The 72089-nt window shown below is 40.8% G+C and overlaps 2 protein-coding genes across 2 annotated transcripts; both read right to left on the reverse strand.

The window, feature by feature from the left end:
* Positions 1-4799: 4799 nt before the first annotated feature.
* LOC102970871 (microtubule-associated proteins 1A/1B light chain 3C-like) lies at positions 4800-11233 on the reverse strand. Its single transcript, XM_007077036.1, has 5 exons — positions 11213-11233; positions 8668-8749; positions 8502-8557; positions 8230-8345; positions 4800-5007 (listed from the first exon to the last, which is right to left on the reverse strand). The coding sequence occupies exons 1-5, from the start codon at positions 11231-11233 to the stop codon at positions 4800-4802; spliced, it is 483 nt and encodes a 160-aa protein (XP_007077098.1).
* Positions 11234-19628: 8395 nt separating this feature from the next.
* EXO1 (exonuclease 1) lies at positions 19629-57370 on the reverse strand. Its single transcript, XM_042976068.1, has 15 exons — positions 57284-57370; positions 56485-56922; positions 54377-54550; positions 53397-53516; positions 50562-50685; positions 49427-49564; positions 48280-48492; positions 46515-46702; positions 45844-45940; positions 40225-40450; positions 35615-35858; positions 29283-30174; positions 25985-26086; positions 22316-22509; positions 19629-19890 (listed from the first exon to the last, which is right to left on the reverse strand). Exons 3-15 carry the CDS (start codon positions 54535-54537, stop codon positions 19749-19751), a joined length of 2841 nt encoding a protein of 946 aa, XP_042832002.1. The 5' UTR covers positions 54538-54550; positions 56485-56922; positions 57284-57370; the 3' UTR covers positions 19629-19748.
* Between the last annotated feature and the right edge of the window lie 14719 nt (positions 57371-72089).

The following is a 72089-nucleotide window of genomic DNA, read 5'->3' on the forward strand; positions in this document are numbered from 1 at the left end:
AATAAAACCTAAAATAAATTTAAAAAAAATATTTTGTTGGACAACAAAAATACAAGTCAGAGGAAGTGGGCAGGTACAGGTCATTTACCCGTTGTTTTCTCTGCGCCTGAAGCCCTGGAGGAGCTGGGGAACCACACCTCCATCTCTGCAACCCGCTGCCCCTGGCATCTCTCTCTTCCATGTCCCTCCGGCCACTGAGGCCCCCGGGGGGGGGGGGCACAGGGGGGACTCACTCCCTTCCTGCTTTTGGCCCCAGGGAGGCCCAGAGCCTAAGAGCAGCAGCAGGTGCCCGCCTGAGGTCTGAGGCTCCCTCCATATCCTCAGTCTCTCTTCCCTTTCACCCCTTTTGCCCTCTAGCTAACCTTCTTCTCCGTTTTTCTCTTCCAGCTTTTAAACATCTCATGGCGGGGCGCCTGGGTGGCTCAGTCGGTTGGGCATCCGACTTCGGCTCGGGTCATGATCTCGCGGTCCGTGAGTTCGAGCCCCGCGTCGGGCTCTGTGCTGACAGCTCAGAGCCTGGATCCTGTTTCGGATTCTGTGTCTCCCTCTCTCTGACCCTCCCCCGTTCACGCTCTGTCTCTCTCTGTCCCAAAAATAAATAAACGTTAAAAAATAAAAATAAAAATAAAAATAAAAAACATCTCATGGCAAGTTTCTTCCATGAAACATCTCTGCTTGTAATACCCAGAGCGGCTCTGTTTTGGTGCTGCTTCATGACCCTCTCCCTGCCTCAGCCCCCAGCTCCACCTGGCACTTCCTTTCATTGTCACCCCTCAGCTCCTGCGTCCCCAGACCGGGTTTGCAGTTCTGCTCCACCCCTGCCCCTCTTCTGTGCGGGAGAGAAGAGTCCAGCCCACGGAGGGGCCCTGCTGGTCTCCTCACACAGTGGGAGAGTCAGGTCTCTTTGGATTGAGGGGAAATATCCCCAGTGATCTTGAGTTTTTCCTGAAACAAATCTCAATCGGGATAGAACTTGGGGGACATTTTGTGAGTGTTGTCCCAACTTTGGGGAAGGGTCTGGAAGGGACTCTGTCCTGTGGCCAGAGAGCACCTGTCTCCCTCTGGGGCCTCAATCTAAGCTGTGGTGGACAACGGGAACTGCTGCGTCCTGGGTGAGCCTGAGGCCAGCGTCTCCGGGAGCCTGTCCAGTTTTGGGCACTGGTTTTCATCCTGCCTCCCAGTGACGCACACGGCGCTCCTGACGCCCACGCGTCCCTCCCTCCCAAACCTTCTCCACCTCCTCAGTTCGTCTTTTTATGCCCTGAAACTTCCTCCAGAACATCATACCCCTAAAACAGTCATCAAATTCCGTCATTCTTTTCCTTAAAAATCTTTCAATGGCCTATTAGCATATTTTAAAATAATATCCTTCGTAACTTCCGGACAGTGGCCTATCTAAAAAGAAAACTGAAAGCTTCCAATGGCTTTCTTTCTTAGGCAGAGTGATCTTTCTAACAGGAGACCTGGTCCACGGCACTGCAGTCTTTAAAAGCACTAACCATCCCTTCTGGTCTTCTCAGGAGAAAGTTCACTCTTTTTATCTATCCTTTGTTGAGGTCCTTACCCCTCTACTGCCTCCTAGCGCCCTGCTCCTGTTCACTCCACTCACTTCTCAAAGGTCCAGCCTCATTGAAATGATTTTTGCTCTTCAGACAGTCCATCCCATTTTCTGTGACCACAATATTTTTCCTCGTCTTCTTGGTCTGCCTAATTCTTTCTCATCATCTATCTGCTCTGACATCACTTCCTCCAGGGAAGTGGAGTCTGCCAGACTCCAGATTTGAGCTAGACTCTGTAAGTGCTTATCTAGAACACTGCCCCCCTTACCACACTGCACTGTAAAGTGCTAACCATTGTGAGCACGCAGTAGGGATCTGTTTAGTGAATGAAATACAGTTTGAAAATATGTATTTCACTATGAACCTACGGTATGCTACTTTCTAACTAACATCAGCATGATAGCACTTTCAAAAGTAACTAATACATGTGTTAGGTGGCTCAGGAATGCAGAGGACTGGAGGAAGACAGTACATGAAGGGTGAATAGTGAGGGAATATGCATTTATTCATGGACATAAATTTAAAAAAAAATTTTTTTTAACGTTTATTTGTTTTTGAGAGATAGAGCACCAGCAGGAAGGAGCAGAGAGAGAGGGAGACACAATCCAAAGCAGGCTCCAGGCTCTGAGCTGTCAGCACAGAGCCCAACTGTGAGAGCCTGACCTGTGCCCAAGTCAGATGCTTAACTGACTGAGCCACACAGGCGCCACTATTTGTGGCTATAAATTACAGGAAGTATAGGGTGTGGCTGGTGGAGGAATAGGTTGTGTGTGCTTGTTAGAAGTATATGGTAAGTGAAATAAGGTCACCAATTCTTGGATATTTCCATTAGGAGGTGCTGTTGGGGGCACCTGGGTGGTTCAGTGGGTTAAGTCTCTTGATTTCGGTTCAGGTCACCATCTCATGCTTCGTGAGACCGAGCCCCTCGTCAGGCTCTTCGCTGACAGCGCGGACCCTGTTTGGGATCTCCGCCTCTGTCTTTGCCCCTCCCCCGCTTGTGTGTGTGCTTTTGGGTATGCGCGGGCGCTCTCTCTCTCTCTCTCTCTCAAATAAATAAATAAATAAACATTAAAAAAAGAGGTGTTGATTTCCCCACACCTTAAACACAGGTTTGACCAGAGGATGTAGCAGAACGAACACCGGGCAGGTACCAGGGCCGGGCCACAAGAACACTTGCAGCTTGCCCTTTTGCGTCCTTGGAATGCAGCCCCGAAAGCGTGCTCTCGGGAGCTGGCCCCGCCTAGTGGAGGCTGAGAGGCAATGCGGGTGGTCCAAGCCCGCCGGCCCTCAGCCAGGCCCACCTGCCCGCGCCGGTTTGGGAGGATCCTCCCCCCTTCCCACAGCATCATGGAATTCCCACGGTTTCCATGGGAAAGACTAAATCCTCCTTTTATGTCACTAAAGTTTAAGGTGATTTGTTATGCAACAGCAGTTAACAAAACCTGGGGTGTGGTTTGTTTTGTTTCCTAATTTTTTTTCCCCCTGAGGGTGAAAGGCTTGAAGGAAAAAGGAAGAGGCAGGACCCAACTGGAACATCAAATGGGGCTTAGAGCAGAGGAGACAAAATAGGTCCTGGGGGATGTTCTTTTGGATCTACCCGCATCTGCCCTGCCTGCCCCTTCTGTTCCAGATCTCGACCCCGCCTCTGCGCCCGGGGTGGGGGTGGGGTGGGGGTGGGGGTGGGGGTGGATACTCTTCACTGTTGTTGTTTCATGTGTAATAGCTTAACTGAATGTAATGTCATCGCTTAGAATAATGGTTTACTTTAATTTGGTTCAATGTAAGTGTTCGTTGTTAACAAAAACTGGCCCACATCACTATTGTTTTTGCAGGGGTGGCAAAGAAACAGTCAAATGGAGTAAAACGAAGAATGAGGACAGAGAAAGGAGGGCTCATTGGAGACCCAGCCTCTGGAAAAATGACCAAATGAAGGAAGATGTCAGTAAATATTTGCTGAACTTGCCCTGTGTGCCCATTGTAGATAAAGCCACCGAAAATAACCCTATCCAACCGGACAGAGAAGCCAAAGCATGTAGGGAAGCAGCAGCAACAATGAGAGAAAACAACGCAAACCAGAAACCAAAATACCACCTCTGCTCACCACCACCCTGCACAGGCTCTGCCCACCGCCATCCTGCAAAACGTACAGGCTCTCCTCCCAGATCCACGTGGGACTGGCTCCTTTGTACTCGAGGGACTGAGTGCACATGTCACCTCCCGGACCACTGAGGTAAGGTGTCCCCACACCAGCCCTATCCCTGACCCCATTTCATCGGTCTTCCTACCACTTAGAATGCTTCTCTGTATTTTCTTTCTTCCCTCACTAGACAGAGCGACACGAGGCTGGTCGCTTACCTGTCTCACTCACCGTTGTCGCTCCCACTGTTAGAAGCGTTTGGCACACAAGACATGCCTATTTGATGTTTATCTGCCACAAGTGAATTAAAAACAAGACAAAAAATTCCTTCCTAAAAAAAAAGGCTTTTCAGTCTCTAAACCTAGGTCAAAGTTCACAACCTGGGACGCCCTCTGTGACCAAGCGTCCCTGCCTTTGGGCTGTCCTGTAACTAGTATTTAACTGTTCTTACCTGACCAAGGTCCTCTGCAGGCATGTGTCTGCCTCTCTGTCTCCTGTGTGGACAGGTGAACAAGTGGAATTCAGCTTCAATTCAAGACTAGCAGGTTGTCACCAAGTGAGGAAGTTTCTGTGTTATAAGCCTGGGTTCTACACCAGACTGATTTCAAAACCTGGTTTTGCTGCTTGCTAGCTGTGGGAACTTTGGGGAGTTTTTTGACCTTTCTCTGACCCAATTTCCTTATCTTTAAAATGGGAATAAAAGTACTTAACATGTAGGACGCTTATGAGGAGTTAATACCTATAGACTACTTTGAACAAAGTCTAGTCCATAATGAAGATTTAAATGAAAGCCATTATTTTAAAAAAATTCTATTCTAACGAAAACTGCTCATCCAAATTATTTGGAACTGAGTAGTTGCATCTTTGGCATAAATCCGTGTGGCATAAACAGATGCAACAGAATCCGAGAGGAAATAAGCCGAGTGGGAGTGAAGACTGGAAATACAACAATCATCTCGGGAATGGCACAGATAAGGACCCCTGCCCCCAAATGAGTGGGTTCATAGGCCCCACACGGGGATTCCCCAGAGACCTGTCCCCAGGCTGAGGTTCCCAGTGACCGAGCCCACATGGAGTCCACCCACATGGGGTGACACCAGGTTCTAGACATGCTCTGCAGAGGACGGCAGGGTCTTCCTGGAGCCCAGGCAGCCGAACATCTCCTGGGAGGCGTAGGTCACGTACACGAGGCCGTCCTCGTTCTGGTAGTCCCTGTAGACCTCTGCCATGGTCACACTCATGCTGACCAGGCTCTTATTGTTCACCAGCAAGTAAAAGGCTCCTGAGGCCCCCAGGACCAGGCAGCTCCTGGGAGGGACGGGGGCCGGAAAGGGAAACTTTAACTGGGCAGGGAATGGGCTCCTGACCCAAGGCCTGACTTACCTCTGTTTGTTCACTGCAAACATGTCTACCCAAGGAGCCCACCTCCCCACTTTGGTGCGAGGTCCTCAAACTTGACAATGACCCAGGAGTGCCTGCTGAAAATGCGGATTCCTGGGCCCCACTCCAGATTTGGGTTTAGTAGATCCAGGAAGCAGCCTGGGAATCTGCAGGATTGTAAGACAGGCACACCTGACTTTGAGAAAGATTGTTCGAGAAGCACAATCCTTCCACCTGCTTCCCTTGCTGCTGCCTGGAGGCTTTCAAAGTGTCAGATACATTTCCCTGCCTCTACCGGTCACTGCTGAAACAATAATTTATATGTGTCATTACTCAACTTTTTATACAAAACTTCATCTCTTGTCCCATTTGATTTCCTAATAACAGATAAAGAAACCAAAGCACAGAAGTTAAAGTGTTGGATGGAGGGAACCAACTGTCCATCAACAGGCCAATGGATAAACCAAAGTGGTTTGTACACACAATGGAACATTAGCCTTATAAAGAAGGAAATTCTGACAAGAAATTGTTACAGCATAGATGAGCTTTAAGAACTTATGCTAAGTGAAATAAACTAGCCAGGAAAAGACACTGTATGATTCCTCTTGCATGCTGTTCCCAGGGTAGCAAAATCGGAGAAACACTGTAGACTGGTGGTGGCCAGGGGCTGGGGGGGGGGGGGGGGGGCGGGGACACAGTGGGGAGTTAGCGTTTCATGAATACAAAGTTTCCATCTGGAAAGATGAAGAAGTTCTGGAGCTCAACAGTGGTGATGGTTGTGCAACTGTGGGAATGTACTTAATGCCACCGAACTGTGCACTTAGAAATAGTTAAGATGCATTTTTATCATAATTAAAAATGAAAGAAAGGGAAGCACAGCTCTCTGCAGTATCTCTGGGGTGACAAGGGAGTTGTTGGAATCCTGCAGAAAGACTGTTCCCTTCCCTGGGGATTAAAAATGCCCTGGGACCCTCTGACGGGCTCAACATGCAAGGCCACCCCATCACTAGCTAGAAAAACTATTCACAGCACCAAAATGCTAAGCAAATAGGTCTCTGTTTGCTATGAGTTTAAAGCAAAGAATTTCCTGTGTGGTGACAAGAGAATACGGAAAGCTGGGGATTCTGACGTCATTTAAGCAGCTCTGGGGTAACATTTAGAAAGGAATTACTGCCCTAAGGTCTGAAATTCCTCCCCTCGGGTTAATGCTGTAGAGAAACAGCTCCATTTGGTTGGAGTTCATGGCTGGATGGGTCTGTTGGTAATGGTTAGCCCTGTCTACTACCCCTCGCCCAAACATTCGGGGCACAGCCAGGGCACTCCTGGGATACAGTGATGAGGGCTACATTTATGTGGTGGGTGGGAGGGGAAATAGTTTCGGATCCTGGTTACCAAAAGGTGGATAACCTGAAGACCAAACCCTGACCGCTGCGCTGCTCTCCCTCAAGGAGCAAATGGCCACTCTGCCTTCTGGGAAAGGGTAAGGCTGGGGGGAGGGGTTGTTGCAACCTCGCGCCTCAAAATTGCACCTTCACCTTCCTTCTTCCACCAGGCGGTCCTTTTGTTAAGGTTGAGGGGTCCCCAAGAGTGAACGCTGTGGTTCGGAAGATGTTCAGGGCAGGGATTTTCATCTGTTTTGTTCGGTGTTCTTCCTGCAGAGCTCGATACACAATGGGTGCTTAATATCAATATGTTTAAATGCATTAAGGTAGAGACCTAAAGTTATTGGGATGGAGAATGGGGAGTGCCTGAAAATTGGAGGCACATGTATATGGAAAAAAGGGGGAAATGGGGTCAAAACTCACTTTCCAGTAAAGCCACCATTGTCCCCCAGCATCTGGAGTCTGACCGGAGTTGGGATCTAAGGCTGACTTTGGTTTTCTTTCAGTTGCCCCCACTTTCCACTGGACCAACCTAACCCTTAGCAGGTCAGAGGAGAATGCGGAGTGTTCTAAAAGGGCTCATAAAAAAAATCATAATAAACACTGTGAAGAAACTGTCAGCATCAGCCAAAACCTTTGGGAGGTGGTTTCCAGTACAGGGAGACTCACACCAGCCATATTTACTGAGCCCCAGTCAGCTACTTTTAGTTTTCATGTCATTTTTTTTATTGAGGCCAGCTGGCAGGTGACAACTTCCATCGCTTAAGCTTTATTTTTAAAGCCAGCAACACTTGTCTGACTTCGCTCTTCCTTGTTCTGAGTGGGAGGAAGCTGGATATGGGGAAGGTCTGGCTCCTCTGCTCAGTGACTCCAGCAGGTGGGCAGACCATTGCTCTACCAAAAATTCCTCAGAGGCAAAATGCCGTCATTGGACATTTAAAACACCTGACACTGGAGCGTTCTTTGGACTCGTTTCCAAAGTTCCTTTGGAAGATTCTCAGAGAAATTTGAAGCCAGAAATTAGAACACAGTACCAGCAAAATTTTGAAAAATAAATGAGAAAACAGCTCTTCTGTCAAATTGAGAGACCCCACTTTCTTTAGAGTTGTAAGGTCCTTGCAACCTTTTAATGACTGGTTATCCGGGGCGCCTGGGTGGCTTGGTGGGGTAAGCGTCCGACTTCAGCTCAGGTCATGATCTCACGGTCCGTGAATTCGAGCCCCGCGTTGGGCTCTGGGCTGACAGCTCAGAGCCTGGAGCCTGTTTCCGATTCTGTGTCTCCCTCTCTCTGCCCCTCCCCTGTTCATGCTCTGTCTCTCTCTGTCTCAAAAATAAATAAACGTTAATGACTGGTTATCCATGAGACCATCCTTTTTATTTTTTATTTTTTTCTTAAAAATTTTTTTTGAAATGTTTATTTAGTTTTGAGAGACAGAGAGAGAGGCAGAGAGAGAGAGCGTGTGTGAGCGGGGGAGAGGCAGAGAGACAGGGAGACACAGAATCTGACGCAGGCTCCAGGCTCTGAGCTGTCAGCACAGAGCCTGACGCAGGGCTTGAACTCGTGAACTGAGAGATCATGAGCTAAGCCAAAGTTGGACACTCAACTGACTGAGCCACTCAGGCACCCCAAGACCATCCTTTTCAAAGGCACAATTGAAGGGAAAGGGGCCAAGCAGGACTACTTCCCTGCCTCCCTCTGCTAGATCCTATTGTTCTAAGAATCCTGGGCATACACAGCACACGTGCCAATGTGCTCTCTGTCACCTCCCAGATGACACTGAGGAAGAGGGTCATGGTCAGTGCCTGCAGGACCAGGAACTGAGTCTTGTCCAGCGGGGGCAGGAACCTCTCCCTGGGGTAGTGCTCCACTACTACTCTGTTAAGAGTCTCTGCGTGAATCTCTTTGGAAGCAAGTGTCCAAGAATGTGCTCAGTTCTCTGTGTCTTAGGAACTTGGAACAGAGAGAAGGTCATTGGGTGAGTTTTGGTTTTTCAAAGAACAGGATATTGCAGGCACCACTCAGGAAGCACAATGGAGTCTTACCAGGATCTTGCTGGGGAACTTCGCCTGAATTCTAGCGACTTCCTCTCTTCTGGTTGCTGTGAACATGTAAGTTCAAATTAATACATCGGCATGTAATAGAAGTCTGTATCTCCTTTCCTCCCTGTCTCAAGGGCCAGAACCCAGACAGCTGCTCTGAGAACTTTACCTAAACTCTTCCTCTGCTTGAAGGGTCTGAGGCTTTGGGTTTTCTGTGGAGTCTGCGTTTTGCTTAACAGCTGTGTCTGTGTCTGACTTAAAAAAAAAAAAAAAAAAATCCCACAACCAGGACCTAATTCATTCCTCCAGCTGCTTCCAAACCACCTGCAGGAGCCTAAAGGAAGCCCTTAGGTAGGGCTGTGTCACATCAGGCGTCTCCAACCCGCCTTCCCCTGCCTCTCCCTGGGCAGGAGGAGGTCAGTCCTGAGGAAGGACCTGGAACAGCCCCCTGCTTGCTGGTCTGAGAAGGCCGCTTTGCTCACAACCGGTAAGGAATTTGTTTTTGTTGAAGAAATTAAGATTTACAATGTAGTGCATTGGTCCTCACATTAATGCTTACCTATGGGCCTAAGCTTAGGACCCCTGGGTAGAAACAGCTTAGTGAGGACACTGAATACAGTTATGGAGCAAGTTGAAGATCGATTTCACCTTACCCCGAAATACACTGCTATTGTTCACGTAAGAAATAGATACTCCAGAAAGGTTGAGTGATATGCCCAGATAAAAAGAGGTGAAATGGGATAAAACCCAGGTATGTATGAAAGTAGCATTTTACTCTGCAGTTTTCCAACACATTTTGTCATATTTATGCAGTTCTAGGAATGTGGGTAGGACAGTTATGCTCATGCGCAAGGTCTTGTATTTAGAAAGTGATAGAACTGGGATCCACAGAAATGAACTCACTGACCTAAGATACAGTAGACAGGCAGATCCGTTCTCCTTTCTGTGCTACGATGTTCCACCCCACTGTGCTTGTCTTATGCACCAGTGTGGCTTTAGTGACTGCTTCCCCTTCAGGAACACAGTATTGCTACTGAGGTCAGCTGTCTCCTCACCTCACATCCCTCTGTCTTATTCAGACCTATCCCTGTCCTGAGAATAAACAGGACCCTTTGCATCTCCTCTATAGCGAATGGAGACACCGTGATCTTCAGAGGGTGTCCCTGGCACCATTCCATGCAGAGATACCTGACATTTGAAGAGTCTTCTGTCAAATGATAATGATGTAGAGGAAAGTGACCAAACATTCTCCAGGTTGTTGAGGGACAGAAGGAAAGGTAGTATTTTATATAATTTTTTAAAACCTCTTTATTTATTTTAATTTTGCCTTTCTTCCTGCCTAGAAGGCTGGGACAATGATTGCTGAGCTCACCCTGAGTCTTTGAGTCCACAGAGAGGAAAGGGAATGTGGACTTAGTAGGTAGAGCGTTTCTCAGTGGTTTCAATACAAGGGCTCCTTCTCCATGGACAACATCATTCCCTGCCTGTCTCGGCCCAGTGGGGGAAGTCAGGGCAGAGACTTGAGGTACCAGAGTCCAGTTCCAGGCTCTGGCATATCTTCCACAGAGACACAACTGCCTTGGGACCTCTTTCTCATTCTTATCTTAGCCTCATGTCTCTTTCTTCCCTGTCTCCATGCATATCATTCAACCAATCCCTTGAGCTGTGGGCTTTCAAATTGTTTCTTAATGTTCAAGAAGAAAGAATTCTATATATTCCATATCAACTTCACAAGATTTCTTTCCACGGTTATCTATATTTTACTTGGAAAAAAGGATCATTACTGACATTTAATGACTTTGTAGTTAGAACCGGCTGTGCAATAAAAAATACACGCCACATCCATTAGTGAAACATAACAAAAGCTTGATTCTTCCCACATCACAGCGCACCTCACGTGGGAGGCTTTCCTGTTTGGCTCTCTTCCAGAAGAAATTCAGGTGCACATGTGACTTTACATTTGCAATTGTGTCTTCTCAAAATCCTTTGCTTACACATGTTCAGAGGAGAAAACTAATTTGCTTTTTCTAAGCAAATTCTTTTTTCCCCTCTCCTCTTCTTTCTTTCTTTCTTTCTTTCTTTCTTTCTTTCTTTCTCTTTCTCTCTTCTTTCTTTCTCTCTCTCTCTTTCTTTCTTCTTTCTTTCTTTCTTTCTCTCTCTCTTCTTTCTTTCTCTCTCTCTCTTTCTCTCTTCTTTCTTTCTTTCTTTCTTTCTTTCTTTTTCTCTCTTCTTTCTCTCTCTCTTTCTTCTTTCTTTCTTTCTTTCTTTCTTTCTTTCTTTCTTTCTTTCTTCTCTTTCTTGTTAAATTGATTTCTTGATTGATTTATACAATAGCTTGTTCCTAACTGATTTGGAACTTGTGGGTCACCTAAGAATGTGAATACTAGGAGGCAGGGATCATCAGGGGCCATCATGAGGCTGGCTACCATAGGAGATATTTTCTATGAGCTCCTGTTTCCTCTTCTATAATAATGGAAATAATTATTTTAACTCCACAGCAACATACTTTTATTCATTCATTTACCCACTCAGAAAAAAAAAAAATCCTTAGATACCTACCCTGTCACAGGCACTGTGGTAAGTGCTAAGGAAAGCAGTCATTACAGTTACATAGTTACTGTCTTTCCATCTTCATTGAGCTTACAGCTTACTGAGGAGTAGACAATAATAACAAATACACAAATAAAAGTAAGATCTCAAGTGAGGACAATTACCTGGGGGTTGCCAGTGGGCATTCTGAGTGGAACTATATTTCAGTGACTAATTCTTGGCCTACCCGTCCCTTCCCTTTCCTACCCACTCACACCCAATAACTGCTCACTGGAACTCCCCAGAGTTCCAGTCCAAACTCCAGTTAAGACCTTAGCAGTCTGAGCCCCTTCCTGAATTTCCAACCCCCGTCTTGCTCCCCTGGTGCAAGCCCCCTGATCTGGCTCATCTGGTCTCTTTTGTGCTAACACTCTGTGCATCTCCTTCTCTAAGCTTTGCTCACACAAAGTCCCTGTGCAGAATGCACTCCCCACCCCACTGCCTCTTATCTATCTCCTCACATACATCCCATTCAAGCTCCGTCAGGTTGTAAATCCTAAAAAGTCCCAAAGAGGGGCCTATCCTTTACCCTAGAAATATTTGCTGTAGGTACAAGTCATTTTACATTGTCAGACATATTTATATTTAGCTTCTCTTGTGTACATGAAATACGAATAACTCTGGCTCATTTCCAGCAAATATTTCCTTAACATTGCAGAGGATACAGAGATAACTAAGACACAGCTCTGACCCACACTGGGATGACCACACTTGGTCACTCCTTTCTTGTCTTTGTCCTCTGCATCAACAAGGCCATTTGTTGCTTGGGTCTAATCCAGTCTAGGACAAAAATACACTTGTAAAATGCCCTAACAGGCATGGCATCCAGGATGATTTACATCAGGGAATGGAGTAAATCTAATGCTTCCAAGGAAGACTGCCAAGTGCCTTTCCCTTTTAGTCCCTTTTCTATAAATTGACTTCATATATTTGTGGCTAGTAAAATTTTAAAAATATTCCTACTTTGGTTAATAAATTCACTTTAAAATCTTACTTACTATGAAATCTTGTGAGGCTCTTCACTTTTTTTCAAAATGCAGTACTGAAATATTTGCATTTTTTTGAAAATGTTTGAATACTGAAAAAAAAAATCTAAAAGTCATTAATTGAGAGACAATTAAGTAAACCATGACGTGTTAGGGAGAACAATTAAAAACAAGTTAATCTATGTATATTAACAGGAAAAGATATTCAAGTCACATGTAGATTTTAAAAAGTTAGCTGCAGAAATCGTGTTTTAAAAAATCACATAAAATAAAACTTCATAATTTTCCATCAACCTGATAATAGGGGGAGGGGATTAGGATTGGGGTACTAATCAAGAGACTTGAAGCTGGTGTGTAATGCTAGAATTTTTGTAAGTGAGACTATATTTGTGCTCTATTTGTATAATTAAAAGAAATAAAAATAAAGCATTGTACAAGAGGATTTTTAAAATAGACTTACAGGTGCTTGTACTCGCTCTTCAGATATCAAGCAATGTGGAGGGGCTGCCCTCTTGTGGATTTTGTGGAACAGTCTTTAAATGGTTACTCAGAAATCAATTCACTGTGTTTTATTCACCAAATCTTGGAGTTGTAAACTACTGAGTTACATGGCAACCCCTCATGTTTGTCCCACGAGAAAAAAGACAACACAGCTTCTGTGGTTAACCCAAAGTCACTTATTTTAGTGACTTATTTATTAGTCACTAACAAAGTCACTTATTTTAGGCAGATAGATTACTATCTGGAATTCTTCAATGATTCTTCTGCCTCCCCTAAATCATAAGTCAACAAGTGTTAAACACCAAAATGTGTTTTGAAAGACACGAGGTGCGGTATAATGTTCAGCACTTGGTAGCTAGACATCAATAAGAGGAATGAGGAACCCTGGCCCTTTTGCCAGGATCTTGCTGGGAGTTGAGAAACAAAGGAGAATAATGCTTTTATTATGTAGTGGATTGCAAAATCTAATATAACTGACACATTTAATAATAGCATTTAATAATAGGGTAACCTCAAGGCTGTACCTCGTCAATAAACAAGCACCAAATAAGGAACAGCCGCCTACTGCTGGGAAGGGGCAAGGGTGTGGAGAGAGACCCCTTCTGGGCCACAGGTGCATGAGGAAGGCTGACGCTGAGGGTACTGCAGGAACACTGATGAAAACAATACAACCCTGGCACCAGAGCCCCACCCAACCACAGGCAACGCTAGAGGAACATGAAGGCAGTGGTGCCCTTACGATGATTGTAGTAACAACAAATCCAACCCCATTAAACTCCTGACTAGCTTTCCCAATGCCCTGCTCTGATGAATAGAAGAGGCAGGCCCACTCCTGGGCATAGACATTATTTCAGTCACTATAGTTCTATATCGGCATAGATGGCATTCAATCAAAAACAATGACACAAACACAAAAATAAATAGGGCAAAAGAAACTGTCAAACACACAAGATACAGAACCAGACTCAGAGATGAGCCAGATGTTGGAAATATCAGACAGATAATTTATAATAACTATGGTGACTGTGTTCTAGCAGGAAAAGTAGGTAATAGGCATGAACAGATGGGGGACACTATAAGAGTAAAATAGAGAGGCGCCTGGGTGGCTCAGTCAGTTGAGCATCTGACTTCAGCTCAGGTCATAAGCTCACTTTCGTGGGTTCGAGCCCTGCGTTGGGCTTTGTGCTGACAGCTCAGAGCCTGCTTCAGATTCTGTGTTTCCCTCTTCTCTCTGCCCTTCCTCTGCTCACACTCTGTCTCTCTCTTAAAAATAAAGACTAAACACACTTAAACAGTAAAATAGAAACGCTAGAAATAAAAACCAAAAACACAGCAATAAAGAGCCAAGTAAAGAACTGGTAAACTTGAAAATGGATCTGTAGAAATGACCTAAACTGAAAACAGAAAACAGAGTAGAAGGTAGATATAACAGCATTAAGAGTATGGGACAATTTTGAAAGTGTGACACAGTATAACCGAGATCCCAGCAGCAAAAGTGAGAATGGGAGGCTAAGCAGAGAGATGGGACTGGGGATCACACTGTCAGCTTATCTCTCATCATTCCTTCTTGCCAACAGCAACACCCCACCTGTCCCTCCACTATGCTCTTGGTCTTTAAAGTTCAGCAGCTGTCTGGTGCTGACTGTCCAGAGTAAACTTCAAGTCGTTGGGAAGTGAGGATAGCTGCTGGATTTTGTGTACGAGGGACAAGACCTGCGATGTCTAAGTGCTGCATTTCATCTATTCTAAGGTGCACATTGTAACATTTTTGAAAATAGTGTGTCTTAAAGTTGGTGGTGTCAGTATCACAGATTTTCTTCTTTCAATAGTAAAAATAAAATAATGGTGCCCCTTTGCAATCAATTACATCTTCAATATGACGAATTACTATTTAAAAAATATCATAAAACAGAAAACTACACAAAAGAGCTAAATAGCTTAAGTTATTATAAAACTGCCAGCCACTCCCAGAATCCCCTCCGTGTGCTTTTTCCTAACATCAATGCCCTCCTCCTCCCTGGAGTAACCACTCGCCTGAATTTTAGTTATCACTGCCTTGTATCTTTATTGCTTTATCAACAGTGTGCATCCCTAAACAGTCTATTTCAGTTTTTATCCAGCTTTCAAAAAAATATGGACTTCCCCTCCTTATCCCTTAGCTCGCCTGTTGAAAATCCCAGCGTATTAAATCTGTGGCTTCCCATTCTGGACTGTGCTAACTGCACATTTAAGATACAGTTCCACACGTTCCTCTGTCCTCCTTGTTCCTACATTTTGGCAGCTGCACCTAGAGGCATGATCAGACTCCCCTCCCATCCCTTGGCAAGACTGTAAGAGGATGCTGAGTTCTTTCACTAAGAGGTATGATGTGTCCAGCTGTCTCTTGGGGTTTTAACTGCAGCTGACGCTCAACGTGTAAATCCATTAATCCACCAGGGGCTGCAAAATGGTGATTATGATCTCACTTCTTTTTCATTATTGGAACACTAAAAAGTTTTCTTTCCCTCCTTCATCTGTTTGGTTACACAGTGGTGCGGTTCAGAGGAAAGAAGAAAATGATTGATGTTTCTCCTTTATTTCCCTGTTTTCAAGATCACGAGTTGGATACCCTATCACTCTGAAGGTGATCATTTGTCTTTAATCTGTTTCTGATGCATTTCAGTAAGTTGCAATTATTACCCTTTTTTCAAGATCAACTTTAACCATATTTGGGCTTCTTCAAGTTGGCTCCTGTCTTAGCTTCGGTTAATAAGATATTCCAGGGCTTTCTTATATATTTTCTGCCAGGTAATCCCCCCCCCCCCCATAGATGTTCTGGTTTCCTTTGATAAAAAATAGTATTTTAAGACTTAAAGTTGAGTGGGGCACCTGGGTGGCCCAGTGGGTTAAGCATCCGACTCTTGATTTCGGTTCAGGTTATGATCCGTTTGTGAGATTGAATTGTTCATCAGGCTCTGTGCTGACAGCAAGGAGCTTGCTTGGGATTCTCTCTCTCTCTCTCTCTCTCTCTCTCTCTCTCTCTCTCTCTCTCTCTCTCCCTCTTTCTCTTTGTCCCTGCCCACTCACACACTCTCTATCCCCAAATAGACATAATAAATAAATAAATAAATAAACAAACAAATAAATAGGGGCACCTGGGTGGCTCAGTCAGTTGGGTATCTGACTTCAGCTCAGGTCATGGGTCCTGTAGTCCATGAATTCAAGCCCTGCATCGGGATCTGTGCTGACAGCTCAGAGCCTGAAGCCTGTTTCAGATTCTGTCTCCCTCTCTCTCTGCCCCTCCCCCACTCACCCTCTGTCTCTGAGAAATGAATAAACCTTAAAAAAAAATTTTAAAAAAAGAAAAAAAAATTTGTTTAAAATAAACATTAAAAACTTTTTAAAGACTTGTTAAACATAAACATTAAAAAAAATAAAGACTTGTCTAAAAAAAAAAAAGCCTGTAAGCTGAGCAATGCTTATTAGTACTAGATGAATTTTTCCTAGGTCTCTTCAGCATGTATACATGCAGCATATATGCATATAACAAGTGTATACATACACACATATTTAAGTTTCTATCACTACTTCCAACTCAAATTTATAACTATAGGGATTAAAGGGGCGCTTGGGTGGCTCAGTCAGTTGGGTGCCTGACCAGCCCAGGTCATGATCTTATGGTTCATGGGTTTGAGCCCCACGTCAGGCTGTGCTGACAGCTCAGAGCCTGGAGCCTGCTTTGAATTCTGTGTCTCCCTCTCTCTCTGCCCCTTCCCTACTCACACTCTCTCTCTCAAAAATAAACAAACATTGAATTTATTTTTTTAAATATCCCATAAATGTCCACATTATACACCCAACAGTCTAAACTAACAACACTATCAGATACCATGAGCTAAGCCAAATGTTTCTGCATCTGCTTTCCTCTTTTTTAGTTTTACTATCATCTGGACATGAAGCCGTTGCACATCACACTGTCTTGCTTGTAACTCCAATTAAAATACAAAATTTTTTTAAATGTTTTATTTTTGAGAGAGCATGAGTGGCGGTGGGGGGGGGGGGGGGAGGACGGGGAGGGGAGGTAGCAAGAAAGAGGGAGACACAGAATCTGAAGCAGCCTCCAGGCTGAGCTGTCAGCACAGAGCCGGATGTGGTGCTCCAACCCACTAACTGGAAGATCATGACCAGAGCTGAAGTCGGATGCTTAACCAACTGAGACAATTAGGGGCCCCTTAACTCCAATTTCTATATATACAGGCTGCTATATTAAATGCCCACTAGTTTTTATGATGCTATTTCTCTAGTTATTTTGGTTTTGTAAAGGAGCTCATTTTCTGATAGGTTCTTTAGGAATAACTTAAGGGAATACTATTCCCCAAATTCTTGCCTGGAGTATGTTCAAAATGTTACTTCATTTTCTTCAAGTAAAAAGTAATTGTGGAAAAATCTGTTTTTGCTTACCCCAAGGATTTCTTTTTAAGTAACTTTGTTACTTAGGTCTTGGTGTTGCATGTTTTGGATCAATAATCTTGGGTATGAGAGTGCCCTTTAAAAAGTTTCAAATTTTTTTATTAGGAGAGTTTTCTGAAATTACATTTTTTTCTATTGTATTGTATTTCTATTGTATTGTATACAGACTATTACCTGTATATTGCACCTTCTGTCCCTATCTTCAATATTTGTTGCTTCCTAATCTTTGTCTTTTTTTTTTTCTTTCCATTTTGTCCAGATTTTTACTTCCCATCTTGTAAGTATCTGTTATCTTGTATTACTTCTGGTTTAGTTTTCACTTCTGAAATGTCCATTTCTAATGCTTTTCTGGGTTTACCTTAAATTTTTCCAATTCTAAATTTCCTTCATATCTATATTCCTTTTTCTTAATTTTTACATTTTTCAAACGGACTGTTTTTCATCTGCTCTGTGGACTTTTTTGGGTAGATTTTCAATATCTATAAAGATGTTATTCTGCTCTTTTTAAATTATCATAAGAGATGGATCCAAAAGCTTTCTCGTGGTTTCAAGTAAAATTAGTTTTCTTTGAGAAGGAAGCACAGTTCATGGGAGCTTCTTGAACATCAAATGTTTCTAAGTGTTCAAAAACAGGTATTCTGTGGAGATTTCTTGGTCACCCTTTGCTCCTCCCACTATTTCAACCATCTCTCTCTCCTTTGCTTCTGTTGTTTGTCCTGCTCGATTTTGGGCTTCCTCTCACCAGTTTTCTTCCATGGGGGACCCTGTCCCAGAAGGAGCCTTGGCCAAGTTGGCAGCTAAGTTGCAACAGTTCACGTGGACCAGTCAGCATTAGTTCCTTCAGAGGTCACGCAGGCCCTGAGCACTTACCACGGGAGTGGGAAAGGCTTTCCTGGGTCCAACATGACTTACTATGTTTTAATGGTTATTCTGAAATTCTGTTCTCAGCTCCAGTAGACTCCCTGTTGCCTTCCTGATTCTCCATCCTGTGGTCTTGCTGTTGGGAGCTTGTCTTCACCCACTTATATCTTGGGATTTAAGGAAACTCCATCACCTGTGTCGTAATGCTGTTCCTAAGTGTTTGATTTTGATATCCACTTGGTTATGTGGGGATTTGGAGGCTGATAATCCATGGCATGGCTGCCATCTCCCCACCCTCCCTATACCAGTTTTGAATGTTTTCAGCCAGCTCCATTTTCAGATTTACCTCCAGCTCCTGGTTTTGAAGGAAGCTGCATTGCCAATTGCTGAGCCCATCTGAAGTCTGCCTCTTGTTGGCTTCTACCACTGCAGAATTGATCATTTCTTTGCTAAATCACTCACCACTTATCCATCTATTTCCTTGCCTGATGTCTCTTCCTCGGTTAACCTTTATGGATTTAAACTGTTTTACTCCTTTTCTGTCATTTAAGTGGCATTTTAAATGGGCAAGGAGATAAACATTTGTAGACAATGTTTGACTCACATTCTTAATTTGTTCTATAACAGGAAACATTCATAGAGTTCAAATTTGTTTTTGTTTTTTTTCCAGATTGTTGGTTTTTAAAAATTTTTATGGTGTTTCTTACAACTTTTTTTTTTTTCCATTCTGACTCTTTATCCAAGAGTCCTCTATCACATCTTATTTAAAAATTAAAATAATTTGGATCTCTTTCCTTTACCCTCTGTATCTCAGGTAAACCCTCTGCCCCCTGCCAGATTTTTCCTTCCTTCAGCTATTCACCTGCATGGCTGGTTTTTTCTAGGTACCTGACTGTGGGGAAATAGGTTCTACTTACATAAATGGGTTAGAAAAACAGCTTAGGGTGGAAAGCCGCCACCACTGGGCGAAAGCACCCAAGGTTAGCTAGTGACATACTGTAATGGGATCACAAGTAACTTGTTCTATCACCTGCAGGAAATTGCTTTCCATCTGGAGCCAATATACCTTGGTCACAAACTCCACTTGCCCCCTAGACCTTTTGATTCTTACACATACAAGTTAATGATTACGGTCTGATTGTTTTCTCCATGTTCACACGTATAAGGTCTTGTTTTACTCACGTTCACCACATGGGTAATACCTTATGAGCTCAATAAATATGGAGACGAAACCCCTGTTCCGGGCTCTTGTCTCTTCCTGGACATTAGCCTCTCGTATTCAATTCTGCGTCCACTCTCTTTCTGGACAAGAGAACTCCAGACTCATAGTCTGCGACACCTGACCACCCCTGTCGAGTGTACTCTTCACAGACCCTAATGCTTTAGTGTCTTACACCACACCTAAGACTCTAGTTAAGGGATTTTCAGCTCACACTTTAACCTTTCCAGCTACCCCTCCCATTCCAGAAACTTTATTTCCAATTCAACCCTGAGAGGAAATACAGTGATTCCCTCCAGGATAAAATGATTACAGAATTGTGGCTTTTCATTTACTATCCTTACATTTGACAACATGACAGAAACCTTCAGAGTAGATTTTTCTAAATTCCAGGGGCCTTGCCCCAAAACATCAAAACTTCCAAAAACTGTCAAAGATAAAATTATTTCTCTATTTTAGCTTCTTACAAAATATAAAAAGCTGAACAAAGAAATAGTTACAGTTAATATACAAAATGTACTCTATTTAAAAAATGGCATTACATCTATGCATAAATCTTTCAGTCTGGTAACTGCCTCATTCCCAAACAGCACTTCAAATTGATAGAGATTGTCTTGCAGGCAATAGCCTCCCAGCTGCCTGCATTTATTGGAATATTGCTCTCTGAACACGCATGCATTCAGATTTGTTAAATATATCCTCTTCTGCTTCTGGAGTTAGTTGGATGTTGTCTTTGACTGGCGACAGGGGATCTGGCTTCTTACAAGAAGGAAGCTTTTCAAAATCTCTGTAAAATACAAGAAAATGAATTTGGGTTTTTTAGGGTACTAGTTATTAGAGAATAGTCTACCTAGACAAAAGAGATATATGAAGACAAGACCTTCTAATTTGTCTCTGAGTATCCCAATAAAATGTGAGTTTTGCTTCTCAGTTCCCCCTTCCTGCTTCCTAAATTACCTTTTAAAGCAGGTGCAAGGCCACTACTAAATATGTACTAGCTAAGAAAGAATGATTCCAATAAAGAACCTTTAGTTCCTTTCTCCTTCTTAGCACCCTTCTCCAGTCTGGCTAAGAACCAACATAAGTGAAGCATGAATAAGGTTTAAGCCCTATCTTTTACTCCTGCCTCCTCACAACCTTTTTTTTTTTTTTTTTTTTTTTTTTTTCCTTTTTTTGGGCTGAAAATCTCTAGGTCTATAAACATCCTATTAGGAACACACTTAGGAATGCTTCTGCACCCTCAATTTCTCTTTAGTAGCAGTTCTCGAAATATAGCCCATGGTCTCCTAAAAATTCTCAAGACCGTTTCAGGGGGTTTACAAGATCAAAACTATTTCATAATAACATTTACACTTTATCTGCCTTTTCCACCGTGCTGACATGTGTTCATCCAAAAGCTGAACTGACGTAGAAGCTACTGGCAACTTAGCACGAGTCAAGACAGCGGCCCCAAACTACACGAGAGATACAAGCAGTATTTGTATTCTCCAGCTCCATGCACTTGTAGTTAAAAAAAAGCCAGTCTCACTTAAGAATGTTCTTAAAAAAGCAGTAAAAATCATTAATTTTATTAAATCTCAACCTTCAACCTCTTAGTGTGAGAAAATGGGAAACCAAGGAGGCACTTTTGTTGGTACTGAAGGATGATGATGGTTATCTCCAGGAAAAAAAGCACATGTGACACTATTAGGGTTATTCAAATTTAGGTAATCGACTAACAGTATTTGTTGCCAAGGATAAAATTCAAGCTTTCAAGAGAAAGTTAAGATTTTGGAAAACTTCCTAATTCTTAAAGACTTTGCTGATAAGATTGTGATTTCTTTATATTGTAAAATGAAATGTGTCAACATTTGGAAGATAACTCAGTAAGACAACATTTCCTAAATGACCACTTCATGCATGAATAAAAGAGGCACTTAAGGTGCAATCTGGACCAATGGATGGTAATGTAACAATATGCAAAGTTGGCTGACAAGTTTCAGACTCTACACTGCAACCTTTAAGAAACCATCACTTGTTGAATTTTGGTATCATGTCAAAGTATAAAATTTACAACTAAACAAAAAGTCTATTAAATTATATGTTTCCCAGCCAAAAATATGTATGGAGCCAGATTTTATTCCTATACTTCAACCAAAACAATCTACCATAACAGATCTAACACAGAAGCAGACATAAGAATCCAGTTCAATCCTGTTAAACCACAGTAAAGATTTGCAAAAAAACCATACTTATTTTATGTAATAATATACTATTGATTTTAATATGGGCTTGTCACTGTTAAAAATAAATATTTTAAAATGTCCATTTTAATTTCTAAGATAGTTAAGTGCTGACAGGTATAATCACGTAAACCAAAGTATTATGGGGCCCTTAGTAATTTTTAAGGGTGTAAAGGGTGCCTGGAAGCAAATGTTTGAGAACTGCTGCGATATGGTATAATCCTAGACTTTACACAATGCAAAATAAAAAAACAGTTGTCTGGCACTTGCTTATTTAAAGTGAGTCCCCTCATACCATCCATTTCATCTGATTGTGACAACATTTCTATTAGATAAGATTTAATCCCACCACCCATGTAAGTTTCCCTCCCTCTATTCTTAGCACATTTGCTTTATTGAGAAGAACAAGAGAATAATTATAAATCACAGCTACTCCAAGGCTAATTTTGTAGTCTAACAGAAGGAAGTACTATGGCTCAAAAAACATACATATACAGAAGATCAATTCTATTAAAATAGTGTCTGCCCCCTACATTAGAAATCTGGCACATTCATCATAGACACTGGATGATTCTCCCCACTTTAGATGTGATGATCTAGGGAAACAAATTGCTTTAAATCAAGAAGTGTGATGCAGCATTATTTTCCCACCCCCGTGTCTAGAACAACCCTACTCTCATCACAATCCTGAGTGACAACAGAACAAAGCTGAGACACTTAGGCCAGAAAAAGTAATCTGCTTCAACAAAAGACCCCAAAGCCAGACCAGGAACTCAGGATTTTCAGTCTGGCACCTTTTCACAAGAAGGCATAGACACTAAAATTAAATGTACTTAAAAAGAGCTAAAGAGAATAGAGAAAAATAATTCTTATAGGGTACTAGAAAACAAAACTGACTCATATGAAAATAGAAAGAAATGGGAGAAAGTAATTGAAGTTACAAAAAACAATAACTTATCCTATCTTAGAAGAAGTAACACGGCAACTCACTTTTTAAATCCAAAATTTTTCCAGAGCTCATTGATTTTTATCTGCAATCCTGGCCTGTTTTCAGCATTATGATGATTTCTCTTCTGGATGTTTGATGGCTTCTTGCTGAGCCCACTGGCTCGAGCTGGAACTAGAGGCTTGATCCTGGTCGCAGAAAGATTGTCCACAGAACTAGATTTATACAGCCCGGGAATCTGAAGAATAAATGCTCCTTTTAATACTGTTCTGTTCAGGCAACTACCTTTAATTAACTTTGAACTAGTATCTGTAGATACTAGATACTGTTCTACTAGAACAGTAGAACAGAAAAATAACTGATAAGCAATGTGTAAAAATGTTCACTTAATATATTTCGATTCTACTTAGTAATGTATCTTGGATAGTTTTCTTTTTTACATGTAGAAGTGAATTTTGTTTTGAATAAGTTGTTCAAACACATCACTAATGACATTTAGCTTTTTCTATCCAAGGGTTGATTTTTATCCTGTGGGAAACATGGAGCCATCAACATTTTGTTGTTGTTTAGGATAGTAAAGAGTGAGGAAGATAAAACAAAGCTTTCAGAATGTGCAACTACCAGAGGAGGTATGAAGAATGGAAAAGTTCACACATGAAAGATGAAATCTTGTCTTGGGGTGCTGGTGAGGGGAAAAGGGAGAGAGCAAGAAACAAGACAAAGAAAGAAAGATTAGAACTTGGATAGGTACAGATGTGTGGTGGTTTTTCTTTATCTCCTGCAGAAGGATCGAGCTGGCAGAAAGAAAAAGGATAACCCTAAGATTTTGAAACTAAATGGCAAAGAGAATAATATAACTTATGTAACAGATAGAAATGTTCTGAGAGGTTTGAGGTTAAGAAAAAAAAAGGTTTGGGGTGCCTGGGTGGCTCAGTTGGTTAAGTGTCTGACTTCGGCTCAGGCCATGATCTCACGATTTGTGAGTTCAAGTCCCGAGTCGGGTTCTGTGTTGACAGCTCAGAGCCTGGAGCCTGCTTTGTATTCTGTGTCTTCTTGCTTTGCCCCTTCCCCGCTCACACTCTGTCTCTCTCAAAAAGGAATAAATGTTTAAAAAAAAAAAAAAAAAAAGGTTTTATTTTAGATATTAAAGATGGATATTGGGGAGCAAGGGGGAAAATTCTGGGGAGTTTCACTAAAACAGGAGTGACAGACCCCTGACAACTTCTGAGAGCAAGAATAATAATAAAAAGATGGCTTAATGTCCAGACATAACTTCTTTTGCGAAACTACTTTCTACATTTCCAGTCCTGTCGCTATAAATAATTTTGGTATCTTTCCGACTTTCTACTGTGATTATGTAAACATAACACAGTGTGCCTGAGTATTTGTGAATATTTAAACAAAAATACCGTGTCATACATACGTTCCATGTTTTTTCTCTTTACTCAAAAATAAAATGGAGGTGCCTGGAAGGCTTAGTTAGTTAAAAGTCCAACTTCAGCTCAGCTCACCTCAGTTTGTGAGTTCGAGCCCCACATTAGGGTCTCTGCTACCAGCACAGAGCCTACTTTGGATCCTCTCTGGCAACCCCCTGACCCTCCCCTATTTGTTCTCTCTTTCTCTCTCAAAATAAAATAAACTTAAAACAAAAACAAACATGGATACCTTTCTGAGACAGGATGTTTGAAAAAGGCTTTTGCACTCAAAGATTTAAAAATAATCTTTTTTTAATGTTTATTTTTTTTGAGTGAGAAAGAGTGACAGAACATGAGCAAGGGAGGGGCAGAGAGAGGGAGACACAGAATCCAAAGCAGGCTCCAGGCTCTGAGTTGTCAGCACAGAGCCTGACACAGGGCTTAAACCCACAAACTATGAGATCATGACCTGAGCTTAAGTCAGACGTTTAACCAACTGAGACACCCAGGAGCCCCCCAAAATAATCTTATATTTACATATTCCACATTTATATATTTAATACATCTAGGATTTATATTTGTATAGTAGGAGATGGGGGATCTTCTTTCAAATCGATATGCAGACCATTTACTGAAATTTTTAAAAAGTGTTTATGCTATTAGAAAAATAATATGTTCACTGTGGAAAAACAGGGGAAAACAACAGAAAAAAATTCACTTATATTCCTACCACCTAAGAGCTAAAACCAGTAATGTATTTAATAATTCACCCCCTTATTTTTAGATAGGCAATTTTCAATTTTTCACTATTGTAACTAATGCAGGCTAAGTGTTCATGTACTTTTTTTTAATGTTTATTTGTTTTGAGAGAGAGAGACAGACAGCACAAGCAGGGGAGAGGCTGTGAGAGAGAGAGAGAGAGAGAGAGAGAGAGAGAGAGAGAGAGAGAGAGGGAGGGAGAGAGAGGGAGGGAGAGGGAGGGAGAGGGAGGGAGAGGGAGGGAGAGGGAGGGAGAGGGAGGGAGAGGGAGGGAGGGGGAGGGAGGGGGGAGAGAGAGGGGGGAGAGAGAGGGGGGAGAGAGACGGGGGAGAGAGAGGGGGGAGAGAGAGGGGGAAGAGAGAGGGGGGAGAGAGAGGGGGGAGAGAGAGGGGGGGAGAGAGAGGGGGGGGAGAGAGGGGGGGGGAGAGAGAGGGGGGAGAGAGAGAGAGAGAGAGAATATCCCAATCAGGCTCCATGCTGTCAATACAGAGCCCGACTTGAGGCTCAAAGTCACAAATGATGAGATCATGACCTGAGTCGAAATCAAGAGTTGGTCGCTTCACCAACGAGCCACCCAGGTGCCCCAAGTGTTCATGTACTTAAACTCTCATGATTTCCTTAGACAAGTTCTAGAATTGGAACTTGAATTATTTAAATTGGGTTGAATTATTTAAACTCATTCAAATTGCTTTCCTGAAACGGCAGAGCAATTTATACACAATTAATATGTTTATTTGTCTCGCTATAGTCTCATAAAAATGAGTACAACTAAAAATATTTTTTGAAAATCTGAGCGGTAAGAAATTATGTTTCATTATTTTAATTTGCATTATTTGATTACTAATGAGGTTGAACATGCTTTTATGTGTTAACCAACCATTTATACTTTTTCTTTTGTACTATATATGTCCCTTGTACATTTTTGAGTTAGAAATTAGCATTTTTCATATTAATGGGTAGAACACTTCATACGTAAAATATGTTTTAGCTTATGAGCTTTCCCTTTGCAGTCATGCAAATATTTATGTATCTTGATAAAAAAAATAACCTGGCTTCTCGGATATACAGTTTCTAGAAGGTCTTTTGGCAATATATATCAAAGCTCTAATTCTGGTGCCTTTAGACTAGCAATACCACTCCACGGAATTCATCCCTATGAAATAATCAAGAACGGCACGTAAATATTTATCCACAAGTTCTTGGTTGCAGTCTTGTCTGCTACCGCAAAAAATGTTTAGTTAAATGACAAACATAGAGGGTTGGCTACACTCATCCAATGGCTATTACTCAGTCATCATAAGTAAAGCTGTAGAAGCACATGAGAAAAAGAGCTTTATAGTCCAGAAGATAAGGGTTTCTTCAACAACTTTACCACCTACAATCAGGCATAAACATGGCCCTAGAAGGACTGAAAGTAAACATTTCTCCTGTAAATTAAAATATACGCATTTTCATTTTTAATTCTGTTGATATTTCTCATTTTTTGGTAATAAACATATACTGCTTCTGAAATTTAAAAAAATTAGATGTTTGTTTTACCTTGTTTTTTAGAAGTGTGACTTTTCTTGAATACTGAGATAAATGTAGCTTGGATTCCAGATTACCTTGATTCTCAAATGACTTATTATTGCAGTCAGATTCCTAGATTCCCCAATAAAAAAATAAAATAAGATTCTTACTATGGATTTTTTTATGACAACTAACCAGTATTCAACAAACTAGCAAAATGTTTTACCTCAAGTAAATTGTATAAAAGAAACGATACATTTGAATTTGAAGACTTTTTCTAACCCTTTCAGGAGCCTGTCAAAATGCTGACTCTGATTAGACAAAAGTCTCCTGATGTAGTATCATTACTTACCCAAGCTCGGCTAATAGGTTTTGTGAACTACTAGCTACAAAAAGCTGAACCAGTACAGCCAAATCTTTAATTGTGGAACACATTCAACATTAAAGAAAAAAAAAAGGCATCTGCTTTCAAGAAGTAGAGTAATATTGCGTCAAATGCAGTTTCTTTTCCCAATGCCACTGAGATCTAACCTCTGCCCTATCCCATCATATAAAGCTTTGCTTTTACACAGAAAAATCTGGATTCCCACGAAACTCAAATAAAAAAAGGACAATGAATGAAGACTTTACATTTCTGCATTTTTCAAGAGGATTTTTTTTTTTCAATTTATTTTGGGATTCTTTAGAGTATTAGATACTTAAAAAATAATCCCAAAATGAAAAATACTCCATTAACTTGACTGTAATTTTCAGAAACTCTAATATTCCTTGCTCATAGTTAACAGTAGTGGTGACTCAGGGACAAATCATTTGCTTATTTTTCTTTCTTCTTTTTTTTTTAGTTGACACGTTACATTAGTTTCAGACGTCAAATCATTTCTTAAAGGTCATGAGTAAGGTCATAAGGTTAATTCACCTCAAATAGGGTCAGTGAACTCAATACACACAGAATCTAAGATTGTTGCTTTTCACAGTGAACTACCAATGGAAGGCCCCAATACAGAAATATTTTCTTCAGAGCCACACGGTAAAAACTAATATTAAAGATGAAGCCCAATGGCACTGTGGCTTTCTGACACATTTTCTGAATCAACGAAAGATTATGTAATTTTATGTTAACTGTTAGTGTTCTAATTCTTTGAGAATTAACAATTCATTTATCCTAACAGGAGTTTACTCCATCTGGTGGCAAGAGAGGACTTAATGAATCATTTCTAGTTTAGGTGGGTAGTTGTTTTTGTGGGGAAGGAAGGGAGAAGAGGGTTCATGTGTCTATAACTGATTAATACAAAAAATGGTTAGCTAGAAGACAGAAATGTGGAAAGTTCATCAGCATGACCAGCCCACAGCCTGTGAACTGGTATGCTTCTCAGCAACACATGGCTAAAAGATTACAAAGTGAAACAGGAAGATGTCTGTTGAAAAAGGAGAAAGCACTTGCCCTGAAAGAGCTCAGCAGACCTAAGAGTAGTCTCATAAATAGATGACGTTTTCATGAAAGATGTTCAAGAGACAGCTACTGTGTTGGCACCCAAATGGGGCCAAGGGCAAATGCAGTATGCAGTACAAAATGAAAAGGATGGTGTTAAAATGGAGGATTGTAGTATTGTTGTTTTTTTTTTTAACGTTTATTTATTTTTGAGACAGAGAGGGACACAGCATGAACGGGGGAGGGTCAGAGAGAGAGGGAGACACAGAATCTGAAACAGGCTCCAGGCTCTGAGCTGTCAGCACAGAGCCGGATGCGGGGCTCGAACTCATGGACCGCGAGATCATCACCTGAGCCGAAGTCTGACGCTTAACCGACTGAGCCACCCAGGCGCCCCTATTGTATTGTTTTCAAATGTTTATTTTTGAAAGAGAGCGTGAGCGGGGGAGGATGAGGGAGAGGGGGACTGAGGATCCAAAGCGGGCTCTGCACTGACAGCAAAGAGCCTGATGTGGGGCTCAAACTCACGAACCATGTGATCACGACCTGAGCCGGAGTCAGATGCTTTAACTAAATGAGCCACCCAGGCGCCCCTAAAATGGATATTAAAAGAAACAGAAAGAGTGTTGTAGACCAGTATGGATGAACTGAGGGCAAAGCAAATGAAAGGAAGAAGAAAAGCACACGTCTCCAAGGCAGCCCAGGGGTGGCCTGGCCTAGTCTTCACACTCCAATACCGCAGGGAACAGTTTGAATTCAACATATTAACTGATTTCAGCTTTCTCTAAATGAAAACAATTTGTTCTCACATTGTAAGTTAGCTTTTTTCTTCACTTTGAGTCCAATACAACTCAAGTTTCCTTTGGAAACTTGAATAAAATATTTTCCTTTTGATAAATACAAGCTATCCTGATAGACACACTCCAAAATTGAGGATTATCAAAATTCTCTCAAGTAGTACCGCGGCTATAACTGTTCTTATAACTTGGTAATTACAGGTGGTGAAGATAAAACGAAGTATGTTATATTGGTAAATCTGAGGTAACTCAGATGTAAAGGAAGCTATTCTGTCGTCATGTCATTTTACAACCTCACGGCATCTTATGAGCAGTACATACTTGAAGCTTTAAGTCAGACTAAAAGATATTTCATAAACGGGAAAAAATGGTTAGGATGCTTTTATTAACTTAAAACAGAATGACAAAATCACATGCATTACCATTTTGTTTTGTTAGAAAGGGGAAGTTTAGCAGGACTAAGAAGGGTAAATGAAAATATATTTCTAAGTACTAAAACCTTAAGATGAACATCATCAAATTGATAAGGCCATTTACTTATAAGGTTTCAAATGTTATTTGAATCCAAAAGTATATTAAGGAATTAAATGTTAAATGTATTGTAAGTTACCATTCTGCTTACGTCTTAACTGTTCCACAGTATGTAAGTAACTCAGGAGATAGAGTTAGATTGAATGTACAAGAGTTTAAAGTATTAAACATACAGAGAAGTCCTTACAATGAATAAACTGTGAAGTTTCTACACAGTAAGACCTAGAATAAAAAATTCAGACAGCAGGGGTGCCTGGGTGGCTCGGTCAGTTAAGCCTCGGACTCACGATTTCAGCTCACATCATGATCTCACGGTTTTTCAGATTGAGCCCCACATCCAGCTCTGTGCTGACAGTGCAGGGTCTGCTTGGGACTCTCTCTCTCTGTCTCTCTCTGCCCTTCCCACACTTGCGTGCATTCTCTCTCTCAAAATAAAAAAGTAAACTTAAAAAAAAAGTTAAGACAGCCAATTATTTCTATAACGTAGGCAAAATTTCCCCAGTGATCTGATTAATACCAGATCTTCTCTTATGTATGGATTTGAAAACAAAGGCTTCATAATGTGACTTACCTCTGAGTCGGAATCCTTACTAGAAGGCTGAGACAGTTTTGACACATTTAAATTGTGTGGCGACAGTTCTGGGCTTCCTTGAGACTTTGGACACCAAGCCGCTGCCCGCACGGGAGGCGCTCCATCACCGGACTCCTCACTCTTTAACTGGGACACGGCAGACGCTTCCCTCTGGTCCGGTGCCGCAGTGAGGGGATCGGTCCTTCTCCGGAACTGCTGCAGTGCTGCGCCTGGAGAGGGGCTTGAAGTTCGTGAAAAATCTCCGAGACTTCCAGACCAGCTAAAACAATTTCTGAGTGTCCCCAGGGTGGGTGGTGAGATGGTCCTTGTGAATTTGCTGGTCTCCAAACATAGAGAGTCGTCAGCAATCATAGTTGCATTATCTGGAACCTGATCACCTGAATTACATGCTCCATCTGGACCAGCCAGCTTCTTGCCATCCTGACAGTCTGATTTATCTACACTGGTCTCTTCATCTGCGATAGAACTTTCATCTGGAACCTCATCATCTGAATTATATGCTCCATCCGGACCAGCCAGCTTCTTGCCATCCTGACAATCTGGTTCAGCTACACTGGCCTCTTCATCTGTGACAGAACTTTCATATGGAATCTCATCATCTGAATTATATGCTCCATCCGGACCAGCCAGCTTCTTGCCATCCTGACGATCTGGTTCAGCTACACTGGCCTCTTCATCTGTGACAGAACTTTCATCTGGAACCTCATCATCTGAATTATATGCTCCATCCGGACCAGCCAGCTTCTTGCCATCCTGATGATCTGGTTCAGCTACACTGGCCTCTTCATCTGTGACAGCACTTTTTTCTGGGGGCTCACCGCCTGCTTTCGCTGATACACAGTTGGCGGAATCCAGAGAACTGCAAAAAAATCTAACAAAAAAAAATAATACAAAGAATGCATAAATGTTTTAGAGTTTTCTCACAAAGGTGATAAGATTCAGATAATGAAAAATGGAAAAATGGTCTTGTTTCTTCAAGAAAAACTCTCCTAAATACATAATTTCATAAATAAAGAGGAAACCGTTCTTGAAAGTTTAAATTTTGATTATAACAACATTCACACATTCAGAAATTTATTTGAAATCCTGAAGTTGTAGACAGGATTTCCTAAAACCAGTCCTCTCTACATACGTGTATTTGGAACTGGCATAATTTATCTATACCTCATCATCATATAGGTATCCTTTCTCCTAACCTTCACTGAATAGACTCCCAACAGACCAGAAGCTCCTTGAGGACAGCTACCATCCAAGCCATTGTGTCCTCCACAGTACCTACAATAGTGGCTAACACATGGCTGACAGTCAAATATTTGAGGAGATATGGAAATATGCGACAGAAAGGACAATTTACAACTACTGTCTCTTACTTTGTAAATGCAAAATAAAAAAATTTAGTCATTTACTCTTTATCTTGGCTTAGTCCATTGTAGTGAATCATCTGGGAACTTGTAGTGGTCCATACTCTACTGGCTTTTAAAATAAATGTCCTGGGGCGCCTGGGTGGCGCAGTTGGTTAAGCGTCCGACTTCAGCCAGGTCACGATCTCGCGGTCCGTGAGTTCGAGCCCCGCGTCAGGCTCTGGGCTGATGGCTCGGAGCCTGGAGCCTGTTTCCGATTCTGTGTCTCCCTCTCTCTCTGCCCCTCCCCCGTTCATGCTCTGTCTCTCTCTGTCCCAAAAATAAATAAAAAAATGTTGAAAAAAAAAAATTTTTAAATAAATGTCCTATAAACTTTCACACTATTTTAAATATGTGAGGTTATGACTTTCACCATCAATCATTTTTTTAATAAATTTTTTAAAATGTTTATTCATTTTTGAGAGAGAGAGACCGAGAGACCAAGCACGAGTCGGGGAGGGAGGAGGAAAAGACAGAATCTGAAGCAGGCTCCAGGCTCCACACTGTCAGCACAGAGCCTGATTGGGGGCTTGAACTCATGGACCGTGAGCTGAAGTCGGACGCTTAACCAACTGAGCCACCCAGGTGCCCCTCACCATCAATCATTAAATTCTGTATTAATAAGAGGTTTACTCAGTCTGGTAGCTTTAAAACATCACTTATAAACACTCCAATAGAAAAGAAAGATGAGTATCCTTATAGAGAAGATATATTCAGAGAGTTTTTAGGTTAAAAAGGAAATTCCCAGAGTATATGATCAGATAAATATGAAACCTAAAGAGAAATTACTGCTTTAATTAGTTCAAATCCAAGATGATAAACAGAATATTTACTAAATGCTAGAGAGTAAAAATACCCTCTCTATCCTTCATCTAATCCCCAGCTGAGGTGTGGGTACAGGGCAGGAAGTAAAGGTCTTACTAGGCTAGTCACTAAGCACAAAACAGCTCCTAGATCTGATTACATAATTCATTTTTAAATAATAACCCCTATGATATCCAAGTATTCTTCCAGGTATGATTTCATAGGTAAGAAAAGTTATAGTAACAGTGCCCAAGGTTATAAAATTAATCAGCAAGAGAGCAGAATTAAAACCCAGAACTCCTCCCAGATCATGGCTACCTCTTCCCAATTAGTGTATGTTGTTGCTTAACTTATATTTCTAGATCTCAAAAGATAAACTGGCATGTTTCTAGGATAAAGTATCTATATAATAAAAGAGTTAAAACAGACTTCTAAAAAAGCAGACAGGATGAAGACAAACTTTGGCATATTTAATACCTCCTGTTGCATTAGGTTAATGTAGTGGGGTGATATTATATTAAATACAAATCACATTAAAGAGTGGGGTGATGATAAATTCTCGCAGATATATTACTGACTGGGCACTGTGTCAGGTGCTTGATATACTTCTGCTAGTCTTCAGAACAGCTGATACATATTTTATAAAGAAATAGGCTCAGGGAAATTCAATGGTGTGAAAGATCACTCGATTAAATTTTTTTTAATTCATTTATTTATTTTAAGAGAGAGACAGTGCAAGCACAGGAGGGCCAGAGAGAGGGTGAGAGAGAATCCCAAGCAGGCGCTGAGCTGTCAGCATAGAGCCAGATGCAGGGCTCGAACTCACAAAATTGTGATATCATGACCTGAGCCAAAACCAAGAGTCAGACACTCATATGACAGAACCACCCAGGTGCCCTGGATCACTCAATTAATGTGATGACACAGTGTGAATTCACATCCAGGCCGATCAGATCACGTGCTCCTTTCCACGCACCATGCTGAGGAAGACCAGGACCTCTCCCATCGCCAGTCCTAACTATGCCACCCTGGGAAAGTTTTTTGTTTTTTTTTTTTAAACCTCTTGGAGCCTGAATGTCTTAACCCAAAATGGAGAAAATAACACCAACCCTGAATGTCTCATCATTTTGCTGAAAGGAGGAAGAGAGTATGTTAAAGAACTTTGAAAATTAGCTACAAATACCAACTTCCTAACACTTAGTTGTTATTAGATGTTGTTATACCACCCAGGTCAGAAAACTGTAGAGACTTACAATTATTTCATAGGAAAGTGACAGAAAAAAACTTTTATTTTTCCAAACATCTCTCAACGATTTATCAGTGCCACATCTACCTAAACTATTAAAGCAGCGATGTGCAGCTGTGAATGGAAATTTGATTAAGCTTCGCTGGTGACTAGGTGAGGCCTGCAGAGATATGCGAACTCTGTTCTCATTAGCCCGTCCTCGAAGAAGAGGTGGGCACTGAGTGACAGAAAAGGGAAATTTTATTTTCTCCCACATGGAAAAACAAAACGCAAGTTCTAAAAATTTCTCCAAGTAAGAAAAGCCAACTTTCTAGGATGTTATTAATCAGTGTGTATCATCTAGAGCCGCCTTCATCTTTGGAAGCCTCCTTTTTCATCGCTGCACTGGTAATGCCATCTTTAATGACAGTGACTAGGAAAGGCAGAATCAAAATGATCCTTTAATTGAGACATGGCTGTTCCCTTGAGAAGGCCTGATGGGAGAGGAGCAGTGGGGGGTTCCTTCCTGCCCACTTCCCACAGTCATGGTCAGACAGCCTGGCTCAGCCTGGTGTATACACTTGAAGACAACAGCCTCTCCAAGTCTCCTAGGGGAATGCGGGGGCTGCTCGGTTCTCAGAGTTGCTACCTCATGTGCCCACATAACTTTCGACACTGAGACGTCCTGTTGCTCGTTGTGACTTCACCACCCAGACAACAGAAGAAGAGCTATTCATTGTGTATTGATCATCTATCAGGTACTGTTTTAGGCACCTTTATTTACAGTATTAATTTAATCCTCTCAGTGGCCCTGAGGTTGTCAGAGATGTTGGTCCCATTTCTTAAAGAGGGTGCGCCTAGGTGGCTCAGTCGGTCAAGCGTCAGACTTGATTTTAGCTCAGGTCATGATATCATGGTTTGTGAGTTTGAGCCCCGTGTTGGGCTGACAGCCCAGAGCCTGCTTGGACTTCTCTCCCTGCTCTCTCTGGTCCCCACACCCACTCATGCACATGCTCTCTTTCTCTCTCTCAAAAATAAACATTTAAAAAAAAAAAAAAAAAAAAAAAGAGGGAACTGAAGCACCCAGAAGTCCGCTTACCTAAGTCAAACATCTCATGAGTGAACAGGATGGGATTCAAATCGAGGCGGTCCAATCCCAGGGTATAAACTCCAGACCCCTACATTATCCTGACCCCAAAATCTCATCATCACTCACAGGGACTACAGAACAGCCTACCCAATCTTTCTGTTCCACTTTGGTCTTCTAGAATCCATCCTTCATGGCACACTTGGAGTGGTCCATCAAAAGCAGGTATGATCAAGTCATACCCTACCCTGACCAAAACCCTCCAAATATCTCCTGTCACCTCTAAAGATGAGAAGTTCCTTAGCCTGGCTTGCAAACTGAACTGGCCTTGTGCCTATTTCTGCTCCCTCAGCATCCTTCTAGACTTGCATTTTGGCAGCTAATAAGAACGACTGACAGCAAGAAGCTGTCCCCATGCTTGCCCCATGCCGCTGCCCAGCTCCATGCCTCTGCCCAAGCTGCCTGCCTCTACTGGGAAGGTAGAGGCTGCATTCTTTGTAATGGCACCTGACCCCTGCCCCTTCCTAACCACCCAATCTGCATGAGACGTCCATTTAATGCCCCCAGAACACCTCAGGGATACTTTTGTCACTGTACCCACCACACTGTATAGATTTCCTTTACAGATCTATTTTTGCAACTGGACTATAAGCTTCTCAACAAATACTAGGTCTCTCATTTTTGTAACCCAATGCTTAGTGTGGTATTGGTTTTCAATTAATATTAGAGCTCTATAGTCATCTGTATTTAAATGTACTTCTAAAAATACCTTGCATCCAAAATCTATAAAGAACTTACCAAACTCAACACTCAAAAAACAAATAATCCAGTGAAGAAATGGGCAAAACACATGAATAGACACTTTGCCAAAGAAGACATCCAGATGGCCAATTAACACATGAAAAAATGCTCTACATCATTTATCATCAGGGAGATGCAATTGCACTACTAGGCATTTATCCATGGGATACAGGTGTGCTGTTTCGAAGGGACACATGCACCCCAATGTTTATAGCAGCACTATCAACAATAGGCAAAGTATGGAAAGAGCCCAAATGTCCATCGATGGATGAATGGATAAAGACGATGTAGTATATATAATATATAATGGAGTATTACTCAGTGATCAAAAAGAATGAAATCTTGCTATTTGCAGCTACATGGATGGAACTAGAGGGTATTATGCTAAATGAATTAGTCAGTCAGAGAAAGACAAATATATGACTTCACTCATATGAGGACTTTAAGACACAGAACAGATGAACACAAGGGAAGGGAAGCAAAAATAATATAAAAACAGGGAGGGGACAAAACAGACTCTTAAATATGGAGAACAAACAGAGGGTTACTAGAGAGAGGGGTTGAGGGAGGGGATGGGCCAAATGGGTAAGGGGCATTAAGGAATCTACCCCTGAAATCATTGTTGTACTAGATGCCAATTAACTTGGATGTAAATTAAAAAAATAAAAAAATAAATGCTCAAAATAATAATAAAAATACCCTGCCAAATTGTTTTTAGCTCTTAAAAAAAGTAGAAACAAAGAAGCAGGGGACCCTCCAAAACAAGAGAATTTTTCTAATGCAAAATATAATAAGTTGACAGTTCTTATTTTGCGTCCGCATGACAATAGCTGTGCATTTACGTCAGGACTACAGCTACACATGATACAAATGGTCAAGGGATTAAGCCAAGCCCACACCTACTCCATGGACTGCTTATTTAAGACAGCTGAAATAAATATCAACAGAGTAGATAATAACAACAGACACACAACATCCTGTAGATAAACTGTACCTGCTTCGTGTCCCTGGAACCACAACCGCACCACTTTCTTCATTTTTTCTCTGTAAAAATGCTGCAAATTTATTTCTTGTCGTAGGTGGTGTGCTTATGTTTTTTTTAACAGTAGTTCCATCTACCAGGTGAGGCATGAGCATTTCAGAGTTCAATGATTTATGACCTTCACAGTTACTTTTCTTGGTCTTCTTTGTGAATGAAAGGGAATACTGACTCAACAGATCGTCTTCTGACAGCTCCTCTAAACAGAAACAAAAACAGTCTGTAAATCTTTGTGCCTGCCGTGTGCAGACTCAGCCTTAATGTTACAGCCCACATCTCACTGTCTTAAGGATGAAGTCTTATTCCTTTAACAGTGCATCCCAAAAAGGAGATACAAGAATGACTTAGAAGAAAAAGGAAATTCCCTTAAGCTGTGGTTTACAATTTCACAAATTAGTTAAGATTTAATGTCCATTGTTTTTATGATTTTATGTGAAATTACTGAAACCAAAATTTCAGGATACGATCAATTCTGTAAGGCTATATACTTATTATACTAAAGGCTTGATTTTGAATGAAAAAAGAAATTAAGGCAATTTACATGCCAATATATGATATACTGTTTGACTTTTAAAATGTTCCAATAAGACAACTCAGAGCCTGGAGCCTGCTTTGGATTCTGTGTCTCCCTCTCTCTCTGCCCCTCTCCTGCTTGTGCTTTAACTAACTAACTAACTAAATACAATGTTCCAATAAAACCAGCAGCCATTTCTACACACCGTCCATACGTTACAGTCTCGGAAGTATATGTGACTGTCATGTTGTGAAGTAATCTGTGCTCCAGTTCTGATCCTCATTACCGAGTTATGGGGCCCTAGAAACCTGTGTGACAAATGTATTCTATGGCATTAGAATAAATCATAAGACTAAATAATACAATACGTTGATGCCTGACATAGGCCACCAGAGACAGTGCTAAGGTGCTTTAAATCAGTCCAACTAATTCTTTCTGAACAGCCTCACTCACGTAGGAATAAGTACTCACTACTTTATGAGGTCAGAAAAATGGTTGCAGGTACCAAACGCTAGAGAGACGATGATGCCTCAAATTTAAAAACCTATAGATTTTTAAGAAGCCACAGATCTGCAAACTTGATTTTGATTCCTGGAAAAAGCCTAAATTTGTTTATTACGCAGAGAACTGTGGGCCCTTATGGAAGAAGGAAACAAACGCTGAGGATCCTCAGCAAGGTTTCTCCAAGAAGCAGTCATGCTAGGCAGGCTAGCCTCATTTTCCTTTTGTGATAAGGTTTTAGACTAGCTATTTGGGGGAATGTCACGGATTTAGCATATTTTGAATTGAGCAGGACACCTCAGTGTGTCTCATATTATCCTGGTGGACAATGCAGAGCAAAATAACTGTATATTAGCTATTATGTGGAATTGCAGCAAATTGAAGAACCCCAAAGACTGCAGGCTGAACGGCGGTCTGGAATCTAGTGTACGTTCTCTCAGTGTCTCTACTTGTGCTGATTCCATCAAATGTTACACCAGCAAACACATTTTAACACAGGGAGCCACACTTCTCTAATTTCCAGGTGACATAGATAATACCCATAAATTAGTAGACAATACGAAGATTTTTTTTTATAAAGGCAGAACAATGGATTATAGTGAAGATTGCCTCAATACAGATAATTTACTTCACATTCAAGTTTAAAAATATAACTGTACCTAGTTTAACAACTAGTGGATTCTGATTATAAACAGTAAATGCAGCAAAATGACAGGAATGTTAATAAAAGCTAATGCTATCTTATTTTGTAATATTAAAGCATAGTCTCTGGGTGAAGGGCTGAAATAGTGACATAATTCTTAATTTTTACTGTGCTCTGTGGTAAGAAGACTGTATTTCAACAATCACTGACTATAATAGTCACACAATCATTAAAAACTACATTGTATCCAAAACACAACATGGTAGGTAAGAAACAGCTTGGGAAAGAAATTTAGGAGAGTCACAGTGGCTATCTCTAAATCTATGACAGGCTGCTGACTAAAAGGGGTAAACTTATGGGGCTCTTGGGTGGCTCAGTCGGTTGAGTCTGACTTCGGCTCAGCTCATGATCTTGTGGTCTATGGGTTTGACCTACATCAGGCTCTATGCTGATAGCTCAAAGCCTGGAGCCTGCTTCAGATTCTGTGTCTCCCTCTCTTTCTGCCCCTCCCCCACTCAATGCTCTGTCTCTCTCTCAAACAAACAAACAAACAAAAACCTTCAAAAGCATTTTTTAAAGGGGTTAACTTACTGTTTTCTGTTCTGTTGTTGTGTTTAGATGTGTGTCCAGGGCACAAAATCCAGTGATAGGTGGTAGTTATAGCATAAAGAACTTACAGATAAGAAGCTCCCTACATAAAATGAATAGCTGATTTTCATGGGAACAGAAGGGAAGGAAGGAACTAACATGTATACTGTACTTGATACATACCAGGGGCTTTTAGAGGTTACCCTATAGAACATATACAAAAATTTGTGAATAGGCAACATCGTTCCCATTTCAGAAAAGGAAACAAAGCTCCAGAGATATTATCAGGAAAAGATTTAGGTGCAGAAGGAATCAATACATTTTGACAAAAGATGAATAATCTATACCTGAATTTACAAAGGGCTTGTTTTATTTTTGTTGTTAGACTTTCATTCATTCATGTAGCTATCCGAGGAAAAGAGAGAGGGGACAGATTGCAATCATCCTTTCTACTTCTACACAGCTTCTAGGAGAAAAGTAAAACACCTTTCTTTGCCCAATACTTAGTATGCCACTCTCAGTACTTCTGTTCAACATTGTACTGGAGGTTCCAGAAGACAAGAAAAAGAAATAAAAGGAGGGGAAAACAAATGAACAAACAAACAGCATCTAGAGTGGAAAAGGAGAAGCAGACTAATCTACCATTATTTGCAGGCAGTATGGTCATCTATACAGCAATCCTGCAGAGTCTACAAAAGAGATACTATGAACCAATATATAAATTTAGTAAGGTTGTCAAACAGGAGATTAAAGCACAAAAGTCAATTGTACAGTTGACCCTTGAACATGAGAGTTAAGGGCACTGACCCCCTCGAGTCAGAAATCTGTGTATAACGTTGGACTCCCTGAAGACTTAACTACTAGTGGCCTACTCTTGACCAAAAGCCTTACTGATAACACAGCTAATTAACACATATTTTGTATGCTATATGTTGTATTGTAATAAAGCTAGACAGAATAAAATGTTAAGAAAATCATAAAGAGAAAATACATTTACTGCACTGTATTTATAAAAAAAAAAAAAAATCCACATATAAGTGGAACTGGACAGTCCAAATCCTTGTTCAAGAGTCAACTGTATTTCTAGTAATGAATAACTAAAAATCAAAATTAAAAGTGTTTGCAATAACATCAAAAATCTGAAACATAGTGATAAATTTGACAATATATGTCTGTAAGACCCGCACACTAAAAATTACAACACACTGCTGAAGAAAAATGAAAGACTTCACTAATCAGATCAGAAAATCCAAAATAGTGGAGTGCCTGGGTGGCTCAGTTGGTTGAACATCCGAGTTTGGCTCAGGTCATGATCTCGCAGTTTGTGAGTTTGAGCCCCACGTCCAGCTATGTGCTGACAGTTCAGAGCCTGGAGCCTGCTTCAGATTCTGTGTCTCCCTCGCTCTCTGCCCCTCCCTGCTCATACTCGTCTCTCTCTCAAAGATATAAACATTAAAAAACAAAACAAACAAAAAACCAGTATAGTTAAGGAGTCAATTCTCCCCAAAACTGATCCATAGATTCAACCAAATTCTAATCCAAAATCTCAGCAGGCTTTACTTATTAAAAAACATTTTTTTAAAATGTTTATTTATTTGAGTGTGTTGGGGGGGGGGGGTGGCAGACAGAGAGAGAGAGGGAGACACAGACTCTGAGGTAGGCTCCAGGCTCTGAGATGTCAGCACAGAGCCTGACTCAGGGCTCAAACTCAGGAACCACAAGATCTTACCTGAGCCAAAGTCGGATACTCAACTGACTGAGCCATCCAGGTGCCCCTATTTATTTTTAAATTGACAGCTGATTCTAAAAATTGTATGGAACTATGAAAATCAGAGAATAGCCACAACTTTGCAAAACACGAACAAACTTAGAGGACTTCTTTTACTTAATTCCAAGATTTACTATAAAGCTATGGTAATTAAGACAATGTTCCGGCATGAAGATGGGAAAAGACCAATGATACAGAATAATAGAGTCTAAAACAGACTCACAAATATATGGTTAAGGTCAACTGATTGTCAACAAATGTGCCAAGGTAATTCCATGGGGAGAGGGCAATCTTTTAACAAATGGTGGTATAACAAATGGATTGCCACATACACAAAAAGTGAACCTTGATCCTTACCTCACACCATATAAAAAATTAATTCAAAATGGATCAAAGACCAAAATCTAAGACCTAAAACTATAGAAGTTCTAGGAAAAAATAAAATAAAATAAAGGAGAAAATCTCACTGACCTTGGGTTTGGCAAAGAGTTCTTAAATGTGATCAACACTCACTAATATTTCACAATATGTACCACAAGCAAAATACATACCACTTCTTGGTCTTTTCACAATGGATGACTTCCTTGGAAGATTTAATCCTTTAACACTGATCACTTGTTTAATGCCCACAGTACTTGGACTTTCCTTCAATCTTATAGCATCTGAAGCAATATTCAGTTCAAGTCTAGGGCAATAATTCCTATGCCAAATGCTATTAACATTAGAGGACTTCTGGCATGTTTTGTCATTCCAACTATGACTTCTTGATTGGGCAGGCTAAAATAGTAAAAAGGAAAAGGGTTACTTGAAGAAGGAAAATAGCCAAATCATTTCCCTTATCAACATAAATTATAAGTAAATAATTAACTTATTCTTTTGAATAGCTTTTGAGGAAATATCTGTTCTTTTTTCTTAATATTTATTTTTGAGAGAGTGAGAGAGTGAGAGAGAGAGAGACAGACAGTGTGAGTGGGGGAGGGACAGAGAAAGAGGGAGACACAGAATCCAAAGCAGGCTCCAGACTCTGAGCTGTCAGCAGAGCCCGATGTGGGGCTTGAACCCATGAGCCGTGAGATCATGACCTGAGCCAAAGCCAGACACTTAACCAACTGGGCCACCCAGGCACCCTGAGGAAGTATCTGTTCTTTAATAACATTTTCTATTTTGATGTACTACACTTTTCCATTAAATGTGTCTTGTATTCCTGGGTCTGCTTCTCATAATGAAACTCAAGTGACCTTGTTAGCTCATTTCTAAGAAAAAGTGAATCTTCCTAAGATGAACAGTGCAAGAAATGAAAATGCACTTGAACAAATGTAGCCAGAAAAAAAGTACTTTCTTTTAAATTTATTTTTTAGAAACATTTTACTTATTTTTATTTTAGAGAGAAAGAGCATGTGGGTGTGTGTGCAAGAGTCAGGGAAGGAGAGGGAGAGAGAATCTTAAGTAGGTTCCATGCTCAGTGCAGAGCCTGACGCAGGACTCGATCCCAAGACCCTGGGATCATGACCTGAGCTGAAATCAAGAGTTGGATGGTTAACAGACGGAGCCACCCAGGCGCTCCAAAAAAAAGTACTTTTAAAATTCCAGTATTGTTTCAAAAAATAGTAATTGGTTTAACAAGCATCTGGTAATAAGCCTCTGAATAGTCATTTACACACCCTTTACAAAGCACCTGAAAGTTAAAACCATAAAACAGTGTATTTAAAGTAATCAACCATCCCACCTCTAGAAAATGGTTGAATTCAAACCAAAACAATCTAATTTATAAAACTCTAGTTTCTATTAGACCCATACTTGGTACCGTCTTCAGTGGACAATCTGGAGAAACAGAAAGCTACTTTGGTCTACACGGAGTCTTGCATAAAACTTTCTCTGACAAAGAGTTTACTGACAGTAAGTGCTGGTAAGTAGTCATTCTTAATGCTAATATAAGTTATTCACAATGGGCATCATGGATATATTAAGAGGATATCAATAAAACTCTAATAGAGAGGCAAAGGGAAAAATTAACAAAGGCATAAAAAATGTTGGTACTCAGGGCATGAATTCCAGTCAACAAAAATCCCACCTAACTTGGAATGAATCTAAGCTCTCAAAGAATGGATAAAAATAAATAAAACAAGGTGACATTATTCAGGATATGCTTTGAGAATTAACAAGGAAGGTAATTTGGAATAAATGAGGAAATGGTTATAAAAAACAGCTTAATTGTAACGGCTCATGGCAATAGATCCCATTGACAGTTTTACTGAAAAAGACAACAGGCAAGTAGAAAACCAGACTGGAAAGACTAAATTTTAAATAAAAAGGATTAATTCGCTTGTACAGTTAAGGATTCCTACAGAAATTTCTCTATAAAGGGATGGACATCTTAGTGAGCCATAATACTCTCATTAATGACTGGATAGATTCGATACAGCCAAATATTATAGAGTTTCTGAGACAAAGAAACAACTTAAGAATCATTCCTGATGAGGGGTGCCTGGGTGGCTCAGTCGGTTAAGCGGCCGACTTCGGCTAGGGTCATCACCTCGCGGTCCGTGAGTTCAAGCCCCGCGTCAGGTTCTGTGCTGACAGCTCAGAGCCTGGAGCCTGTTTCAGATTCTGTGTCTCCCTCTCTCTGACCCTCCCCCATTCATGCTCTGTCTCTCTCTGTCTCAAAAATAAATAAACATTAAAAAAAAAAATTAAAAAAAAAAAACATTCCTGATGAAATTATAATATCAATAATTCAAATGTGTAAAGATAGCAAAGTATACACTTTTCAGTCCCCTTCTTTTGATTATTATCCCCCAGAACAAAACACAAACTCCATCTGCAGTAAAATTAGGAGATATCTGTGTCGATCAGAGTATAGACAGAGGAATTTTAAGAACTCAGCAGAAGAGAGATCAAGCCCAAGTGTCTGCAGAAAATACCAAAGAGAAGTCAACTTCACCTGCACACACATGAGAAAAGCTCAGGAATTGAAGGCACCAGTTACCACACAGGCTTTACATGGGGCAGGGCTAAGAAAAGGAAGATTATTGGACTCTTGGGCCTTTATCTTCCAACTGACCAGTCAACTCACACCTACCTGCCTTCAGAACCAGAGCAACTGTTCAGCTGAAACCCAGAAACAGAAGGCACTTCAGAAGGTGGGAAGATCCATTTATCTAAAGACAGATATCAAATGAAAGGCTCACCCCAACTCACTTTCCCTAACCTGCTCTTAAAATGCAAACTGCCATGGGGGCACCTGGGTGGCTCAGTTGGTTAAGCGTCTGACTTCAGCTCAGGTCATGATCTCGCAGTTCGGGAGTTCGAGCCCCATGTCGGGTTGTGCTGATAGCTCGGAGCCTGGAGCCTGCTTCAGATTCTATGTCTCCCTCTCTCTCTGCCCTTCCCCCGCTCATGCTCTGTCTCTCGCTCTCAAAATTAAACATTAAAAAAAATGCAAACTGCCACGTTTCCATGTGCAAGTAGAAATTGTAGGATCCCTTTTTGGAAAAATGGAACTGTGCAGAGAAAACATGCTGACATTTGGGACTTCACAAAATCAAGCCAGCTTGTTGGCAACCAGATCACCCAAGGGTAAAGCCCAAAACTGTAGGCCCCACTTGTTCACACAAATCTTCTCGAGCTTCTCAGTGCCTCTCTCAAATAGGAACAAATAGACAAGAAGTTTCAGATGTTTGAATAAAAGTCTCCACTATGAAAGAGAAAAGGCCAAAACAAGTAGAAAAAAAAAACCAAAAACAATTCAGAGCAGAAAATGCAGACAACAGCAGAAAATGTGCAGGAAATTATAATTGGTATTCTCAGAGAAAGATCCGTGAAACAGAATCTTTAACAGGCCACATGTGGCCACTGGCTACTACACTGGATAGTACAAAGTTGGAAGACAAACGTTTCCCAGAAAAAAAAAAAGGACAAAGACATGAATAAGAAAAACTAGAGGACTAAGAAATAACATCTAATTAATAGAGAGGTTCTAGGAAAACAGAAAAGAGGAAGGTTTACATGATTTGAGATGATCAACATAAGGTTCTTTCCTAGTATCATTAGGGATTTGTGTCCTCCTGATAGGCTTGGTTTATTTCAGCTGACAGTAATGATTTCTTTTCAATGCTCAACTGGTCGCCAGTTTATCAGCAGCCACCTTCTCCAGGTTCACCTCTTTTTCTTTCTCAAGGCCCTCTGCTTCCTTCACATGGAACACTAGGACATTCTTGGGCCATCCATAATGAACTGCTTACTACCCTCTTCCACTCATGCTTCAACCTGGAGTCACTCATCATCTTGAAAATCCCCACTGACATTTGCAAACCCAGGACACATGTTTCTCCACAAGGAGACAGCAAAGCTTGGCCTGGGATCATAACTCCCCAATTATTTAAATGTGTGATCTGGGCAACTTCCCTAACCTCCCTCTTGTTGTTTATTCATTTGTAAAATGGGAATAATATTGACCTCACAGGCTTGTTGAAGAGTAAATGAGTCACTATGCGTAAGGTTATTAGAATAGTATTTAGAACATAGTAATGCCCCGTAAATATTTGCTACTATTATTATGAAGAATTCTCTCCAGTGGAGTTAGGTGCATGGTCTTTTTATTTTTTTTTCATGGAGCCTAGAATACATCTCTACTACAGAACTTACTATTTCTATCGATATAACCACGTCTCCCTCCCCTAAGGAATGAGCACCAGAGAGGAAGAATTAGATTTTATTTTTGTTTATATTCCAGAACACTAGCTAACCTATGCTAATTACAGTGCTTAATAAATGCTAAGTCAGGAACTGAATTAGTGAGCAAGGGTGGGAAGACCTAGATTAGACCAGAAGCTTGGTGAAAGAAGAAACTATCCTTCAGGAGGACAACTTAAAAGCAAAAGGACTTAGCAATGAAAGAGCAGCCAAAGTTTATTTCCAAGTGTTCTAGTCTGAGAATGAAAGAGATCATGTAGCTGATACTCATTCCTTCCATAGATAAACATGGTAAAAATAATATAGCAGCGAAGTTCTTAATGTCCTGCCTTTATGAAAATTGCATTCCTGCTGGGAAGACTCACAAAATCAAGTATTGAGATGTAATTTATGTAGTGAAAAGTGCTAAAAAAGAAAAAGGAGAAATGTTATTAAGGAAAGCTGATAAGGAATGAAGAGTTGTTTGTTTGTTTGTTTGAATTTTTTTCGTGTTTATTTTTGAGAGAGAGACAGAGTGTGAGTGGAGGAGGGGCAGAGAGAGAGGGAGACACAGAATCTGAAGCAGGCTCCAGGTTCTGAGATATAAGCATAGAGTCCAACGCAGGGCTCGAACTCACAAACCACAAGATCATGACCTGAGTCAAAGTTGGACGCTTAACTGACTAGTCACGCAGGCACCCCAAAGAGTTTGTTCTTGACTGTGGATGGATTTAAGGTTCAAGGAAAACATTTACGTAGAAATCCAAGAAACATTCAGAATTACGTGGCTGGTACTAGACTGGAGATAGGGTTAAAGATGTGTGAGGTTTCTGCATGAGTAAGTAAAGCCATCAGAACTTATTTTAGGAATAGATATGAACAGAAAAGAGAACAGTCAGAGAAAGGAGAGAATGGTTGGGTGGGGGGTGCTTGTCAGAAGGGATATACACAACTGGGAAAAAGTAGAAGAAAACATGGAGGGGCTCAAGGACAGAGTTCAGAGGCACTCAATATTTGGTCAACGAGCAAAAAAACCAGCTTTTCCTTCTAATGGTAGCATTTCTAGGTTTGAATCTTCAAAATGCCAAAGGCCAAAGGCAGATGGAATGGGATGGAATGGGATGGAATGGGATGGAATGGGATGGAATGGGATGGAATGGGATGGAATGGGATGGAATGGGATGGAATGGGATGGAATGGGATGAGAAGAGAGGCTTGTAGACACAAAAGAAATGTTCACATCTAAAGGTCTGGTAATATATCATGTGATTGCTTTTTAACTTAAGGAAATTAACCAATATACCTATGTTCTAAGACAGACAATTTCTCTAGCATCAAGTTGTTTTAAACCCACATTGTGCAAACAGCTGGGATACAGCAATCCTTAGAAGATGTTTATTACATGAAGATTTGCCTTTAGTCACAGTTCCTAACACATTAACTAAAACATGCTCTCTAAAAGTGAAGTCACTTAAAAAAAAAACTCATTAAGACATTACCGTAGCAATGTCTGGATTGTAGTTATCGATCTGTTCAAAAGTATTTATGTCTTTATTTCCAAGTGCTATTTGAAGAGCTATGGAATCATCAAAATACCTAGGTTGGTAAGATTAAGGAAAAATGCTTTCATTAACAACCAAATGAGTGTAACTACGATAGAAAAGTGTTTCCTATCGTTGTAGAAAATGCTCAGGTTTAGGGCTCCAGCAGATCCTGACTTTCTACCTTCAGCATTCCTGAAACCACAGGTGTCGTTCACTAGTGTCTACTTGTCACTAGTAGATCACATATGTGACCCAGGGCTCTGAACCACACTGAGTGTATGTAGCCCGGGTTAGGAGCAGGGCACACGGTGTGCACACGTGCCCAGGATGGCCCTCCTAATAAATCGAGCTTGTTTGCCGAGAAATGCCACCCTTGCCATGGGTACCTTAAGTGACTGACTCGGTACATGTTTCTGTCAAGTCAACCCAAGTAATTAGCAAGTTATAAACAAAAAGCTGCTCTAAATTTTCACCAGCATGGTATTTAAAATTAACAAAAGATAGGCTTCACTATAAAAAAGAAAGCAGAAAACAATTTACAGGCTTTTTACTGAATGTTTCACTAAAAATATCTCCATAAAAATAAGAAAGAAATACAAAATTCTATTCTGGTTCAGAAAGGATACTGCCCAGCGTAGCTCAGTGTTTCAGGATCAATGTCGTCTTCATATGCATTCAGAGGGATGAGTTTCCTTTTGATGGGATCAAAAACTAGCTGATAAAGAAAGGTATTGTTGGCCCGAATAAATCCTTTGATGTAATCTTCTGGTACCGTTATATTCATCTTAAGATAGTGTCCAATTTTCTTGATGACCTAATAATGGATGTAAAAATATTTACTGGTTATCTACAAATACAGAATAGGGAATGTATCATCTCCAAGACCAACTGGTTCACATTACAGGAGGCTGAGGCGAGACAGAAAATCAACTAATTTTATCTACATTAAAAACCTCTACCAGAAAACACAATCATGTTGCAGTACTAAAATTGTCTCTATGACAGTATCTTCTTTGATTTTTCTGTTAACCCAAAGAATGAACAATTCAGTTACGACGTCAAGTTTATATTCCCATGTGTGATGTTAAGACACATTCCTCACCCTCAAAGTCCCTTTTATCTAAAAAAGCAAAACAACACACAAAACCTGAGAATTAAAAATGGAGTCATCATCGCATCACACTCACAGGTGAAGAGCCAGAGAGTGAGAATCAGTGGCCCGGGAGTCACAGGCTAGTTAGTGCCCACGGCTCCAATCCCAGCTCTACTACCAACTCCTGATGAGAACTGCCCAAGGCGGGTGGCGGAAATTAGCTTAACATATACTTATTTTTTAAGGTAAAGCTATCTGGGAAATGACAGAGTGGTGATGGAGGAGTCTCAGTTTTCCAGAGGATGCCCTGCACATGATATTGCATCAGATTGTATGAGGATGTAGATGTGAGAACTCAGCTGTCTCCTATCAAGCCATGTTAGAGATTTACATAAATGTGCAGTTCCTGTCATTTTCATGTTTTTAGAAGACACGGCTATTTTTCTTTAGAATATGCTATATATGTTGAGAGTGAGAGCAAGAGCGAGAATCCCAAAGAGGCTTTGCACTGTCAGCACAGAGCCCGATGTGGGGCTTGATCTTACAAACCATGAGATCATGACCTGAGCTGCAATTAAGAGTTGGACACTTAACTGACTGAGCCTCCCAGGTGCCCCATGAATTTATTATTGTTAATTTTAAATTAATAAACATTTTAGTTTTGTTTGAATTTCATTCAGTAAATATCAATAGCTATAACCCATTAAACAAAAATTATTGCCACGAAGAGCTTTTAAGAGTGTAAGTGGTGGGGCGCCTGGGTGGCTCAATCAGTTGAGTGTCAGCTCTTGACTTTGGCTCAGGTCATGATCTCAGTTTGTGAGTTTGAGCTTCACATCGGGCTCTGTGCTGCTAGCACGCAAAGTCTTGGGGATTTTCTCTTTATGCCTCTCCCCTGCTTGTGTGCTCTGTTCTCTGTCAAAATAAATAAATAAACTTAAAAAAATTAAAAAAACAAACAAAAAAAAGAGCGTAAGTGGACCAAAAAGTTTGAGAACCACTTACAACAGACAATAGGACAGAAACTGAAAGATAATTTTAACATTAATTTTATCTAGAACACTTTACCCTTAAGCCACTTTATATAAGTCTTCATTTAAAAAATTTGTCAATTGCTTAAAACAGGTCCATCAGTTGCCAAAAACAAAATTCTAGTGTTTTAGTCATTTTTTCCTTTCAATGACATAACATGGGCTGTTGACAGGACAGAATATTTAAAATTCATATTCTGAGGGGTGTATCTATGATGGAAGAAATGGTTTGGAAACTGAATATGGCACTTGGTGAATCACTCCCACCTTTACAATATCCGGATTATTGGCTAGTCTGAGCACTTTGCAGGCCTTTGCTAACCCGATCCCACGCAGTGAGGAGAGGTAGTCACAGCCTGAAAGTATGCACATATACCGGAACTTCTCCTCGGTGAACACGTCCCCAAGCTGCCTGCACATTCCCAGCCGAGCCTGGTCAATTTCTAGTCCATTTCCAAACTGGTCCATTTTTAAAATCACCTTCAAAAGGAAGGGAAATTGTTAAATACCTAAGTACCTGTAAGGGTCATTTTAATGTTTCGTGATCTAACCCATTGTAATATTCCTAAGAATTCTTTCTTGTTATTTAGCATCACATTGAGAAGAGAGATAGGCCAGGTAATCACTGTGCAATTTGTAAATAAATTAAACTGAAACATACACTATGTCTAGATAGGGTCCTGCACCAGGACTCCCTTGCCCTGACTCTGGTAGAAAGAGTGTCTCTTACCCCCTACTGACATTCAGAGTTGTCATGGCAATCAAATAACAATCCATACAGAAATCCTTTCTCTTAGAGTAATACATGTTCATTGTAGAGAATTTGGAAAACAAGGAAATTCAGGAAGAAGGAAACCAAAGTTGCCTGACACCTCTCATTTGTCACTGTTACCCAACATTAACCCTTCAACAGATCCTTCTAGTCATCTATAAAATATGTAGATAATATGAATAACATTGGCAGTAACAAAAATGAGATCATCTTATAGTTTTGTATCTTAATCCTCCCTTACTATGTCATGATAAAATTTTCCATTAAACAGTTTTATACATAATTCTAAGTAACTGCAAAACATCCTGTTAGGTAAGTTATTTACCTCACCTAGTTGAAAAAAAATAAAGCATATAAATTATTACCAAAAATAAGAATAGCAAGTCTACACTCTACTGAAGAATTCGGATAAAACAAAACCTTTTAACCGTAAGAGCTTACTCTGAAAAAGTGTCCAGATTACACAAATGTCAAGCAGCAAAACCCTGCATTTTAAATAAAATAATTATTAACATTGTAAAGTAGATATTAACTGTAGGTATTAAATAAAATAAAGTGATGATTCCTGGAAAAGAAAAACCTTAATGCCTTGATTTACACCATTGCCAACTGCACAGAAAACAGTATGTAGTAGTAAAGTACCTTTTTACAGCCAAAAGCGAGGAGATCAGAGTCCTCTGTGATTATGGCTTGTACAATACCAGCTTTGTTAAGATAGGCCAGCTGCGCGTCTGCTTCGTATGGAGCCACAAGACAATCTACTCCCTGGGACCGGGCAGCCTGCCAGAGAGGATCATGGTCAATCTCCAGGATGGCATCTGGAGAGCACTGAACAATTTCCTGTTTCACTACCAGCCTCGACATGCACATGCTGATAATTGTTTTCAGAAATCATTTCCTTTGAAGTGTTTCTACTTTTAGTCCTAGCAAATATTGAACTAATCATATAGCCACAAAGAATTTAAAAAATTCTTTTTTAAAAAATCACTTTATAAATGTGGAGAAAATAGCTGTACATTCAGAGGGAGAAAAAAAAAAAAATAGAAGCCAGAAAACTTTAATTATTTCAAGTTGTAGAAAGCTTGCATCTTCAGAATGGCTACGCTCCAAAAGCATATAAGACATTTGTTTGGAGCTCTGGATGTATTTTCCCTATGAAAATATATTTTCTTTTCACACTACAAAAGTCTACCTGACACTGTTTTGATAAAACTACAGAATTTAATCACTATATTTATTTTCCTATTTGTTTACCAAGCAGTTTGAACAGAGGCCTGAAGGAGGGTAAGTGAGGGCTGGGACTTTGGGCCATTGAAGTAGGTCTATGGTTGTAAGATGCTTTTAAGCAGAAGCTGATTGAGGAAGACTAGGGTCGGAGAGTTCCGGAGTCAGTGAGGCTGGTTCTACAGACCTGACGGCCTACAGAAGTGAAGGTTATACATGTTGAAGACTACAGGGCAGTGGGGTGAGACTGATGCTCCAGGAATTAACACTTCCGTCTCTACGGAACAAGGTGCCCATGGAGCTCATTAAGTCACTTATCTAAAAAGGGAGAGTGTCTCTTAGTCCTTAGGATTTCTCCCCCTGGAGACTGGTGGACTCTTCTCTGTCAAAAGATCCTGCTTCCTCTTCCTGAGACCTGCCACTTCCTTGAGGTTAGACCGAAAGTAATTTCCCTCCCTTCATTTTCTTGCTCTCCCATCAATATACAACTCATAACTAGCTTCGATGAAGTTGGCCATTTGTCCTCTTTGGCTTCATTTCCTATTGGGCTTACTTTAATGACTTTGTGGGCCATCACATGTGTGATATTGATGGAACGGGTAAAACATTCTCTGGCTTCTGAAACCTTCCCCTCACGAAGAAGCTGCTTTCCCTTAAGAAGATTGGCTTGTCGTCTTCTGCAAGGGGAAAAAAAAAATATTAAGAGGCTGACTTCAAGAAATTCAAGAAATTTTCCTAGGGGAAAAAAAATAAACTTTGACTCATTGGACAGTGTGTACCAGGTGCTTGAGAACATTAATCTGGATCTTTTGGGCTTCGAGTCAAAAAGAACACAGGTGATTTATCATGTACGCACACACAAGCATATCCTCAGACTTTTTTACATCATGCTTTATGTCAAAGGAAAATGCAGTAATTAAGACACTTAAGAAAATATGAATCAAGGGTTTTATACCATCAAAACTTTATGGAATATAAAGAACTTGAGAAATACTGTTTCTGAGCTTTTCTGTGGAATCTACTAGACAACAAATTTCAGAAAAACCAAAATAACATCTGCATAAAAACTGTCAATAATAATCAAGTATGTGGTAATTTGTAGAATACTAAATATAGGTTTAACGGAGACAGTGATAACACACGTTCTAACAATATGGAACCACTATTTTTAAATGGGAAGAAAGCATATGCAAAAGGAGAAAGAAATTTTAACCGTTTTCAATAATCATATTGGTAGGGGTATCAGTATTTTATTCTGAATCTATTCTTGAGTATAATAAAATATGTGCATTTATTTTGGGATAGAACAAAGGAGTAATTATAAGATACTCCAACTTCGTCATCCCTTTACCCTTGAAAATAAGGATTCTACGTATGAAGAAAGGAGGTGAAGATACACTGCAGAAGAGGTAAAAACCCTGAGTCCTGAGTTTGACTTGGAAGAATCAGTCTGAACTTATGAGGTTTTTATCTTTAGGTAAATGTGCGCATACATATACAAATTCCCTAGTTCCACAGACTGGGCTCCATGGAGGAAGAGACTTGTAGGAAAGGATTTTAAGCGCCCCCTCTCACTGCTACAGTGGCACAGAAAAAGCTGATCTTACAAAGACAAAAAGAATATGCAGGACAGAGACAGGCAGCTGAGACATGTTTTTAGCCATTCTTGAGCTTAGCAAGAGAAAATTAGTAAGTATCTGCAATTAGAATTAAGACCCGGTGGGCGACACCCGGGTAAGGATGTGGTTTGGACTAGTCTCTCAGCCGCTCTGGTTTAGGTCTGTCATTAATCCTTTCAGAACTAACCTAGAATGAACTAACTTTTATTGAGAGTATATTTGGTAAACTGTACATTATTTGTAATAGAACGTGGGCTCACACAGTTTGTTATTCCTTTATAAACAGTCTTTATAAAGTTCTGGCTTTAAGAATCAGAACCCTCCAGCGTGAAACTGATTTGACTCTGTATGTGAATCAGAGCCCTCCAAGCACAGCTAGGTTCCAAAACCTAGGTCTGAAAAACTCTCTCTAACCTATCTAGTCCGAGAGAGAGCACAGCCAGGACAGCAGCACCCTAACAGATGGCTCCCTCAGCGAGGCTTACTTCTGTCTGGGTGTGATTCACACTAGCTCTGACAACTAAGCCCAGGGGTCTTTCCTATACAACACAAGGACTCTGGGACCTAGAAACACAGATGGGAGGGGGGGTGTGTGGGGGGGGAGGGACAATGAGAGCAGATGAATATGGGGAGGATACCTGTTTTATTGAAATACAGAAGTTCTTTCTGAAGCCTGTTGTTAGAAACTTACTAGAATATGTGAAGTTAAACATGAATGATAAAATTTCTGGGTTAACTATTAAGGGAAATAGAAGACATTACTTTTCAACTAGAAACAAGAGACAATAAAGGTAGAAAAAACAATCCAGAAGTCAAGCAAGGCAGGGGTTAACCTCCCCCCCCAAAAAAAGAGAGAGATGGACAAATATAAAATACCAAGTAAGAGAAACAATGTATTAAAATATATTAGTAATTAATGGTCAATGTGAAAAGAATAAACTCTCCATTTAAAAGATTTTCAGGGGCACTTAGGTGGCTTAGCCGGTTGAGTAGTCTGAGTCATGGTTTCAGCTCAGGTCATGATGTCAGTTTCAGGAGTTTGAGCCCTGCCATTTGGCTCTGTGCTGGCAGCGTGGAGCCTGCTTGGAATTCTCTCTCTCTGCCCCTTCCCTGCTCGTGCTCTGTCTCCCTCAAAATAGATAAATAAACTTAAAAAAAATTTTTTTTTCAAAAAATGGCAAAGATTGACAGAATGGATAAAAAAACAAAAACAAAACATAGTAATGTGTTCTTTGTAAGAGACAAACCTTAAATCCAATGAAGTAGTAAGCTGTAGGTAAACAAATAAAAAAAGACAGTGGGAATATAAAAGGAAAAGTTATGGCTATGGTTATAATCGGACAGAAGACTTTAGAACAAAAAAGCAAAACTAGGGACTAAGAGTCACTAGTAAAACAGTTACCACAAGAATGTAACTAATTCTAAACTTGAATGCAACCAATAAAATAGCTTCAAAATAAAACAAAAATGATCAGAACTATAAGGTAATTGACAATTCCACTACCCCCACCCCCCCACGACCAAAACCAAACAAAACAGCAAAGATAGATTTGAGCACCATAATCAATAAGCTTGACTTACTGGACAACCAATCTTCCTCTTAATAACTGAAAATACATATTCCTTTCTAGCACACATGAAACATTTCAAGAAATTTGTTGAAGTACTAGGCTATGAAGCAAGCCTCAATAAATTAAAATTCAAGAAAATTGGTACAGACTATAGCATCAGACCTTAACGCAATTAGAGTGAATAGAGAATCAGCTTACTCTCTTCTAGACTTTTCCACTTCCTTTTTAGAAGGTAAAGTACATCCATCGAATACAAGAATAGGCTTGATCCCATGAGAGAGTAACATATTTACAAATTTCATACAAAATCCTACATACCTATGAAAATAAAAAAAAATTTTAGGTGCATTGCGTATTATAAAGTAATACTCTTTAAAACCAGAGGAGATGGATTATGAACAGGGAAGTTTTTTCTTTCTTTTCTTTTTTTAAAGCAAAATGTTTTCACAGGACATGGAAACTCTAATTTAGGCTTCAGGGTTCAAATCCCGCCTTGGATCCTAACGGGCTATGTGACAGCTGATGAGTTATTGACATTCTCATCTACAGATTAAAAGGCTTTGACATCCCTTCCAGTTCTGATATTTTGTGGTTCCAAATCTTGCCTTTTTTCCATTTTTTTTTTTTGCTTTGAAAAATTTCAAATCTACTGAAAAGTTGAAAGAATACTACAATAAATACCTGATCCCTTCAACCATACCATTATCACACCCAAGAAATTTAACAGCAACAAAATATCATCTCACATACAGTCTGTACTGAACTTTGTCCAACTGTCTCAACAGCTCTTATAACCAGTGTGTTCTGGTGAAGATTTAACAACCAGTTTGGCGAGAGGAGGCGCCTGTTCCGTAGCATCTGTCCATTTCCCGGACATGAATGTATTACAACGGTGGATAAACTACCAATGCGGGGTCACGGAATGCTGAACTGGGAGAAGACGGTGGTGCGCTGTGAACTTGGATGAGTTGGCTGCAGCACAGCATTGCTACATCCCACCCTGCAACGGTCCAGGATCCAAACAAGGATCAGGCATTGCATTTAGTGCTCTATTCTGGCAAAGCAATTAACTGGACAAAAAGAGCTACATCACAACTTCCCTCATTTATGAACAAAAGGATATTTAATATAAGTCTCAGTCTTAACTGGCAAAGAGTTAACACAAGGTGCAGACTTACTTATCAGTAGGTTCACCTTTGGCTAGTTTTTCAGCACAAGCAATAGCTCCTTTGTGAAGCCAGCAATAGGTATCCACAGCTACTACCTGTCCTTTATACTTCCTCACGTGGATTGGTTCAGAAGCTTCTTTGATAAATTGCAGTAATCCTTGTATCCCCATTGTGCCAAGTTAACTGCATGATACGAGGGGAGAAAGAGAAAACAGCAATATTCAAAGCAAAACATATTTATCCAAAAGGTTTAGAAAAATAAGAAGAGATCAGAAATTGATATAGCGACTGTTATTGCTTATTTGAGAATCACCTCTTTAATACTCAATTGGGCTCCTCCCTGCCAACAATTTCCATAATCTAGAATACTTTCGCTAATCGCTAACACTAACTCTAATGTCACTTGATAGTTCCTTAACATTTATTCTTTCCAAAGTGCTTTCTCACTTGGAATCATCATGTATGTTTCAAGCTGTTAACACACTACTAGGCACACAGAAAGTGCTAAAAGAGCATGAGTCTCTCTCTCTCTCTCTCCAAAAAGGCATTGCTAAAAGCCACAAAACCGTGCATGCTAAGGCATCACAGCGCCTCTACACAAGCATGTTAAGAGCCAGCATGCACATCAGCGTAGGAGTGGAAACTCCAAACAGAAGGAAAGTAGACATTTCAACTGAGAAAATAAACAGAATTACAGAAGTAAATTGGTACATTTTTAGGACTTAAATTCGCTGCCATCAGAATGTCTTATTCCAAGCAACCAACATTCTGTTAATAAGCAGCAATGGTGCCCAGCGACAACTCCATCAGACTCTCTGAAAGTTACTCCAAAGAAATGTGAAAGTGTGCTTGCTGTGCAAAATACTGATTTCAGACGAATGCTTCTTTCACTTCCTACCCTGTCCCGCCCAGAAAGAAGCCCCTAAGTCCCTTCTATACAGAAATTCTGGACAAGGAGGGGGATTATTTGCACCCACCCCTACCCAGTCAAAAATCCACATATGCCTTTTGACTCCCCCCAAACTTAAAGCCTCACCAATAACATAAAGTCAGTTAACATATATTTCATATGTTACATGTGTTATATACTGTATTCTTATAGTAAGCTAGAGAGACGAAAATGTTAAGAAAACCATAAGCCACACTTACAGTACTGACGAGGGAGTGTGGGGCAAGCTGAGGGCTAAGTACAGGCTATTAGCACCCGCCCCACCCCCGCCAGGTGGAATATGTGTGATATTCCTCAGACCTCCTGGCTACCCAAGAACAAAGGAAAGGGGTGTAAGTGCTTGCCATGGTGATGTGGGAAACTAAGGCAAATGAAAAATTAAATTCCCTTACTGCTTACAGACCACTGACAAGTCCTTGAAACAGTAAAGGAGCTCAGCTGCCTTGATGATGACAAAAGGTAATCTTTCCTAGGGGCAAAAGGTAATCTTAGCTTAACATTATCCCAACCTGGAGGACACTGTCAGTTTACTTTAGCATAACAATTCCTTGGGAAACGTCCTTCATCTCAACTCCCCCAAGATATATGCTGGCAATCATACTCCAAGCTTATGACCTCCCCTGACATGCATCTGAAGGGTCCCCGGTTTTACTAATCCCAGGTATTACTGCAGTAATTAATGGCATTTTCCTAACAGCAGCTCAAGGTCCTGGTAACCTTGCTTCCAAAATTACTTAGAGACCTACCCTATCCTTAACCCTCTCCCAACCTGAGGGGATATAATCAGTTACCCCCAAAGTTACCCCAGTGCAGCTCTTCCTGCCCATGGGTCCTGTCCCTGTGCTTCAATAAAATCATCTTTTTGTACCAAAGACTTCTTCAAGAATTCTTTCTTGGCCATCAGCTCTGGACCACCACACCATCACCCAGGAACTTCACCGGTACTGTACTGTATCGAAAAAAATCTGTTTGTCGTGGACCCTCACAGTTCAATCCCCTGTTGTTTAAGGGTCAGCCGGCCTACCCACCCCCCCACTCCCACTCCTCATGATAAAAATTGATAGCAATGAGGCTGAACAGCTGCTTGGTGTTTCCTAACATCAACCTCTCCCACCAAACTACGTTTGGAAGGAAAGGAAGAAAGCACAGGGTGGCAAGTCAGCCTCACCTTGATGCTGTATCAAAACTCGGATGCTCTAGTTCAGCAGCGCATTCACCAGCTGCGGAGCCAGGTGGGGGGATTCCGACGTTTAAATCCAGGTAATCTGGCTGCAGGTGCTCCTCAAGCCGCAGTTTGAGAAAAACAATCAGCCTCCCACCTCTCAGACAATGCCTCTAAAAAGAGTTTTCTTCCACTTTGAGGAAAACTGACGTAACACACATTCTGTGAAGCTGATGTCTCTTCTAAGCTGGGTAAATACGCTCGCATAAACGTTTCCTCTGGAGCGTGGTGGGAATGGCCGGGGGCCGCTGCGCAGGCATCATCTCAGGGCGCCCGCCAGCGGCACGCCAGCTACAACACCGGCGACCTCGCCGCCCCACTCCTGTTCACAGGCTGTGCACAAGCGGCCCGCAAGCCCATTCCAGAGAACACTCTTCCTTTCGCCTGCACGACATCAAGAAGACAGTGCACTTTCCACATTTAAACGCCGGGGGAGACTGCTAGGTCGGCGGCAGCCCTGCAGGAGTCCCGCACGCAGGAGCCTGCGCTCGCGGACCCTCCCTGCCCTCCCGAAGGGCAGCCCCGGGCCGGCCTGCACCGCGATATGCACTCGGGACTCTGCGGCCGGGCCGGGAAGACCTCGCCGGACCCATCCCCCCGTGCTGGAAGACAGGAGTCCCGAGAGGACGCCACCCAGGGCCCACGCGTAGCCCGCTCCGCTCCCTCTCCGGGCAGGGCTCTCCCCGTCCGCCCCAAGGGAGCCGTGAAGGGGCTCCGAAACCCACCCCCGACGCGCCCAACTCACCCTGGGCCAGCTCGCCCGAGGCAGGCGGCTCGGAACACAGAGGGCCTGGTGGCCGCCGGGCACCAAAGACTTTTCAATTTGCGCGGGAGAGCCCGAGGCCCCGCCCCAGCGGAAGTGACGCCAGAACGCCCCTCCGCGGCGCCGCTTCTCTTGGCCTCCACTTCCGGGACGTGAGCCTCGCTCCTCGTGGAAGCGACGGCGGCCCCGACCCTGAGACCCTGAGACCCTGCGACCCTGCGACTCCGCGACCCCGGCCGCCGCCTCCCGCCTGCATACTGTGCTGCCTTCCGATGGCGCGGGTGGAGCTGGAGCAGCTGACCCACGGGAAACAGTCCCCGGAAGTTGGTAATTTTCACTCGCCGGCGCTGCTGGGAGTTGTAGTTCTCTGCTGATTGCGGCCTTCAGGTCGGGTCTGCTAAGGTTTAAAGAGCGCCATCGCGTGTTTGTGTGGAGTTTTTTAAGCCTGAAAAAGATCCTGCTGCAAATTAGTCTCCCTTAATTTCTGTGGTGTGCTGTAAATCCCGAGGCTCTTCAGAGACAGATGCGCGGTGGGCTCCAGGGAAACAAGATGCCTCTTGGGTTATATTTTTTGGACCCTTCCTGTAGACTTTGGGGGAGGGGGGGAGGGGGGGAGAGAGAGCGGTTAGTAATCAATGTCACTAGGAAGTGACAAAGAGTTGCTTCTTGACCACACTCAGCCCAGACTGCTATGAGCCCTCCTCTCTACTGGGTCCCTTCCTCGGCCCATAAAGACTTGAGCAAAACACTAACACAGTTTCTAACAGTTCAAGGCCACATCCCTAGGATTTACTGCTGGTTCCAGCCCACATCTGATAGTAGGGTCTCTGTCTCCCAGGGTCTGTAGGAGCCTAACTTCTACAAGGCTGGTAACAGTCCCAGGTGACTCACTTACTCTCCCGTCCTGGGTTTTGTCATTTTTCACCTCCCGGACTCTACTGAGCCCTCATTCACCCCTCCCTGTTCCCTCACTCTGTCTTCATTTTATTTTTTTTTTAAGTGTGTTTGTTTGTTTGTTTATTTAGAGTGCAAGCAGGGGAGGGGCAGAGTGACAGGGAGAGAGAGAATACTAAGCCGACTCCGAGCTGTCAGCACACATTACCACGGTGGGCCTCTCACCAACTGTAAGATCATGACCTGAGCAGAAATCAAAAGTCCCCTGCTTAACTGACTGAGCCACCTAGGCGACTCCCTCATTCTCTCTTTAAAACAGCCCTCCCCTTGCACCACCTCAACACAAACCAAAGTTAAAAGCTGGACTGTATCCTGCTGCAATAGCATAATGCTGATTAAAACTGTCCTTACCACTTTATCTGGTGTCCAGCTTTGTTCATCTTTGACCTAAGTCAGGGGCGGGAGGGAATCTTTATTGCCAAATAATCATGGAAATGAGCCTTATGGTTTGCAGAACTTAAAGACAGTTTGGACTCTGGTAATCACTTGCGTGAGGCTTCCTATCCTCATAACACTCTAGACCTTGTGTCTGTCCTCTTCTCTTAGAGCTACTGTGGTAAAAAATTGGGAAAGAACCTTAGACCAGACCACGAAGTGTGTTCTGGATCCAGGGATGGGGAGGAATGATAATTCCTACTCAATTTAAAGAGCTGATGGGAAAGAATTAAGCACGTTTAACAAGATGCTCCCCATTTGATGAGCTTCTCTACATGGTTCCCTCCTTCTTTTAAGGTCTTTCCATGATCAATTTAACATCAATCATGCCAACATTCTCCCTTAGAAACTGCTGAAACGGTGCCACTTTTGGGTTATGTGCTCAGGGCTGCTTCCTTCCCTGGTCTGGTCTTTAGAGCTGAGGCTAGGAGAGGAGGTCAGAAAAGTTACCTTTCCTTGTGCTTCCAACAGCGATGGGTAGACTTCATCCTGGACCAGCGTGGAGCTGACTGTAGGGGAAGCTGGGGGTCAGTTCCAAACTGCAATAGGGTAGAGAGGAACTTAAGGGTGGGTGGGGTGTGTTTGTAGAGAAACGTTCTAACAGTCACTGGACTATCGAATTGTAGCCAAGAATATGCCACATATGGGTCCCTTCCTGACACCCAAGCATCAGAAAGGTGCCCATTCCAGCCACGCTGAATCCATCATGAAGCGAACATAGAAGATGGCTGCACTGTAAACAGCTCATACCTTTACTGCTAATTTGACTCCTTAGTGTCAGACTGGATTCTTGGCTGCAGCGTTTGAATTGGCCACAGCATGTGAAGGCTGAAACTAAAAAAGAAAACATGAATTTGAAAATGATTTCATTGAACAGGATGTTTTTAACTTTTTGAAGGGATAAAACCATTTGAATCAATCCATGTGGTAATGTGCCCGAGGTGTGCCTGTCATCCTAGTGGTAGCAGAACACAAAGAAATGGTCTCTGTCCTCAAGCAACTTAGGATCTAGTTATGCAGACAAAAGATGTATTCATGAAAAAGTTGAGGAACAAACCATGATGGTGTGTTATTAAAATCTGCAGTGAATGGTACAGCCCATAAGTTCTCAGCTGAAGACTCTGCTGAATGCCACCGGCTTTCTGAAATTTTCCCTGACGTGCACCCAGACACCCTGTGATGACCACTTTGCCCCGATGCTTTTCATACTGTCTATTTTATGGACTTTGCCCCTAGATTTAGCAAGTAATAATAATATAGACCCAGTGAAATTTGAATTTCAAACAAACATAGGAGACATTTTTAGTTATGTCTACTGCGATATTTGGGACATAGACTAGAAAATCCATATTTATCTGAAATTCAAATTTAACTTGGTATTCTCTATTTTTATCTGGAAACCTAATTTTCATATGCCTGGTGTTTTGCACTGGTATTGATAAAAAAAAAAAGTCTGAATTTATGGACTAATAAATGAATGTCCTAGCTACAGCACTATGCATTCTAGATTTTCTGGGAAGCTCTGATTTTTAACCTTTTTTTTCCTTTCTTTCTTTTTTCTTTCTTTCTTTCTTTCTTTCTTTCTTTCTTTCTTTCTTTCTTCCCCCTTTTTTTTCTTTAAGTAGGGTCCATGTCCAACATGGGGTTGAACTCATGACCCTGAGATCAAGAGTCACATGCTCTACCAACTAAGCCAGCCAGAGCCCCTGCAGCTCTGATTTTTAATTTGTTGAAAGGTCATGCATTCTGATTTTTATTTTAGAAAATACTACCTCTGTTGTTACGGAGCAGTGTTTTCTAAAATGAGGAACAGGGGTGATTGTTAGGGGCCCCTCTGGGATGTCCCCCTACCCTTGCCTGGTTTAAGGTAGGCTTGCTACAGCCACAGCAGACTGGCACCCCCACCCCCACCACTCATAGAAAAGTGAGCGCTTTCCAGGAAAAGATGTGGGAACAGGGGTTCTTTTTGTTGGCAGCACAGGAGGCTTTTTCTCAGCACCAAGTTTCCGTCCAAGCCATGGAGACACGGAACTGAAAATGACCTGAGGTGCTGGGAAAGTCAGCATCCTTTGTCATAGAGTTGTGGGGACTGCATTTTCATTTCGGTCCTCTGTTGAACTCAATATGAATGTGTGAAAAAGGATGCTTAGAGTATAAGGGTGAAGACGATGGTGGTGATTGTTGTAAAGACATGGGACACAGTGCTCCTCTCTCTGGTCATTAACAGCTCTAGTTTTTTGACTGATGGGCTGGTTTTTAAGTGTTCATTTTGGTAGCTCAATTCGATTGATTTTTATTTACATTTCTTTGTTTTTACATTTTTTAATGATTTCAAGTGAATGACATGCTTTCCTTGTATTTTTAGTTGCTTCTATTATGGCAAGTGACACTTATAATTTGAAATAAATTTAAGTTGAAAATGAGTCAGTTTAAAGAAAACGTAGTTAAGTAAATAATGGGACAGGTGTTTCTCTCTCGTGGCAAATATGAGTAAGGGAGTTTCCCAAACAGTCATTTATTTCTCCCAGCCTCAGAATAACCCTTTTGCCATTGTCCCATTTCTCAGCTCCCCTTATGGTAAAATGTCTTGACAGGATTGTCTGGGGTGGGGGGATAAAAAAAAGAATTGTCTGTTCTTGCTTTCTCAAATTCTTCCGTTCACTATTGTGTATTGTTTTTAATTCATGTATAAATATGTACAGAAAGGTGCACAAATGCTAAGCCAGTTCTCCCAAGATGAACATAACATATTACCCTCACTCAGCCCTCCCTGAAGACCCTTGTTCCCCCTTTCCACTTGCAAATACCTCTTTTCCTCTCAAAGTTAACTATGATCTGTCTTCTAACTGCATACATTAGTTTTGTCTTCTTTGTAAAGTTTATGGAACTGGAACTATGTAGTTTTTATTCTTTAACACTTGGCCTCTTTTACCTAACATCATGACACTCATCCATATTGTTGAGAGAACCTATATTCTTTCTTTTTCATTTTTATGTGTAATTCAGTTACATATATGTACAATTAATTCATTCTGTCATTGATGGATATCTGAGTTGTTTCTAGGTTTGGGCTATTAATAATGCTCCTGTGAACATTCTTGTGACTTGGTGTGTGACTTCAATTCCCACTAGTCTTGCACTTGCTCACTCTATTTCAGCCCCACCAGGGTCCTTACCATTCCTTGAACAACTACTACCTTTGCTCTTGCTTATTTTATTTATCTATCTATGTATCTATCTATCATCATCTATCTATCTTTCATTTGAGTGTAGTTGACACACAACATAGTAATTCAGTTGCTTACTTTATTTTAGCTACAGTAGAATCCTTGCCATTCCTTAAACATTCCAGGTACATGCCCACCTCTAGGTCTTTGGCCTTCCTCCTAGAATGCTCTTCCTCTAGATATTCACATGACTTACTCCATCACTTTTCTTAGGCCTTTGCTGACAGACTTTCTCTCAGTAAGCATTCTCTAACCATGCTACCTACATTAAAATTAAATTCCTGTCCCTACCTTGGGACACTCAGTTTTTTTTAATTTATTTTCCTCCATGTTACTTATTGTAGTTTGACATATTTGCGCATTTTAGTTGTCTATTGACTGTCTTCCACCCCACTATAATGAAATCTCTACAGGGGTAGAGATTTTTTTTTTCTTCTATAACACGGCTTGACATGTAGACTCCCAGTAAATACCAGTTGAATAAATGAGAGAGTAAATATTTAACTACCAGCCGGAATCTAAAGTAGTCACTGACATTTTTAGAACTTTGAATAATGTAGCTATTTTCAAAGCTGTTTATTTTATTTTATTTTTTTTTATTTTTTTACCGTTTATTTTTGAGACAGAGAGAGACAGAGCATGAATGGGGGAGGGTCAGAGAGAGGGAGACACAGAATCCGATTAGTCTCCAGGCTCTGAGGGGTCAGCACAGAGCCCGACGCGGGGCTCGAACTCACGGACCGCGAGATCATGACCTGAGCCGAAGTCGGCTGCCCAACCGACTGAGCCACCCAGGCGCCCCTCAAAGCTGTTTTACAGTCAAATTGAACAATCAAAAAGTTATCAACACAAGTATTATTTGAATATCTAGTACATAAAATGCAGAAAGAATAAATGTTGCTTCTCATTCCCTACTATGGAGAGAAAACACTTTAAATGGCCTTTCTATGTAATACATTTACACAAAATGACAAGTCCAACAAATAATATCCCCAAATGTGCATTTTAGAGAAGCTGGCATAGATATTTGGCAAAGCTCTCTTTTAGGGATTGAAACATCAGAATAAACATTATCTGTCTGTCTGTCTAAATAAAAGTTTTTTTTAAATCTTTTTTTTTTTAATGTTTATTTATTTTAGAGACAGAGCATGAACAGGGGAGGGGCAGAGAGAGAGGGAGACAGAATCTGAAGCAGGCTCTAGGCTCTCAGCTGTCAGCACAGAGCCTGACGCGGGCTCGAACTCATCAACTGATGAGATCATGACGTGAGCCGAAGTCAGACGCTCAACCGACTGAGCCACCCAGGTGCCCCTAAATAAAAGTTTTACTATGAGAATACTAATTATAACAGTTAGGAAGCACCTAGTATCCTTCAAGGTTGTTGTATGTTTTACCTGCTTATCTTGTTTAAACACTCATAACAATACTATGAGGTTGGTAAATTTATGATCCCCATTTTACAAATGAAACAACTGAACTACAAAGGGATCTGAACCCCATGTAGCTTAACTCTGGAGCCTGTGCTTTGACCCACTACCTTTGGACGGCCATTATAGATGCTTATCCACGCACATAGATATTGTTACATTTTCAAAGTTATTATTTTAATTTTTTTAGTTGTTTTGGGAATAAGAAAGGAAAAGAACAACTTTTATTTAGAATCTACCATGTTTTGTATGTTACCTCATTTAATCCTCAAAATGGCTCTGGAAGATGACTATTATTGCCCCGTTTACAGAAGAGAAAACTGAAGCACAGAGAAGCATATAAGCTTATCCTAGTCCTAAAGCTATTATTATGTGATGTGACTCAAATGTGGTTCAAACCTAGGTCTCCAAAAACCCATACTCCTCACCATGATTTACAGGGAGGAAAACTGGTGTTACCCACTAAACAGTGGAGCCCCGGGACAGGGGGAGTGACACACAGTTCCAGCTGGGAACAGGCTGTAATGGGGCCGTGGAATCAGGAAGACAGAAGACACAATCTCAGCTGAGAATTTCTGGGTCAACAGATGCCTTTTCCTGACCCAGGCCCTCGGGGTTTCCTTGCCACGTGAGTGCTAGGAGAGTAGGTGGAGTGGGGCCCTGTGATCACAGCCAAGCTAACTCTTCATTCCGGGAGGAAGACTTCAGTAAGTCACACACACTGGGTCCAGTGGTTCAGACTGAGGAAACTCCTCTTCCTGCCATCGGAGCGGCAATCACACCTCCAATGATCCTCACTGTTACCATGACTTCTTCATGGCCCAACGTTACTCACTCATCTCAACACTTCAACTCTTCGGTTTTGTTTTGAAAACAAAATGGGGAAAAAAAAAAAGTTCAGAGAATGCTATCCCCTTTCCTGGTGAGCTTGGGATCAGTCATTCCATAGGCGCAGAATAGATATGACTTTTTCGACTTTAGTGGGAAGGTGTGAGTTGCAGTAGGATGTCAGAATAACAGTTCCAAGGTGGTAAGCTAATGGGGAACACTCATTCACCATATAGCTGGAAGGGACACTTGTATTGAAAAACTCAGTGAAATACAACCTGGAACAAGAAGCAGACGTGAATACATCAACGGAGTGAGAAAACAACCAGAAACAGCCTGCTGAGTGAGGAGAAATACAAGATGGAGAGGCTGAGCTTGAACAAAGGAGTCACAATGATTATGAGGCAGAGTGGTCCTTGTGTTTAGAGAGCCAGATTCTGCATGAAGCAGCTGCTGTCAGAATGAAAGAATAATGAATTCCTGTCCATTTATTGGTCTTTCAGCCTCCAGGGCACTTACTCAGCCGGCAGTTCTATTTTCAGAAGCAGAGGATAAACACATGCTTTAATCTCACCATTTAAAATCTAATAAATATTTTTGCCAAACATCTGTGACCAATTTTTCCATTGTTCTTTTGTATATCTATAGGCATATCGATATCTAGCTGCCTTCTGTTATCCTTTACATACTGCCTCACTTGCTTAAGAGCTTAAGGTCTGTACATGCATTACTCAGATTCACATCTGGACTATACCACCTGTTAGCTATTAATTAGCTGACTTGGGAAAAATTTCCTTGTCTCCTTATTTTTCAGTTTCTCTGTAACTGCAATGGATAAATAGATCTAGGTTAACTGGTTCATAGGATTTTGGATATTAAGTGAGAGGATTTGCGTAAAGCAAATATAATGTCTCGATAATTGGTTAAGTGAAAAAAAAAAGCCCACAATATTTAATAGTGTGTGGTGATCCATAGTGTGCTGAGGGCCTTCACACACAATTTTTATTTGGTTTTCACAATGACTTAGTGAGACAGTCCAGGTTTGTCCTTTTCATAAAAAGGTAGGAGGTTTCTAGCTCCATTCAGGGGCTCACATAATACCACAGAGCAAATGGTAGATTCGGAATATTTTATCTAACAAGACATTTTTGGGATACCTGGGTGGCTTGGTCAGTTAACAGTCTCACTTCGGCTCAGGTGATCATCTCATGGCTCATGAGTTCAAGCCCCACATTGGGCTCTGTGCTGACAGCTCAGAGCCTGGAGCCTGCTTCAGATTCTGTGTCTCCCTCTCTTTCTATCTTTCCCTCTCTCTTGCTATTTCTCTCTCTCTCTGAAAAAGACATTTTAATCCTTAGATTAATGGCTTTTCCACACTTTTATGTTACTTCCCCTTAAAATGAAATTGCTGTTCTTTTTGTAGCTGATTTGGCCAACTTCATTCATACTAGGAGGAGCCTAGGTCTCCTCCTGCCAGAACTCATCCTGAACTTCCGGATTCCCTCAAGAACTACTCAGAGGACCTGAATTGGTTAAATAAAAATTGTGCCTGTGCATATTGTCGCCCATTTCTGGAAATATGCAGGGGCTTAAAGGACTACTTAGTTATGTAAGGGAAGGAAATTGAAATTTAGTGAGCAGAAGTCTTTTAGTTGCAAATGACAGAAGCCCAACTTAAATTAGCTCTTGTAAAAAGGGAACGTATTCCCTCTGTTTTGAGTTGAATTGTGTCCCCCTCAAAAAAGATATGTTGAAGCTCTAACCCCCATTACCTCAGAATGTGACTTTATTTGGAGATAGGATTATTACGGAGGTAATTGAGTTATCATGAGGTCATTAGGGTGGGACAGAATCCAATGTGACATGTCTTCATGGAAAGGGGAATTTGGATACAGAGATGTGCACAGAGGGAAGACAATGTAAGAGACACAGGGAAAGGTTTACCATCTATAAACCCAGGAGAGAGACCTGGAACACAGCCCTCCCTCACAGCCCTCAGAAGGAACCAACCTGCCAACACTTTGATCTTGGACTTCTAGCCTCCAGACCTGTGAGTTAATACATTTCTTCTATTGTTTAAGCCACTTGATCCGTGTACTTTTTTATAGCAGCCCTAGCAAGGCAATACACCCTCTTATATCTGAAAAGTGTAGGAGTAGCTTAAGGATTTAGGTAGGAGTGGATCATCAACTATTGAGGCTTGGTTCAAGAATTGTGTCAGTCATAGTGAATCCACCCCATTCCACTGTGAGACTGTCTCCATTAGGCATAGACTTAGGTTTTCTGCATCAAAATTCCTGTAAGCAGTGTGGAATCTATAAATATTTTTGACATTTCTGGCATTTCTGGGTTTGCATAACCCAGATATAGTACCCGTTCTCCATACCATTTTCTCTTTATACACCTGTCTTCAATAGCTCTTCAAATGATATAATTACTTTTTCTGAAACTTTGAATTTTCAGTTATATCTGTAACTGATACTGGTGAAATGTGGCTAGTAGCTTTCTAGAAATTATCAGAACTCCCTAGAAATCCCTTTTGAGTTTCAAACTGTAATGATATAAAGAACCTTATGTTTGAAAAGGACACTGACTTTATCCATCAAAATTTCTCAGGTTGAGTGACCTTTTGATAGTGAACCTGAGTGGACTGCAGACCATTTATTGCCTCTGTTTTACTCTGCACATCACATCTCCTCTAAATGATCTGGCTGTGGCAGTGGGAATCCTAATGCACCACAAGTCCTGCTCATCCCTTTTTTTTACACTGTATATTTTGTAAAGATCTGGCTCCTAAAAAGTAGCAACTGCAGAAATGCTCCTGGCAATCACTTTGTCATCCTTGGGTAGTATTTCTGCTTAGACCAGATGTCATGTCCTTCTTCCTCAGATTATCTGTTCATGACAAGTCAAGATGTCCTTGTGCTTCTTAAATTATTTTGTATTTTCTAATTATAATAGAAACACATATTTTTGTATTGTATATTTTGTAGTGACCTTAGGTAAATACAGAAATGTATGGAGAAGAAAACAAAAATTCCCAGGAAGACTATAATATTCAGAGAGAACTGTTAACATTTAATGTGTTTTCTGGCACTGTATATATGTATATATGTACATAATCTCATGTTTTTCCCATACATTATTATCTCATGAGCATTTTACTGTGCAGTAATAATTTTGAACACATAGTATTATATATTTCTTCCTTATAAATGAATCATAATAATTTAACTCTTTACCTATTGTTGGATATTTAGCTTGTTTTTATCTTTTCTTATAAATGGTGGACATAATTATATCTTTATCCTCTTATCCTTATCAATTCCTTGAAGAGGAATTGCAGAACTTGATTATCTTTATCCTTAATGTCCTTGATGTGTACAGACTGCCTTTCCACAAACGATTAGCAATTTAAACCACCAACTCATTATGAGTGCTTCTCTTCCAATGTTCCCCCAATGATATAGGACATTCTCATTAAGAAACATTTTGACTGTGGGCTAGCTGAAAGATGTTATCACACACTTCCTTTACTTCTTTGGTTACTAAGAAGTTGAGCATTGTTTCTTGTATGGTTTTTCCTTATTTGCATTTATTTTCTATGTTCATTCGTTGTGTCCTCTGCTTATTTTTTTTTTTTTTACTAGTTTTCAAGTTTTCTTTTTTCTTTCTATTCTTTCTCTTTTAATATTGGACCTCAGAGAGAGAGTTGAGTTAGTGATACTCCTCTTTTCATGGACATTGCTCCCTTTCATCCTGATTCCTGATTCCCATCTTACTACTGCCTCTCCCCACACCCAATGTAAGCTTCCTAGTATACGCATTCATGTGTGTTGTAAAATAGATACTATTATAAGCATATATTTTAGATTGATATAAATGAAATGGTATTGCATATTACATTTACGTCTGCTTCTCAGTTTCACTTACAGCAATTTTAAAGGTCATCTATGTTGCTCTGTGTGTATCTGGTACTTCTAACTGCTGCAAAGCACTACATGGTGGGTGGATATGTGCATATTCAACAGGAGTGGAATTGCTTGGTGATACCTAATGTGACTATTGAGCCAGTGGTCTTTAGAAGGCTAGTCCAGTCTTAATTCGCACCAGCTGTGCATGAAAATTCCTAAATCCCTACATTCTTCCCATACTTACTGGTCACTCTAACAGATGAGAGTAATAAGGTATTATTTTACTTTGCTTTTCTTTGGTTGCTAATGAATTTGAGCATCTCGATTTGGGTTTTCTTTTGTGTATATTGCCTAATCATAGAACTTCTGCAGTTTTTAAAATATTTTCTGGTGTATTTGTTTTTTTCTTTTTTGTAGATTTCCAAGTCTCTTGTATGTTATGCTCTACTTGTACATCATATTTGTTAGAAGTGTTTCATCCAGTTCATTTTACTTTTAATTTTGTCATGCTATTTTATGCATTTCTATTTTAAATTAGTAGGTAGTCGCTTCTACTAATGGTATTATGTGATTTTGTCCAATGCATTTATGACATTTGGCAAAGTGAATTATGTTTTCTTTGCACTAGCAATCTATCTGTTTTACTGCTTTCCCCAAATATAGTCTTCCCAATATGCCAGCCAGTTGTTTCAAAAAGTGTGTTCTCACTTTTGATCCACTAGGGGCCAACACTTCCCTGAAAGAAACTGATGTGCCTTCCTAAAACTCACCCTTTCCTCTCTGAAAGGGAGGAAAGTAGCTAAAAATAAGTAATTTCCATTTAAATTAAATGCCTGGAAACTATGTGAAAAGATCTAAATAAAATGAAAAGGCTACCAAATTACATCAAAAGAATTCCAAGGTTTTTTTAGTGAAAAAAATAAAAGCAAAAAATACAAGTAAAGCAGTTAAATGTTTAAAAAATTAACTAAAAACCTTTTAGTTTTAAAGGTTTTTTTTAATGTTTATTTTTGAGAGGGAGAGAGAACGAGTGGGGGAGGGGCAAAGAGAGAGAGACAGAGAGAGAGAGAGAGAGAGAGAGAGAGAATACCAAACAGGCTTTGAGCTGCTAGCAGAGTCTGATGTAGAGCTTGAACTTATGAACCGTGAGATCATGACCTGAGCTGAAACCAAGAGTTGGATGCTTAACTGACTGAGCACCCCAGGTACCCCAAGAAAGTTTTAGTTTTAAAATAAAAATAAAAATGGTTCAACCTCTATTCAAAATCTACATAAAACATTAGTAAATAAGAGATAGGTAACGAGAAACAGCAGTAATGACTTTTTCTACTTTTCTACACTTCTTTGCTCTGAAAAGGCAGGGAGCTCTCCTGGCTTCATATTTTGTAGCTTCTACACAAACAACCAAGTCAAAAGCTGTTCTCAAGCTAAAAAAAAAAAAAAAAAAAAAAAAAAAAATCGGTGTTTTAATTCCAATGAGGCAATCTGTACAAAAGGTCCATGCTGACCTTAAAGCAATCCTTGAAAAATGCTTCCTCTCTGAGTCCCATTAAAATTCTTAAAATCATGCTTATGACACAAAAGTAGACAACTCCACAGAGGAAGGAAAGGAGGAAGAGAAAGAGGGGAATGAGGAAGGCAGAAGAGAAAGGATAATCAATTACCAAGGCTGCAATTCTTTTATCTAGGAAGATACAAAAGGACAGCTGAAGACAGTTCTTTACACATAGAGAGCTGCTTCTGTTTAGTCCTGGAAGAAAGGATCAAGATCCAATCATGGCCCACATGGAAAACAACATGAAAATAAAGTGCTATTATTCTTTTAAATATTAAAAAAATTTTTTTAACGTTTATTTATTTTTGAGAGACAGACAGAGCATGAGGAGGAGAGGGAGACCCAGAATCCGAAGCAGGACCCAGGCTCCAAGCTGTCAGCATAGAGCCCGGCATGGGGCTCGAACTCACAAATTGAGAGATCATGACCTGAGCTGAAGTCGGTTGCTTAACCGACTGAGCAACCTGGGCACCCCTAAAATTTTTTTAATGTTTATTTTTGAGACACACACACGCATGCACACACACACACACACACACACACACACACAGCACACAAGTGGAGGAGGGGCAGACAGAGAGGGAGACACAGAATCTGAAGCAGGCTTCAGGCCCTGAGCTGTCAGCACAGAGCCCGCCACGTGGCTCGAACCTGTGAACCATGAGATCATGACTTGTGCCGAAGTCGGACTCTCAACCGACTGAGACACCCAGGTACCCCTAAGGCACTATTATTATACAAAGATGCATATGTCAGGTTGGAACTTGGTTTCTGGGGTGTCCCTTCCTAAGGGCGGCGGCTATCTCCTATCAAATATGACAGCCCATGCTATAAGAAGCAATTTGCATGTGAATTCAATCAAAATGACATGATCTAAGAAGCGATTTGTATGTGAATTCAAACAAATGCATGAAAGTTTTATATTTGTATGTAAGACAAGGTAAAATTTTAAGGATCAGCTAAAACACATCTTAAGCATGACAATTTACATTATAAAACACTTTCGAATTAATGTCTATTCTGTTTACTTTCAGTTTAGTACTTATAAAAGCAGGATGTACAACTGTAAGAACACATTTACGAGTACTAAGAAAGCCACGAATTAGCTCATAAAGTTTATTTTTTTAACTCTTAATTGATAAGGGTCATTTTGTATCTGTAACTAATAAGCAGAAAATTATTTTCTCTGAAAGCACACTATCCTTCTGTCTCCACCCCCACCCTCTGGTCTCCTAGTTTCACTCTCCAGAGGTGGAAAAAACTGTTTTATTACCAGTTTCTTCCTTTCTGATTCATGTGAATTTTCTTTCTTTCTTTCTTTTTTTTTTTTTTTTCAGAAATGGTAGTATGGTTATAGGGATTGTTCCATACCTTGCTTTATTTTTTTTTCAAGTTTATCTACTTTGAAAGAGAGAGTGTGAGTGGGGGAGGGGTAGAGAGAGAGAGAGTCTCAAGCAGGCTCCACACCGTCAGCCTGGAGACTGATGAGGGGCTTGACCCCATAAACCTTGAGATCATGACCTGAGCCGAAAGTAAGAGTCAGATGCTTAATCTAGTGAGCCAGACTGTTCTTGTTATTTGCAAGCCTTTTAGTCAACAGCAGGCCACTAGCAGTTATGTTTTGGGGAAGTCAACAATTATACATGGATTTTCAACTGCATGAGTTGTTGGCACCCCTAAGCTCTGTGTTGTTCAAGAGCCAACTGTAGTTTGGCTTTCATTTCAGGTCAGTTAGAACAGAATGAGGTATGTCTTGTTCTTTTTAGTGGTTACAAAGTATTCCATTGGTTGAACATACCAGAGTTGATTTCTCTAGTCTCCCATTGAAACACATATAGGTTGTTTTCAGGCACTGACTATCACCACAATAATTAAGTGATTTGCTGTGTACCTGTATTTCTTTTGTGAGAATATAATTTAGGAATAGAAACTTGGAAGAGGAAGTGATGGATCAAAAGTTATGAGCATGTTGTGTGTGAATAGTGCTGAAATTGTCCTTCAGAGGGATGTAGCAATTTATATTAACACCACACTCTCTCCAAGATTGCTTTTTGTCAATTTTTTTTGGACTTTTCCAATATATTGGGTGAAAAAAAGACTCTTATTGTGATTTTTAACTTTCATTTCTCCTAATATGGGTAAAACTTCAACATCTTCCTATATTACTTAAAAACTTTTTTAATGTTTATTTATATTTGTGTGTGAGAGAGAGAGAGAGAGAGAGAGAGAGTGCACACATGGCTGGGGGAGGGGCAGAGAGAGAGGGAGATACAGAATCTGAAGCAGGTTCCAGGCTCTGAGCTGTCAGCACAGAGCCTTATGCAGGGCTTGAACTCACGAACCATGAGACCATGACAGGAGCCAAAGTTGGACACTCAACTGACTGAGCCACCCAGGCACCCCTCACATCTTCCTATTTTAAAACCATTTGTATTTTTGGTGAATTGA

Source organism: Panthera tigris, chromosome F3 (genome assembly GCF_018350195.1).
Source record: "Panthera tigris isolate Pti1 chromosome F3, P.tigris_Pti1_mat1.1, whole genome shotgun sequence".
NCBI lineage: Eukaryota > Metazoa > Chordata > Mammalia > Carnivora > Felidae > Panthera > Panthera tigris.

Excerpts from the sequence above, each read along its gene's own strand:
- EXO1 (XM_042976068.1), bottom strand. The coding sequence starts at position 54,537 with ATGGGGATACAAGGATTACTGCAATTTATCAAAGAAGCTTCTGAACCA. Across the intron at positions 35,859-40,224 it reads TGTGAAAAGACCAAGAAGTG|AGGAGCTGTCAGAAGACGAT; the intron begins GTATGTATTTTG and ends GTTTCTGTTTAG. Across the intron at positions 30,175-35,614 it reads GTTCCAGGGACACGAAGCAG|ATTTTTTTGCAGTTCTCTGG; the intron begins GTACAGTTTATC and ends TTTTTTTGTTAG.
- LOC102970871 (XM_007077036.1), bottom strand. The coding sequence starts at position 11,233 with ATGCCCACTGGCAACCCCCAG. Across the intron at positions 8,750-11,212 it reads TGCCCACTGGCAACCCCCAG|ACACAGACACAGCTGTTAAG; the intron begins GTAATTGTCCTC and ends TTTTTAAGTCAG. Across the intron at positions 8,558-8,667 it reads CAAGCAGAGGAAGAGTTTAG|CAACCAGAAGAGAGGAAGTC; the intron begins GTAAAGTTCTCA and ends ACATGTTCACAG.